Source organism: Gopherus flavomarginatus, chromosome 4 (genome assembly GCF_025201925.1).
Source record: "Gopherus flavomarginatus isolate rGopFla2 chromosome 4, rGopFla2.mat.asm, whole genome shotgun sequence".
NCBI classification, from domain to species: domain Eukaryota; kingdom Metazoa; phylum Chordata; order Testudines; family Testudinidae; genus Gopherus; species Gopherus flavomarginatus.
The window spans coordinates 11,887,167-11,959,255 of NC_066620.1; the positions used below are offsets into that span (position 1 = coordinate 11,887,167).

A 72,089-nucleotide genomic window follows, 5' to 3' on the forward strand; every position below is an offset into this window, starting at 1 on the left:
TCCCTTCCCCCATGCAGCAAGAGGGCTGGATTCAAAAGCCAGTTCTCAGCAGACTGTAAGGAAGCTACGTTCAGCCCAGTTCTGAGGTGGTGGGATGGGGTTGGCCAGCTTGGGGCATGGTCAGACGTCTGACCTCTTTCATGTGCTGCACTCTGCAACGCATGCTGGGGGAGAAGGTTAGCTGTTCCTCTCTGGAGCACACTTGACCTCTTTGAAGCATCAGGAAGCTTTGGGGATACATGTATAGCTCCCTTCTTCCCCCCTCCATCATGCCATGCAGCCCCTGCTCCCTCCACCCCACTCTTCCTACCCAACATGGGTAAGAGCATGACGGATAGGATTTTACCCTGAACATCTCTCCAATAATATCAGATTCAAGATGTTGTACCTGGCAGCTCCTAATGATAAATGCATGTCATTAAAAAGAGAGAGAGAGAAGAAGAAGAAGGCAGCTTATTTTAGAAGTACTGGGTCAAATCTATGGTGATCAGTTGAATGATACTTGAAAATTACTGCAGGGTGATCCCATTGTAAGAGATGATAATTAAGCCTGCTGTTAACACACTGCCCATCCTTACTGCCAGTTCAATTCCCTTAAACATTTTACATCCTGCTCCTTGTTCTGCCCTGGGGTGTTGTCATAAAATGTAATAATCATTTTCCTTTCTAATTTCCCATTAAAACACCACGTTACTTTTCATTAAAGCTCTAGGCTCTGGTTAGCTGATGAGTTGTGCCCCCTTTGCCTTGAGGCTCTTGGAGTCTGTTTCTGCACCTGGCTGAGCTATCGAACAGGAGTGGGTTTATGGAAACATGTTTAGCTAGTTCTGCAGGTGACTCCCATAGGGGCTGCTTCAAACCCATTGAAGTCAACTGGAGCCTTTCATTGACTTCAGTGGGCTTTGAAGCAGGCCCACAGAGAGCTGTGAAGTCATGGTGAGTTTATCATGAGCCTCTTAAAACCTTTCCACCTAACTCAGTAGTAGCAAAAACACCCTTCTAGCCCCTGTCTATACTCTGTATGTGCATGCAAATGTGTCGGTGTGTACAGGTATCTCCCCACGGGAAGAAGGATGATTTTGGAGTTAAGACACTTAACCAGGACTTAAGACCTATGCTCAGTTTCTAGCTCTGCCACAGACTTTCTGTGTGACCTTGGGCAAGTCACTTAAACCCTGATCCTGGAAAGCCTTGTGCTATGTGACTTCACCCACAAGGGTAGTGCCTCTGAAGCCAAGTCAGGTGAGCAAACTTAAGCATGTGTGTAAATTTTGCATGATCAGTGCCTCAGTTCCCTATCTGCGAAATGGGGAATATTTCCTTACCTATCACAGGTGTTGTCAGGATACACCCATTAATGTTTAAGGCAACAGGGGCCATGTAAGCAGCGAGGGTCCCCGGGCTTGCTACTGCTGTCTGTTGATCTAGGTAAGAGCATGGAGTAGCTTCCCTGGGTCAGATTGTCCCCTGCAAACATAAACTCTATGATAAGGATGGGAATGAAGAATAAAGGGCAGGTCATTCTCCACCCAAGTCCTGTATCCTTTGCATCTTGTGCAGTACAAAAGACATGGTTCCTCATCAGGGATGGCTCTGCCGATGCTGGTTGACCCTTCAGTGCCTCCATTTGTTTGACAATGAAGTTGTACGCAGTATCCTGGCTTACTGCTTATGCTGTCTCCATTGGCCCTATCGCCTACCTTTATAGAGACAGGCCTGGAGGAAGCAAAAGGAGTTAATGTTCTTCGAGTTCAGACATTAAATGCCAGGAGGAAAAATGACCATCTCTGGAGACAAAGATTTATAGTCGCTCCTTAAAGGTCCCTTTTTATCTCAAGCCTTTTCCTCAAAGCAAGTTTGGGTTGCTTCATATTACAGTGGTCTAGTCACAAATGCACCAGTCCAGGCTAACCGGCAGTAATTCACTTTGGGGGATAGTTCCATGCTACTGAATGAAACTGCCTTTCACATTTTATAATGTCAGCAGAATCTGTCAAATGAATTATTGCCTGTAACAGACTCAAGTATCAATTAGTCTGTATTTTCCAGAGCAGTTAATACTAATGCAATTGAATCTGAGAGAATTGCTATTCAACCTGCTAGAAGACCAAAAAATAGGGTAAAAAAAGACCAATCTGCACCAAAACACTGTGCGGGAAATCACTATCTTTGGCTGCAACTTCCTGGCTTGTGGGTTTGACCTTAAATCTTTTAGTATATGGGACCAGGGACCTCCAAAACTACAGCCTTAAAGAGATTTACTGTTTGACCTGCAACTAATTACATGGTTCAAGACAGCTTTACATGCTAGGACCTGTAGCTTTGATGGGCTACACCTCTCTGTTTAAGATAATGGGCCCAGTCCTGGGACATGATGAATGTACTCAGCTCCTCTTGGCGCCCCTATAAACTGTGGGTATTGAGCACCTCATCAGGGGCATCCAAAACCCCACAGGATTATGGCTTACAGCTTTGGCTGCTGCAATCTGCTCCACTTGGTGCAAATCACTTGCAGTCGGGAGCTCAGGGAAAGTTGCCAATGCACGTCCCTTCGGTCGGGCCAAGTCTGCATGCCTGCGTTTAAGGCTGATATGTCTAAACACCTGGCTTTTACCCCTAGGGCTTGCATGGTAGCCCATATGTGGAACTCACTTTGCCTGACAAAACAGAGAAGAGAGAGCAGCAGCTGCACAGGTTAATTTTACAACAGCTCAGGCAGTTGCTGCAGGCAGGCAACTTTTCCTATCTTTAGTACTAGACATTATTATATTGTGCTTTCATTTGCTAACTGCTCCAGTTATGGTTTCCATCTGCAGTAAATCTCTCCTTCTGTCTTGCCCTCCCCTATTACACATAGGACGACAACCTTTCCAGGAAGCCTGTGCCGTGAATAAAATTCACTGAAGTTTTAAAAAAATAAATGAAAAACAAAAACAAAAAGGTCAGTGCTAGTACAATGCCTAATGGGAAGATGCCTGCAAGGATGGCCTAATTACACCCCAGAGCACTCGGAGAAACCTGCCCAGCATGCAAGCTTCCTTGTCAAATAAATAAATAAATCAATAGCTCTTCAAGCTCTGAGGAGAGCATCGCTCCCTATTACCTGAGACTTTGTCTTTGTCAAGCAAGAACAGATGCATCTTAATGTGACTGTTCTAAAAATAAGACTCTTCATATTTTCCCTGTGCCTCAAAGCAGCAAAATCTAGCCCCAAAGAGCATGTACTGTGCTGTCTAAAGGAAAATATATTTTTAATCATTCACAAGCCAGATCTTCAGTTTAAGCTCAGCACTGTTGAAGAAGTTTAAGTTCAGCACCTTTCCATTCATACAATCTTCAACCTGCTCGGGGGTCAGAAGTGCTGAGCACCCACCACTCCAACTAAAGTTAATGGGGGCTATGGAGGTTCAGCACTCCTGAAGATCACTCCTCACTGTAACCTCATAACAGCGTCCCTCCCGGCCACAAAAGCTTAGGAGAAGAGATGGGCATGCAGCATTGGCCAAATGTCAGGAGATTCAGGGCTCATGGTGAATGACTTTTATACCACTGAAAATTTGAACACAGCAGTGGTATGCTGAAGTTCTGAAACTGTTATGCTAAATTTGTGCATACACTGTCCTTTCCTTTTCCTGTCTAATATACTTGTTCTGGTACATACTGTACTTGTGATGAGTAAATTACAGTAGCAGGCAGCACCTGCGTCAACTCCTGTCTCTCTCAACAAGGAAATAACCCATTCTGCTCAGAAGCTATAACATTAAAAGAGTTTCTTTCAGACACAAAGAAAAAATGTATCATTATGCAAAAAGGGCACGGAAGCAAACACCCTGCCGAATAGCAATACACAATCCTTCTGGAGGGAAATAGAAAGAAAGTCTGATAACATTTAATTTTTTTGCTCACTGGACATGTGATTCACCTCTTGTCATTGTCAGAGTGCCAGGGTGGAAAGCAGTTACTCGTTACCACAACATACTCAGTGTAGAACTGATAAATGAAATTGTTTTCAATTGTTCACTTTATTAATGTAACTTCTGTTCACTACACTTGCTTATACTGTAACTTCTGTTCCATATTGTAATTCAAACCCCATTTTAAAACACTCACTCCATTTTGTAAAAGCTTCCTCCAACCTTCATTTTTGCAAACCCTGCTGTAATCTAATTAGTTTAGTTTAGATGTGTGAATGAGGTATGTATGAATGATGGAATCAACCTCCAGCCCCAGCCTGTCCTGATGAGATAAAGTTCAAATACCAACGGCTGAAGACCTAGACAACAGCCCTAAACAAAGTAAGAAGCATCCACCCTAAAAAGAAAAGGACAACAGAACAACAGAAGGAAGATCAAAGCCAGGTCCAAAAGGCTGAAAGTCACGCCTGCAATTGATGGGTGATCAATCTAAACCCAGAGGCAGCGTGACACAGCAAGACCTAAAGACTTTGAATCCAAACTAAAAGCCTATAAAAAAGAAGGGTGAGTTGAGAGACTCTGGGTAACATTCTGCTGCCAACATGGAAGGACATCAGTGCCTGTCCAACAGAGATGCAGCTCAGCCTTGTGCCCAGCTTTCCTGGCCAGTTAGCTGCCACAAGCTACGAACCCAAGCTGCAAAATCAAGCCATGAACTTAAGCTATCTTCAGGACTGGTAACTATGCAGCAGCTGCAGAACATCTGATGGATGTGTGTGTGTGTGTGTGTGTGTGTGTGTGTGTGTGTGAGAATGTGTGTGTGTGTGTATATATAGGTATTAGGTATAATGTGTGTGTATAAGAATTAAGATATTAGTTGTTAGTCATGAATCAAATTGTTATTATAATAAATGTGGCATCTTTGTCTTGTCCCCTTTAATAAGATCCCGCTGGTTTTTACTGGTCTAATATAATTGGTATAACATCAGTACAACTCAAGCTGCATATTACATGGCGTTCAGCATTTGATTTATCAAATTAGGCATGCATGTATATGTGCAAAGGTTGCCCAGGCAATTCTCCACCTAATAAGTGTGAGTGGTTACATTTTTGTGTTGCAGATACAAATAGCCAGTTGGATGCATAACTGGCCATTTGCACACCCAAATTAGATGGACAATTACACTATCATATGGGACGGTGTAATGCATGCACCCAACCTTGAACCATCAGGCCCTCCAGCTAAAACTGTAGGTTACATTGTAGACAAAGGACTGAATCATACTCTCTTCCACAAAAACACACTAAAGTGAGGGAGAAAAAAAAGTATGTTAGTGAATAAACTTCCAAGCTCTGGAAAACTCCTTACGACTACCTAAGTGAGCAAGGAGATCTGTACAGGATACTGGCCCCAGCCACACAAAATGACAGTCCTCCCGCATGCCCCCTTCTCCCTCACAGAAGCATGGCTGCCTGGATTGCTCTGCTGTCATTTATTCATGAGTAATGCCAATGTGCATCTATCCCCTCCAAAGTGGTAAAAAACACATTGCACAAATTAATGCTGCTTTGCCTAGGGTTAAGCTCCCTTGCCTTTTCCAGTAGTAACTGGATGAGTTTCATACTGGAGAATGCAAAGTAATGAATCTTCCTCCCACCACTCTCACCCCTTTCCCCCGCCCATAGCTCCCCCTAAGGCAAAATTTTGCACAGCCCCAGCAGTACAGTATTTGCATGGTATGGCTGTCTAGATTCTAATTTCCTTCCATTATTTTCAGCTGTATGTGGACAGCTTTCCAAGTTCTCATGTTCTCCAACTTGGGGCACGGCGCCCATTAGTAGGTGTTGTTTCCTTAGAATACTTCCATTCATTTTAATGCTTTGGCATTAAAACAAACTGGGTGTTTTGAGGCTCTTTAAAATAAAAGGTATGCTAAACAGTTATCATCTAATAAATTACCTAGCATGTCTTAGAAAAACAAATTAGACCTGAAGCGCTGCAGGGTTCTGAGACTCACGCCAAGAACAAAATAAGTATTGGAGCAGGTAATTCAGACTGTTTTTAATATATAGTTTTAAATGTTGCTTGGTGTTTGTGAAAGGATTTGTTCTGTCCTCAAATCCTCTCTTTATCTATGGAACCTATACTGTACAGGCATAAATAGTCTACAAAAACAATTTAAGAACAGTGGTTAAATTCTAGGTTATAACCGCTGGTCCCATCTACAGTCCAGTTACAACCAAATCAGGAGACACAGTTACAGTATGTTTCCATTTTGTAGAACAGATGAGGTCTTAACAGTGTTTTCTGACCAAACTAAAACCGATTACAGGTTTACCCCTGATATGGAACATGAGTATGGTCCCAATGAACACTGTCAAATGGATCTGGGTTGCAAATGGGTTACCATCAACTGAATTTAACTACCACTGTTAAACTTAGTTGTTTACCCAGTGTAAACAGGGACTTATGCTGCCAACCATATTGTACATGTTGTGTAGATAAACAGGAATTCAGTGTCCACTCCTTTCAGAAGCACTAAATTTGCATATAGATAGACAGATAGCTATCTATCTATATGTAAATTTAGTGCTTCTGAAAGGAGCAGGATTAACATCACAGATACTGAAGTCCTGTTTATATATATATATCAAGAACTGCTCGACCCAAGGCTTTAAATGGATGATGGAACACAGTTTATGGTCCAATCTACACTACAAAATGGAACTATGTAGCAACTGAGTCCTCTGATTTGGTTTTATTTGGAATCCAGACAGACTCTTTGTGGACAGAGATCAGTTGTGTTATAGAGAGGTTAAAAAACTGTCCTTTGCCCAAGTCTCTACCAAAGCTAAGGCATAGATTTTTCACCTGGTTGTAACACAGTTTTGCCCTATCCACATTGCTAGGCCAATCTGTAGCATAACTTGGATAAGCCACAAGAAAGTCCAAACCACTGGAAAAGTTCTCATTGTGTGAAGAGACTTAAGTTTTCCTGAACTACATCACTCAGTTACCCTGACCTGGAAGAACCACTGCTAGATGTGTGAGAGAGTTCACTCTCCAGGCTGTCTATGATACAACTAACAAGGACTCCAAATAATGCCAATTGTGGTGGTCTTTTTGTACTATGGATTTCTGTCTAGTAGATACTGGACTGAGCCCAAATTCATTCACATAGACCATCAAATGGCCACCAGATGGTGATATCTTTCAGTCAGTATTGACCTGGGCAGTATTAAAACCAGAAACGTAGAAATGAAAGGCTCTGTATCTCATTACCTGTCTCCCTGACCCATTCAGGCCCTTAGACTGTCTTTTTAATTTATACTTCCTGCCTTTAATTCACAGTATAGGTATCATACAAGCAGCAGCAGTACAAACTTCCCAACAGGCCTCAACCCTGCCCAAAGTCTGCCTCTACAGGTCAGAGGACAGCTTAGCCTCAGTGTCCTCTCTGTTGAAACGGCCAACAGGAATGCAAATGGTGGTTTTGTATTGCAGATACACTGTCTACTGGGAGCTGGTCTATGACTTTTCTCTTTGGCCACCAAACACTCTTCAAATGTTAACAACTATTTGGCTCATGGATCTCAGGACTGCCTCTGAGCTGGTACCCTAAACACAGTATGCTCTAGAGTCTATTCACCAGTCTCTTGAGCTGTCCAGGTTTCTGGCTAAGCTTGGCTTTCATGAATGTGTATATCATAGTTATTCCAGACCAGCACTTTGAAATAATTTTGGTCAAGCACTTTAATCCAGTTTAAAACATGTACAAATACATGAATAAATATTACACTTTTCACTTACATCATGTAAATCATCTTTATCCAAGGATATCAGAGCATCTCCACACATAGTTAACTAAGCTTCACAACCTCCCTCTGAGCTAGGTAAACTATAATTCGTGCAATGATTTACACTTGTTTTTAAACAAATAGTATAATATGCCTTCTAAGAATCTATTAGACCTCAGTTCTGCAGCTATTCCACACACATTACTCCCACTGATAGCAGTGAGAAATTTTGCATGTGAAAAGAGTGCAAGATGAGATCCATATGAAAAAAAATCTAATCCTGTTATTTAGTGGGGATTTTTTTTTCCATCCATTCTTCTGCACACAAAACTCTCAATTATTTTAATGGGACATAGACACATAAAGACTGCAGGACAGGGTCCTTTAAAAAAAGGGGGGAGGGCACTCAACCAAACATTTGTACATGCTGACTTAATTTAAAGTGTTAGCAGGACATGTATCCCCTGTGTAATCATAACGTCAGGTGGTGAAATCATTTTCAGGAAATTACAGAAGAGGGTCTCATATCACCATTTCCCCATTTAAATTACATAAAAGCCACCAAAGGGTCTTTTGCCTTCAATCAGAAAATAAGACAGAAAATTACCATGGTTATCTAGTTAAATAAGCTGTTTAAATTTGTTTCAAGCAATGAAAATGTTGTTAGCTTCCCAAGTCCCAGTTAAATCATCATTTACAATGAATCATTTAAAATGTGTACTCTTCTGGTAAAGATCCAAAATAGCTACAGAACACATGTGGGTATATACTTATGATTGTTACTGCTTAATGTTACTTTATTTTTGAATAGATAAAATATTAAATCAGGAAAAACAAGGCACTGATTATCCGCAGAGATGCATCATTCCACATTTCTAAGATACCCATACTTCCTGTAGGTAAATGAATATTCACAATAATCTAATTTCAAATACTTTGTAGAAACAAATGCTTCTTAAAGACTCCTCAAGTAAAGGATTTTGCCATGTATTTCAACAAAGTGCTAACAGCATGTTTTAATTTCTCTTGTGTTTATGTACATGAGCATTATCAGCAATCTTTTAAGTGTCTATAAAGACATTGAATAAACGTGGGGCCTTATCCTGGAAACTCTTACTCATGCAAGTTCTTACTTGCACTAATGTTCCCAATAGTGGTTTAAAAATCGGTCTGTTTGCTTGCTTGTTTTTGAACTCAGCGGGAGTACAAGAAAGGGTAAGGAGCACCCACGTAAGCAAAGATTTACACGATTTACAGGAATCCCTTGTTTTATAACTTTATTAAATTCAGGCTAAGGAGGAAAGGATATTTATTCTTACACATAAAGTGGTGTTAATCTCAGGATAAAAGCAAAAGAGTGACAACTTCTTCTTAAAGGGATTTTCTCCTTGTGTTTTCTATAGCTCAGAGACTCACCATTTTTAGTTGTGTAGTGAACAGAGTAGGACAATGAACAAGGTACGTAATATTGACACGATGTGACTAACTAACCAAAAATCTGTTTTTTCTCTACTTTAAAAGCTGTGATCAGAGCAGGAACAAACAGCATGTCATCCTTGAACACTCACTTATTCTCACAAGACAGCATATACATGCAAATATTATCATGCAAAGCAAAAAATGGACATTTTCTCCCTCATCTAGAGGACAGTCCCTTAAAATGGCTTGCACAGAAAAATAAGTGGTAGGTTCTGTTGGGTTTTTTTTTCCCTTCTTTATGTTATAGATAGAAAGCTTGCTTGGTTGGTTTTTATAAAGGAAAAAGCTCCATGTTTTCTTGTTTTACAAATGTCAGGCCTTCCTTATTTTTCCGCAGGAGTCCCTGGCACAGATATGTAGGCTGAAACCTCTCTCAGCCTTTAAAGAGTGGAGATGCTGAGTTTCTGTGGTAAGGTGCAGGAGTAGGACTCCAAAGACCTGGGAACTGTTCCTATCTCTGCCACTGGTTTCCTGTGTGATTTTGCACAGGTCATTTGGGGCCAGTGTTTTAAAGGCATTTAAATGTGGAGGCTCTAGCATGGCAGTGGGGCCAGGCCCCTGGCTGCACAGAGGTAGGAGATCATCCTTCAGCCCCCCTGACTGCACCTGACCCTGACCCAGCACAACAGCTGGGCCTGTCTCAGAAACACCCCAAGGCTCTGCCCTTCTGTACCAGATGCATGAGGCAGGATCCAAGTGTGGACATGCTTAATGTGGGGGGATCCAGGTGTGGGTTAGAGGGTTCTGTGGGGGGCAATCTGGGTGCAAGAGGCTCAGTGGTGGATCTAGATGCACAGGGGCTCATTGGCGAAGCCAGGCTACCAGTGGGGAACTGGAAGCCTGCGTGCAGCAGGCAGACTCCACGTAGGGAGTGGAAAGCTTCCAAGCAGCCATGCTCCCTACGGGGAATTGGGAGCCCAGGCATCAGCCTGGCTGGGAGTGGGGAGCTGGGGCAGCAGCTGGGCTGGGAGCAGGGATCTGGGGGCAGTCAGGCTCTGAGAGAGCTGGGGGCAGCTTGCTTGGGGGCAGCTGGGCTATCACTGGAGCCCCCTGTGACACTGCACCCTATATTTTTCACAGTGATATTATGGTACGACTATGACATAGATATGATGTATTTTATGCAAGATAAGTCATGTGAAGTGTCATTGGAAAGGTTATGATTTGCTAATATGGCTGTCCTATTTCTATGCATGTATCATTTTTGTATCTGAAGTTACGAATATTGACTATGTATCTATTTCACACAAAGCTCTTCCTGGGCAATGCCCACTAGGCAAAAGGCTCTCAGTCTAGATTGGCTGGCTGGGAAGGGCCCATTGAACTTAATAAGGCAGTCTACAGAATAGGTCTTAGGAGAAGCTTATCTCCCACCTGGAGAGCCTTCCTGAGGATGCTACAGACAGCCTCTGAGTAGTGGCTGCTGTTGCACTACAGGGACATTGCATAGGCAAGGGAGTGACATCAATGTGATTCTTCACTGACTTCCTCACACAAGAAGACTCCTGGAAACACCTGAGGAACAAAGACTAAACTGGGGTGAAGTGCTGGACCCAGGCTAAAGGGATTTTTAGCCTGTGAATGAAACACCTGGGGATTCCAAGCTGTAAGCAAGTGCTGCTGGCCCCTTAAGAATCTGCAGCTTGCTGTATCATCATGTAGGTTGAGGATTGACTATTCATATCTGATCTATGTAGTATATTAAGCTTAGTTTGTGTTTTTTGTTTGATAGTTAATCTGCTTAGATTTGCTTGCTATCCCTTATAATCACTTAAAACCTATCTTTTGTAGTTAATAAATTTGTTTTTGCTTTATTTAAAACTGATGTATGGGAGTCATAGCTCAGAGCAGGAAGCTGTTGTATATTCCTCTCCACATTGAGGGAGGGGGCGAATTTCATGAGCTTACGCTGTACTGTTCCCTGTGCAGTGCAAGATGGTATAATTTTGAGTTTACAATCCAGAAGGGGTATGTGCCTTATGAACTGGGAGCTGCCCTAGCTGCATGTTACTACAGCTGCATATATCACTACCTGTATGTGCGCTGGTGAAAGTGCAGGCTGGAGCCTGGAGAGGGCTTGGCAGCTTGTCACAAGAGTAGTGTAAAAGGGAGCCCAGGCTGATAGGTCAGGGGAGCTCAGTGGTACCCCAATTCCAGGTGGTACCCATCACACCCCCACCTGCTCCAGTGGAAAGCTGGGCTTTCTTGTCAATTTCACAGCGCCAGCATGGAGTCTCCAGATTGACAAGACTGACAGTCAGCAGCCCATGTAAGTAATACAGTTCCTACATAGATGCTGCATCGTCTTAACTACATCAGCATAAGCCTCACACCTCTCATGGAGATGGAGTTATTATGCCACTGTAGCAGGGCACCTATACTGGCGGAAGGTAGCATGTACACCGACATAATTAGCTCAACATAAGCTGCCTTACGACGACCTAACTCTATAGTGTAGAGCAAGCCAGTGATTAATTGTTCCGCATGTCCACTGAAGGCAAGACAAGAAGTGAAGAGCTTAATCTGCAGCAAAGGAGATTTAGGGCTTGTCTACATCAGAAAGTTGCAGCGCTGGTGAGGGAGTTACAGCGCTGCAACTTAGGAGGTGTACACATCTGCAGGGCACCACCAGCGCTGCAACTCCCTGTTTGCAGCGCTGGCCGTACTCCCGTTTTGTCTCGGGTGTAGAGGATCCAGCGCTGGTGATCCAGCGCTGGTAATCAAGTATAGTCACTTACCAGCGCTTTTCTTGACCTCCGTGGAATAAGCAGGTATCCCAGCATACCTGAGGAAGCCTCTGGTAATCAAGCTGGTCTCCTTCCCCGGTTTGCTCTCGCATTCCCCGAACCCCGAGCAAGCAGGTCTCCTTCCCTGAGGTTTGCTGGGTGGTTCCGGGAAGGCGAGAGCAAACCGGGGAAGGAGACCAGCTTCGCCGCGGTTTGCTCTCGCGTTCCGCGAACCACCCTGCAAACCGCAGGGAAGGAGACCTGCTTGCTCGGGGAACGCGAGAGCAAACCGCGGCGAAGCTGGTCTCCTTCCCCGGTTTGCTCTCGCGTTCGCCGAACCCCCGAGCAAGCAGGTCTCCTTCCCTGCGGTTTGCAGGGTGGTTCGCGGAACGCGAGAGCAAACCGCGGCGAAGCTGGTCTCCTTCCCCGGTTTGCTCTCGCGTTCGCCGAACCCCCGAGCAAGCAGGTCTCCTTCCCTGCAGTTTGCAGGGTGGTTCGCGGAACGCGAGAGCAAACCGCGGCGAAGCTGGTCTCCTTCCCCGGTTTGCTCTCGCGTTCGCCGAACCCCCGAGCAAGCAGGTCTCCTTCCCTGCGGTTTGCAGGGTGGTTCGCGGAACGCGAGAGCAAACCGCGGCGAAGCTGGTCTCCTTCCCCGGTTTGCTCTCGCCTTCCCCAAAACCCCTTGAAGCCGCCCAACAGCGCTGCAGTGTGGCCACATCTAACACCACTTGCAGCGCTGGTTGCTGTAAGTGTGGCCACTCTGCAGCGCTGGCCCTATACAGCTGTACTAATACAGCTGTAACAACCAGCGCTGCAAAATTTTAGATGTAGACATGGCCTTAGATTAGATATCAGGACAAACTTTCCAACTCTCCAGCAAGTGAAGGTCTGGAATAGGCTCCCAAGGGAGGTTGTAGAATCCCCGTCATTGGAGGTTTTAAAGAACAGGTTGGACAAACATCTCTTGGGGAAGGTGCAGATATACATGGTCCTGCCTTAGATCCCTTCCAGCCTTTTACTCTTGGATTCTATATTTAAATTCAGGCCCAGTTTTCAGACTTTAGCACCTAATGTCTCTCTAATCTTCCTGATCAAATAGGTTCCTTAATTTTCTCACTTGTGTGTTCATGCTGACACTTAATTCCCTAGCTATCCATTTTAGACACTAAAGTACCAATTTGAATGACCAGTGTGGGAGATCAACAATTCATATAGGTACCCAAGTTTTAAAATTGCTCTATGTCAGCTCCATCAATATTGTGGAGATAGTCAATGTCTGTTATTCTTGTAGTTTCTTACAGATAAAATTTTACGCACTGATTTCAAGCTGAGCAGTTGGGCACAGGGAAGATTGACAGGCAGGATTTCAAGATCTCAGCGTTGGCCTAACTCTACTGCCACTGAAGTCAATGGGTACTTTTGTGTTTTTTTCCCCCAGTGAATCTCTCATGTTTCCTGTCACAATCTTTTTCTCTGTCGAGATGCTGCTTTTTCCTATTAGTGCTGCTTCCTATTGACCAATGCAAAAATGCTGACTTTGGTCCCTTACCCACACAGAGCAGACGATGCTTCCATTTATTATCCCAGGTATAATTAAATGATAACCCCTCAAAACCATCTGCTTTCCCCATTAACCCGTCAGGAGCTGCAGATCTAGAGGGGCACAGATGATGGGTTGGGGAGAGACATCCCACAATATTCATATTTGAGAGCATCGTTGCTGACCAGGGACCCTCTCGTCACTCATTCACTTTCCCCTGCCCCCTCAGCCACAGGCCCCCTTCCCCTATTCCTTCCCCAAGCTACAACCTTACATTCCCCCAGCACAGCCTCCTCCAGCCACAGATCTTCTTCCTCCACCTCCATATGGACCCCCCAAGTCACATCCCCCTCCTTCTTCCCCTTCCCTCCTCCGCTCCCAGCCACAGACCCATCACCTCTCCTCCCAGCACAGTCTCCCTCCTTCCCCAGGCCAACTTCCACTCCCCGTCTCCTCCTCCTCCTCCCCCACGGCCACAGACCCTCCCTCCTCCTCCCCCTCAGCCTCAGACCCACCTTCTCTCCTCCACCCCCAAGCCAGACTCCCTCCCCCAGCACAGCCCCCACCTCCCCCAAACATCACCCCTCCTTCCCCCACTAGATCCCTTCCCTCCTCCTCCCCCTCATCCTCAGACCCACCTCTTCTCCTCCTCCCCCCAGCACAGCCCCCACCTCCCCCCAACATCACCCCTCCTTCCCCCACCAGATCCCCTCCCTCCTCCTCCCCCTCAGCCTCAGCCCCACCTCTTCTCCTCCTCCCCCCAGCCAGACTCCCTCCCCCAGCACAGCCCCCACCTCCCCCAAACATCACCCCTCCTTCCCCCACCAGATCCACTCCCTCCTCCTCCTCCCCCCAGCCACAGACCCACCTCTTCTCCTCCTCCCCCCAAGCCAGACTCCCTCCCCCAGCACAGCCCCCACCTTCCCCCAACATAACCCCCTTCCTCCTCCAGCCACAGATCCTCCCCCCGCCACTGACCCCTCACACTGATCCCCTCCCCGACCCAGCGCCAGCACCAGAGCGAGCCGGCGCCGCGCTGGCGGCTGTCTGCGGGCTCGCGCCCGAGTGGCCGTGCCCCGCGTGCGTGTGCACGCCGCAAGAACGAGCGCCGGGCCAGGCGCGTTCCCGGTGCCGAGGTGCCCTGGCCCCTGCCTGGGACTTGCCGCCCCGCAGAGAGAGCCAGGTCAGTGCAGGGAGCGGGGGCGCGCGGCGACCCTCCCTCCCGCGGGCATCGCCGCGGGGGATAAGGACAGCGCCTGGGTGCGGATGCGCCGTGCGTGAGAAGGGGCCGGGGAGGGGGCTGAAGAGGCTGGGCCCTGGGGAGGGGGAAGGGGATTTGTTTGTGGGGAGGGGTCTGACTGAGGCCCTGGTAGTTGCTGGGGTAGGAAGGACATTTGGAGGAGGGGGGTTATTTGGGGGGCGCTTTCTTGCTGGGGAAGGGTCTGGGGAGGCTGGTTCTGCAGTCATCTCTTCCCGTGCTTGCACCCAGCAGTGTCTGCGCTGGGTGAAGTTTTGCCCTGTGTTATGGCCCATGGTTGTGTAGCTTCATTCCTGGGTGCTTGGAAAGGAACTTAGAGCCTCGGGGCGGTTGGGGGAAGCTGCTGCCAAAGGGCGAAGTAAAACCTCCCCTTGCAAAGCTCAAAAAGCTGGATTGATATGTCCATGTTGGCGGGGGGGTTGTCACAACTTCTTGTGCTGGTTTATGAAAACACATCTGAGTTGTGGAAGTTCTCAGATGTCACACAGCGGGACCTGGGCAAATGAATTCCTGTTTTAAAAAAAAAAACCTAATAACTTGTTGCCAATGTCTCTCATAAGAAAGAAAATAAATGATTAGCTATAGATTGGGTTACTCCAAAATTGAATGCCTTATTTTTTGTGATGTGTTCCAAGAGGTACTTTGGTCTCTTTAAAAGTGGAAGGAAATGGGAGTGCACAGGAGCTCCCAGAGGAGAATCTGAGGCTTTGTCTCCATGAGAAAGTTGTGCTAAAGTTTAGCTAAACTGGTACAAACAGCTGGGGGGACGGAAAGGGACATTTATTTAAGTTTACTAAATTGAAATAAAAGTGCATTGTCTTGCCCCAGTTTAATTAAATGGGTTTTAAACTTGTGTTTAGCTAAACCTGGGCAACTTTTTAGGCAAGAATTCAGATGGTGTTGTCACACTACTGTATGAATGAACCAAGAAATAAATGGCTTTAACTTGCTCATCACTCTGCAATAAAATACCAAGTGGTAGTAATATAAATTTGTGTCCTGATCCTGCAAACACACAAGTAACTTTGCTCAGCAGGGTAGTCCTTTTGAAGATAAATTCAGGAGAGTAAAGTTACTCCTGCACATAAGTGTTTGCAATGTTAGAGTCTTGATTTGGAAAATAAATATTATATTATTTGTTAATTTTCCAAAATGGTGATGTTAACTATAGTAACTTAAAATACTATTTGACCTGGGACTGTGTTCCTTTTAAAAGAAAAATACGGAGAAGGCAACTGATGCATCTAAGGCAAGCGAAGGTACTGATCTACAAGTCTAGTGGAAAAGTTATTTTTAGACTATTTAGAGTAATTTTTCATGCTGTTTGTAGCAAGTGATTTGGATCTTGTTTATTTTAAAGACCACTTTTCTTCATGTGTTCTGCTACCCCAGAAATTCTGGTCAACCCAGAGTCCTTAGATACGTGTGTCTGGGCATGGTTAGTAATTTGAGGGCCAGTAGCTGGAATTTTCTTCTTTTCATCCCTTTTCTTGAAACAGAGTTCAAAGTTGTTGATCTTCACAACGGGCTGTAAAGCCTGTTTGTTCAATCAGGCTGTTTCCTGAGTGGGGATGAGTTGAATAAATGAAGATCTGTTTTTCTATACTGATGAAGTGTTTGAATTGATATTATGTTGATCTTTAAGTGTGTTTAAATATTAATTGTTAATGTGTCTAAATCAAAATAAGAAAGATTGTCTATGTATATGGAGGTATTCTGTCTGAGTGACACTAGTGAAGCTGTTTTGCTCTGTTAGTAGTCTTGCCATTTCTTATTACCGGTTGTGCAGTCTCAAACATTAACATTTAGGGCTTTGAGGAGAAAGGTGGTTTTGGTGGGCTAACTGTATATAATGCCCCCCACTCCCTTGCTGTCCAGAGACCAGAAAAACTCAGTGTCCCTACTGTGGCCCTGGAGCTGTGGCATGGAGCAAGAGCTTCTCCAGTCCTGGGGCCATGGCAGGGGGAGATTTTAAAGAGGCCCCAAATCCACCATTGCCCCGCCTCTTCCCACAAGGTTTGGGGAAGCGAAACCTCCCCTGGCCTCCATTATGCACCACCTAAGTCAAGGTAGTTGTTTTAAGGAGACAAGAACTAGTCCTACTATTTTCTATAAAGAGTGGTGTGTTCTGTCTTGAGACATGACATCTCTGGTTTAATTATAGAAATGAATTCTCCAAATTAATTCTTTAGTTTTGAAACTATTAACTTTGTTCATTCAATGTTACAGTGTTTGGGAAAGATGAGCAATAGATAACTTTGGAGGTTGAAGTCCTCTGTTTATCCTCTGCAGTACAGAACAGCCAAATGCACTTTACGTTTTCTCATGTTTCTCCTCCAATATGCCTCCACTCTAACTTGCAGGAAACACCTTCAGAGGTGAGTGTAATTCTGACCCTTCAGCTTGTTTGCTGAGGCTGACAGCAGAGAGGACACTTGCCCATTAAAACCTGCATGCAACCAACTTTTCCCGATAGGTCACCAAATAGCTATTGGTGATGTTGACATGGAATTACTGCTCACCTAGGTTGAATTAAAGATGAAGATCTTGTGGTGACAGGCTCATGTTCTGTTCTGTTATGAGAAATCGAGTTGTTTCTGTTTTGTGAACCTGTGTAAAAATATAATACTGGTTCTGTGGCAAGGTGATCTGTTCAGGACAAACTAGTTTTCTGTGGTAGATCAAAATAACAACCCCACACATTCCTCCCTCCCCAACCCCAAAAATCCCCAAACATACATACATATTATTATTTGTATTACAGAAGCATCGAAAGGCTCCAGCTGGCACTGAAGCCCTATTGTGGCAGGCATTGAATAAATACGTAGTAAGACACAATTTGTGCCCCTAAAAGTGTAAAGATGAAAGAACAAATATTAATATCCTCACTTTACAGATGAGGAACAGAAGTACAAAGAAATTAAAGGACTTGCCCATGGTCACCCAAAAAGTCCATGGCAAAGCCCAGAATTGAACCCAGATTTGAATCCCCCAATCCAATACCTTAACCACAAAACCACTCTATTGTAAATGTGAGGAGAAAAGTTTAGGCCAACGTACGCCTGGCTCCAGTCTTTTCAAACTCTGTATTTTGAGCCTGTCTTCCTTTCTTCGCCCTCCACTTGCTGGAAGCCTGTAGCCTCGGGAAATTATTATAAAGAAGAACAAAGGAGTCTGGTGTTCTTGTGAGCCAATAAGCTATTGATATTTTTTTTAAACTGGGGGGGAGTGGGGACAGGGAGTGCTACTGACCCATGAATGGTCTCTATGGGCTACTTCACATTCTGAAGGACTACCTCTACCTCAGTGCATGATAGAATTGCCCTTCAAATCAGAAGAGTTTTTAATTACTTATTGAGCACATCCTCCAATTACAGAGCACTCGTGCAGTCACAAAATGCCATGGCAAATATTTTGCAATTGCTTCTCAGGTGAAAGTACTCCTTCACAAAGTGAAGCAGTCTACACAGCTGCATAACGCAGGAGGCTTGCAGGTCAGACTATTCAATGGACCAATATTCAGTCAATTGATGAAAAAAAATGTATATGAATAATTTTGTTGAAAACATTACATTTCCTAAGATGACAGTTTTATGCCTTCCGCTTTGACTCAACGACTTTTTCTTCAAGGGTGTGAAAACCAAGCAAGTTTTCAGTCCACTGGGCCATCTGCTTTTCTCTGTCTAATAGCCATGAATCCCTTATCCTTGGGTTTGTAATGTTTTCAGGGGCAGGACCCCTTTCTAAATCTTTCCTCTGTGGGCTGAACACAAGTTAACCAGTGACTCACCTAACCCACATGATAGGAAGTTGGAGGATGCACAGAGTCTATTCTGCAGCATCGGAGTGGAGTTGTAGGCAGCCACATATTATTCATAACAAATGTATAAGGTGCCTATCATTGTGGTGTCTGTTTTGTGTACATAATTAAATACACAGTAATAAATAATTCCACATTAGGCATTTCACAATTGTTGCTAAAGTAACTCTTTGCAATTGCAGAACTAACAGTGCAAGCACAAAGACCAGTAGATTTCAGTGTCAAGTTGATTTCAGTGGAACTGAGACCATTTAAGCCAGTGCTGAGTTTTGACTCGTTTTGTGAATCTTTAGTACAGAGTACAACATTTCTGTAAAATCCTCTGTGTATAATGCAATTCAAGGATTTAGAATAGCTATAAAATCACTGCCATTATCAACTAGGTTGCTCTGCTCCTACTAAGAAACATCACTTAAAAAAAGTGTTTTACTATCATTAGGATTATAGTAAAATTGCTCCATTCACTTACGTGTGCTAAAAAAGTATACCCAGGCACAAAATATACATTCCATGTTTAGTACTACTTGCTTTGTCTTACGCTTGCTGGCCTGTCAGACGAAGTTGTACTGGAGGAAAGTATTTCACAATTTAAATAAAGATTTTTCATACTAGATAAAACTTTCTAATATTTCAAGCTAACACAGAAATCCATTCACCTCAAATGATCTCTTAAAATAGCTTAACAGATCATGTTTGATTAGTTGTTTAAACAAGGATTTGTTCCTTCCTAGCTCATCATTATTTCCATTTCTGTCTCGTTATGAAGTCAAAGCCCATGGAATTTCCAGAGCTCTCAGGCAGAGTTACCACGGAGGGGAAATTAAACCTGCATTTAGGTAATTGTTGCTGGGCAACTACTCCTAAAATGGTTTAAAAAAATCTTTAGTTGGAAACGGCGTATTCAGAAAACTAATTAAATTGTTTATTTTGAAAATTCATTAAAATGAAGCACATGCCACTAAATTGTGAGGAAGAGGGAAAAGTATTGAAATAAAAATACTGGAGCATGACTGATCTATTAGGCAAAATATGACTGAAATGTTTAGATCATGGGAAAATAAATGTAACTTTCTAAAGTAATAGTTTCAAAGGAAAATACCGTTTAATTTTCATCTCACCTTTGGAACCCTCATTCTGAACTTGAATTAGCAAAAAAAAATCCACATAACAAAGCTCTTGAGGCAAGCTTTTAAAATTATGAGCAGGTAATAGGATACAAAGCCTTTCGCCTGTGTGCCCAAGATTAATTCAGCTCAGTGTGATATGGCCAAAGGCCATTTAAACTTAGATTTCTAATGACTTAAATGTTTCAGATCCAGCTCAGGTTGGTAGTGACCAGAAATTATCACCTCCGATAAAAAGTGTGTATGTGTGTGTATTATAATATCATCAGTTGACCATTTATATACCCTGAACTTCACTTTGTGAACAGTGAGGGTCAGTAAAACAGAACAAAAAAACCTTCCATCACACTTTGAGTGCAACAGCTGTGAACTGACGGTTATGCCCATGGAGCAGCATGCTCTTTTTTTTTTCTCTGATTGGATTAATGTTTGCTTTCCTTTTCTGTCCTTTTAAAATTCATCGAAAACAACAGACATTGCCAATTTTTTCTGTTTTTAAACTCATTTAAAATGTCTTTCACTGAATGCTGCCAGGTATAGTCTCCCACTGTAAACACAAGTCTGCCAAGTTACTGATTTGATTTAGATTTTTAAACTGCACTTTTTATTTGTAGTAATGTTTAGGGAATTGTAGTTTAAAACAAAGTTAACATTAGCTTGTTTACCCGTGATGGAACAATTACATTTACATTACAGTACCTAACACGGGACTATTTTGAAGGTTCTCTTTATGTTTATCTTTACCAATTGTAAGGGCTGCCAAACTGACAGTCCAGGGAGTTGATGTCTTCCATCCACAGAACAGGTACAGTGCAGGCAATGGTAACGTGAGCTTCGTTAATCTACCCTGCCAGTGTGCCTTAGCCCTGCTAAAAACTACAGATCTGTCTACATGCAAACATGGCAATGCTTTAGCTACATCAGTATAGTTAAAGTGGAACAATCTCCTGGACACCATTATGTTGATATAAAGCTGCTTTATAGGTGTGTAGCTGTTCCCATAGGGAAGGGATAAACTATATCAGTATAAGGCACTTTTGTTTTGAATTATAAATGTAACTATTTTGTTTAAAAAAAAATCACACCCCTAACTGAAATAGCTAAATCAATATAAAACTGCGTTGGCCACGCCTATCTTTAAGATAAAAAGGGAAGTTCAGTCTGCATAGAGATTCAGTACACAGCCTCTCCACTGAGACTCTAGAAAGGGTGCTAATTGTAATGGTGGCATTACAGAAGTACACTAGTGATCACTAGGAGCTCCTTTCTTATAGGGCACTGAACAATCATTAAATGATAATGACTTTTGATTACTGCTGACCTCTGTCAATTTAGAATTGGTGACCTAGAGATGAAAAGCTCTGTATCTCATTACCAATTTCCTGAGCCATCCAGTCTCTCTTTTATACATCCGTTTTTGTAAGAGGCAGGATAGAATTGAAGTTGATCTGTTTGTCACTTACTGCGAAAAGGGTTGAATGCTGTCAGGTCTGATTTTAGAAACAAAAATGACAATCACTGAGGAAGAGAACTTACTTTTTGACTGAACAGATTTGGTGAAGGAAAATTACAATTTCTCAAGGTACTATGCAAAATTTGAGGTTAAATGAAACCAAAATCTTAACACTCCAGTGACTGAGGGGGCTGGAGATGAATAAATGGGAATTAGTAATTTCCATATTGGATAGAAAAAATATTTTAAATTACTGTATCTCTTTTTATGGCTTCTGTAGGCCTTGAAGTAAATTTTCATCATGAGATTGTTTAGTTGCAGGTTTACTCATCCAAGAATTTGTCTAAGAATAATTGTAGTCTTTAGTCATTCTCATTTTTGCTTGGATCCATTAAGAAACAAATTAGTGCTTATAGATTGAATTCTAAATACTGCATTTGGAATATTCCTTACCTATATTCATCAGGCTGACTGGCAGTAGATGATATGCACACCTCTACCCCGATATAACGCTGTCCTCAGGAGCCAAAAAATCTTACTGCATTGTAGGTGAAACGGCGTTATATTGAACTTGCTTTGATTCGCCAGAGCGTGCAGCCCTGCCCCCCCACAGAGCACTGCTTTACCGCGTTATATTCGAATTCCTGTTATATCAGGTCACGTTATATCAGGGTAGAGGTGTATGAGCACACTGGTAAAACTGTACGTGGTGTAGCGATAAAACTTTTAATGCTATTCCATGCCTTTTAGAACATGCAGATGGAACAAAATGTTTGTGGGCTAATTAGTCTTAACAATAATTTCAACTTGGAGAACTGCATCCCTGTAGCATGTGACATCAGAAATTTTGCTCATTATACCTATGGTCCAGAGAGACTACGTTCATGCAGCAAGTTTCTTTCTATTACAATAAGCGTACAAGATTCGCTTTAAACATTCATTTTGTAGATTTAATGTGGCCTGATTCGAAGCATAATACCTAAAATGGATCCATAGCTCTTAATTTAATGGTACAACAATTGCTCCACTCTGTACTGTCAGCTACAAAAAAAAAAAAAAGAAAAAAAAGGCTATGTGACATTCTGGGCTCGATTATGCAGCCACTGAATAGGAATAATTCCCAGTGACGTTAATAGTAGTTGCACAATCCAGCCCTCCATTTGTAATGGACTTCTTTAATATGTACAAAAGGGCTTTGAAAATGTAAGAGACTACTAGCTAGGGATCTTTAAACCTGCCAGCCAGAAGCTAATATAGAAAACATCTAAGAGGGGGTGCATCACAATGACTGCTCCTCCACCTGGGTGTTAGCATCCCTACCAGATTCAGCATGTCCCTTGAACCTACTGGGGGCTCATAGCCTCTGACTAGTAGGTATGTGATTAAACTGATAAACCCACATGCCCCCGCATTTTATCACTTACACTTGCATCACATTCAAAATCTGATTGAAATCAAACCAGAAGAAAGATACTTAAAATTTCCTGTCATTATAGAAATCAATGCTATTCCCTCATTTTAAATATTGTGTTCAGTTTTGGTCACTCCACCTCAAAAAGGATATCCGAGAGAAGATCCAGAGAAGGGTGGTGAAAAATCTTAGAGGCTTGGGAAAAATTTTGTATGAGGACGGATTTAAAATTTTAACCCTGGTTTAGTGAGGAGACCTGTAAGAGATGGCATGCAGAGATATATCACGTACCCTCTCTGTACAAGTACAAGAGGACAAAAAATAGGAAAAATCAAAGACAACTCATTTAAAACTGACAATTTTTTAGCACAACTTTGTGTTACACTGAGCAGTGAGTTCAACAGGATACTACTGAAATAAAGACCTTAGGAGGATTCAGAGAAGATATCTTCTGCAATTAGACTAGCTAGGATAAAATTTATGAGGGGATATCAGTTCTCATACTTAAGGACATAAGACAACTGTTAACTAGAGTTAGGAAGAATTTTTCCCAGTAGACATGTTAGTATTGGCCACCGTAAGATGAGCTACTGCGCTAGATGGACCATTGGGCTGGTCTGAAATTGCCATTCTTTTTCCTATGCCACTTTACCTTTTCCCCCAACTTTTCAACTGTTGTAAGATAGGAATGGTCTCTGCTATTTTACTCCAAATTCCTGGCTGGTGTCAGAGGTCTTGAGTACTATTCCTGTAGCCTCTCTTTCTGGAGGGTCCTTTGTGAATACAGCTTCAATTCTCCAGTGCAACACCAGATTGAAATTGTGTGATTCTGGTCAGTTTCCGCGCTGACATTCAGAACTGTGGAATTGGAAGGTTTTTGACAATTTCGGTGGGTTGCTTCTTGAGGGAAATCAAGCATCTCGTTCTTCAGATTCACACTTGAAAATGAGGTCAACCTAGGTACATGATTCACGACTGTGAAAAATGTTGTGCCCTCAGCGCCACAGTTAGGTCAACGTAAATATGCGGCTAAGTGGATAGAAGAGTTCTTCTGTTGACCCAACTACTGCCTCTGGGAGAGGTGCATTAACTGCATTAATGGAAAAACCCCTTCCATCCATGTAAGAAGTGTCTTCACTACAGTGGTACAGCTGCAGCACCATAACTTTGCTGCTGTAGAGGCTGTAGGATAGACAAAATCAATGGATTTTAGGATCATGCACCACTTAGGTACTTTGGCAAATTTTACACATTGCTTTAAAATCATAGCTTAAATTCAGCAAACATTTGTACGAAAAGTAGCAGTGGACAGGTGGACAGATTTTGTTAAGCACTGATGTTGAGTATTCATTCACAGTATAGATGAAGATTTACCTTTTAATGTGGGTATGCTCTCTATGAAAGGAAATGTAGAATTTGAACAAATAATTTTAATAATACATAGCAATAATTACTTCACCAAATGAGGACATACTTGGCTACTTTACAAAAGAGAAGTATGAATTTTCTCACTATTCACTTAGAATTATCGTCCCATGAACAAGATCTTGTGGTGATGGAGAACTGAGAAATCTGATGAAATATTGTTTTTATTTCTCATTCAGGGTCCTGCTCATTAAAACCGAGATAAAAGTACAGCCTATTAAGAGAGGGTGATTTAGAAATCTTAGTTATCACTGCTACCACGGCATGACAGATTTTCTGGGAAAAATGCCATCAGTCACTGAAAATAATTTTTAATAGCAGGTGTAGACTTTTGAGTGATGTCATTATAATGGCACCAACATAGTTAAAGTTGTGTTAACATTTGTAGTGTAGTATGCCCCTCTGGCATCCTTCACAATAATCACAAGGTACTTTATAACCTTAAAAAGCTAATTTAAAAAAACATATATTACTTAAATTTGAATTTAAAATAGACTTTAGTTTTTTGACTTGTGACCAGAAGCTGATTTCCATAGGCTTATAACTCTCCTTTAACAGTTTGTAAGGGAATTGTGTAATGCACAATATCTCTGTCTTGAAACATTTTCTTCCTTATTTCTAACATCTGGTGTTTTGGACTTTGCGTGCCTGTGCTTGAAGAATATTTTAACTTTAAAATTATTTCTAGTTATAATACTTTGGTCCCGAAACAAAGACAAATCTGTTCTTAGAACAAATAGGTTTTTTTTAATTGTATTTGTATAATACAGAAATGTTCCGCTCTGGTAATATAAAATAGGGAATTAATGAAGAAAGAAAAGCTATAGAACATTGGAAAACCATCGTAGATACCACAGAGAAGAGTGTGGGAGATAATCAGTTTGTTTGCTTGATGATGTCACCAGAAGCAGACTTCTTGATATGTTGTTATGATCTCGACTAGTCTTTCAATAGTGAGCAGTTCAGGGATAACTTGTATTTTTAATTATGGTAAAATAGCAAATTGTGAGGTTACTAATGTGTATGTGGGCTAGAAAAGTACAACTTTGCAGAAGAACGTGGATTAAAACCGCCCCAGAAGCAGGAAAGAACAGTCAGTGTTATACAGAATGCTAATGATGTTTACTTGAGTAATTTGTGCACAGATTGTATTTCTGTATTTGGACAGACTGGAATTGTTCAGTTCCACTGGCATTGGAAGGCAATGATTGCAAATCCCAAAATTAAATCTTTTAGTTTTTCCTGTTCCTAGATCACGTACTCTCATTCATAACCTTGCTATGGTTTCCTATCTCACACAGGAGTGACCATCATGTGACTTTTATATACTTAAGTAAACAAGACCAGTTTTATGGCAGCTGGAAAAACAAAGAAATGTCATAGGTCCATAATCTGTCATAGCTCTTGGTCTCTATTGTACCATCAGTTCTTCCAAGCTACCCCGTGACAGATTTTGCTGCACGGCAGGAAAGTAGTCAAAGTCGTTTTATTTAGGCATATTTTCTATATATTGTGATAGGGCTTTTTACTATTATCCAGATATTATCATCTTATTAAATAGGGTTTTGTCTGATTTTTTTTTTTAAATTTATTTAGACTGAATATACATCAGCTCTTTCTTCTTCCTCTTTTCTCAGGAAAGTGTGGCAGAGGACTGTACCTAGACTTACTATACATGCATTATATTTTCCAGAAGTTTGAAGTATGGTTGACTGCAGCCAGCTTGCATTTAATGTTTCTTTTTCGAGGACTGAGTTAATCAGATCTGCCAGTTCTGTTCTCCTTAAGAAATGCATGAACAGTTGCTAGAGAGGGCCACTCGAAATCTACTGGAAATAAATCTGGACATAACTTCTGGATTACTTTTGGCAAATTAATTGGGGGGGGAAACACATGAAAATCCTAATTTTAGTTTATTTGAATAGTGTTTTAGAAAATGGACTTTTTCCACACCTAAGCTCCTCTGTAGATCTTCTGACTCCCCACGCGTGTTATTTTCTCTTCCCCTTTCTGCCAGACTGATACATTTTGAAGACCAGATCATTGCAATATTTGCTAGAACATTCATTTAGTTGTATCTATAAAAGCTTGAAACCTTATTCCTGTGAAATGTCTCTCCCAGAGAGACTTAGGAAGAAAACATTACACATCCAGAAGGTTATCTTCACAACCATTTCTTTTAAAAAAACAAAAGAAAACAAAAACCTCAAATTTTGCAAAAAAGTCACTACCCCTTATCCCATGTTATAAATTCCCTAAATCTGGGTTATAGTGAGAAATTTCTGTAGAGTGTATTTTTTTTCCATTGACGACGAACATGACCTAGACTATCAACTTCCCCCCACAAATCTTTCTATTGACAGTCTTCCATCTGTGACAGACTATAACCATATTGGTAGGCTAGATCTGTCATTTGAGGTTGCGTAACCTGTTTCTCAATGTTTGTACAGTGTTTTTAACATGGAAGACACTATGTAAGTGTGAAGTAGTAGTAGTATCCTACCGAAGAAAGCAAAGGCTTAGCATCTGTGATATCTTCCATGAGTTTGCTATATTTCTGTCCATTTTGCCGGATGCGATCCTGTTGTTGGACTAAGGCAAACACAGAGCCATTCTGTTAATGCAGCCTTTACTCTTTTGGAGAAGAGAGTGGGACAAGGAGAACGTACGGTCTATAAACCTGCAACTAGTTCTTGCAGTTAATGGGAATTAAAGACACCTCGAGCATGTTTGTTATAGAGCCCCAAGAACTGGTGGTGTAACCAGGTTTCATTAAATACCTGGAATAAAAATCCTGGCCCTATTGAAACCCAGTGGCAAAACTTCCATTGACTACAGTGGGGCCAAGATCTCCTTTCCTATTTTTTAGCTCTTTCTTCCACAGCTGTCTTGGGAAACCAGTTTGGTTTAGCCTAAAAATCACTAGATTTAATTTTCTAAAAAACTTGAAGAAAATTGTGAAATTGTCTATGAATAGTGGATCATTTACAAAATAAATAGCTTTAATGTGATACTTTGGGGTCCTTCTGTTCGGGGGGGAAAAAACAATTTTAGTCATGTCTGTTAACTTTTCTGATGCTCAGCTCAACACTAAGGCCTCCCAACTCCACATTTAAATTGTTGAGCAAGTCAATGGCTGAAAAGTAAAACTGGTTGGCTTAGGTAGGCTTAGTTATCTAATTCTCCTGTTATTTCAGAATGTGTTTATTAATGAAATCTGCATGTATTCATATCTAAAACTATGATTTTGACAGACTCCGATAAAACAAAGTTTTTCATCTAAAGCTTTGAAACATTGATTAAATGTATGGACACTGTTTGAATTTGATTTGCACATCTAGAAGTTTTCTTCTGATGCTGATGCAGTGCAACCATGTCTGGTGTAACTTGGCTTAATTAGTACTGCTCAGTGATTTGGGACTGGTATCAAAGACTCTTATGTTAGCAAAAACATAGTGAGTTAAAGCTAAATCTGTGACCTACTCTCTATTCATGTTGGACTAAAGTATAAGCTGCACCAAAAAGCGCTGTTTAACTTCATCTTTCTCTTTTATGCTGCAAATCAATTTGCTTTAATTTAGTTCTGATTAACCATTATATTTTTATAATAATGGGTTGGGAGAATTCAACAGAAATACATAGTAGAGCTACATGGAATATTCACTACTTCAGAAAGTGTGTCTCTAATAGAAATATTTAAATACAAAGCTAGTAATCTTTTTACTTCATGTGGGGCTCTTCTTATAATTGTGAACATCTGAATAACATCGGGGACTACTAAAATATAAAAGATACATAGAATTTATACATTCCTGTCTAGTCATGCCCTGATGTAACTATGCAATTTCCTTTATTACATAGACTACACATGAAATGCTTTCCCTTTAATATTAGAGCTATGCACATTGCAATAGGTGTCCCTGTGCTGCTGGGTCCAATCGTTATCGGTGACTTCAGCTATTGGCTCAGAACACTGGCTGTCTGACTCCATCTGCAGGGCTGTAATACCTACTCTGTTCAGATCCATTCAACACACAAGTTCAGCCAGCTGAACAGCCTAGCAGTGCTACGGCACATCTTGCTAGCCTAATTCAAAAAGCCAGTGCGATAGCTAGATGCAAACTCTCTTTGCACAGCGTAGCACTTCTAGGTGATTCAGTTTCAGGAAATTTGGAAAAGAGCTTGCAAGTAAATAAAACTGGGAGTCACGATGGAGATGTATTTAACAAGTCAAATACTGGATCAAACTTAAAACCAGTTTCTTATTCAGTACACTGAAAAGGTCACCTTCTCTTCCTGGAAAAGAAGCAAAATCTCAGCTTTGCTGCTTTTTATTTAACAGCTTGGCTCCCACTTAAATTTTCTTCATGTTCTTACCTAGTTAGGCTATCTAGCTGTACAAACAAGGATACTCATGGTAGATGACAAGGGAAAGAACATGAAATGTCTCACCTTCTTTTTGATGCTTCCAGAGACAGTCAAGAACAGGTCCAAGAAAAGCTCTAAGAAAGGAAATAGCAGCAGCAGCAGCAGCAGCAGCAAGTTGCCTCCAGTTTGCTATGAAATCATTACCTTGAAGACCAAAAAGAAGAAGAAGATGGCTGCTGATATTTTTCCCAGAAAGAAACCAGCCAATACTAATACAACTGCTGTCCAGCAATACCACCAACAAAACCTCAACAACAACAACACTATCCCTGCCCCCAATTGGCAAGGGCTTTATCCCACCATTCGAGAGAGGTAAGTTCAAGAGAATTTATTTTTGATGTTTAAATGAAGTGCTGAATTGTAGCAAAACAGGTTTGCAATGTTAAATTTAGTTTCCCATTTATACACATTGAATAAAACGTGCTACTCCTTTTTCCCCAAGCAAGTATTTGGTAATGGAAACATTTTAGTATCTCTTTCCGGACAGTGCAGCTGTTTTCCTGAAGTAGTACAAATGTTGTTGTAAGCTGCAGTATTTTAAGCTGATAGGTATTTGCATGCAGACTTACATGTTTGTTGTTTTAGCAATACATGTTCTTGATTTTAATTTTCACTTTTTGAAAAGTTTTCACAAGTTTTTCTTGGATCTATTTTCCCCTTGTATATTTGTGTGTGATTGTGTGCAAAGTGGTCAGAAATTGTGTGACCTGTTTTTTTTTGTTTGTTCTTTTGTTCTTTAGCTGGTTTGTTACTGAAATGCTACTTTAAGATGTTAAAAAGTTTCATCTCATGGGTCTGAGGTGGGAGTCGGATGCCAGATTACATAAATTAACACATTGCCTCTGTCTGTAGAAATGCAGTGATGTTCAACAATGACTTGATGGCAGATGTTCATTTTGTGGTTGGGCCACCAGGTGGGACCCAGCGGTTGCCAGGACACAAAGTAAGCAACAGCTGCATTATCAGTTCTGATGTGGGAATAGCAAGAGTAACTTCAACTGTAACAGTGTAACTTACTATGGGAGACTCCGATTCTTTGTGACAGACATAAATTTTGAAATGACTTTGTCCCGTGAAATACTTTACTTTTCTTTGTATTTCCAGTTAAACATTGTGTTGTGATGAAAGAGGCTTTATGTAAAGTTGGGAATACTGTTTTTGTCCCTTTTTATGGTTGGTGGTGTGAAGGTTTTCTAGGAGTCATAAAGTTCAGAAATTCACTTGGTTCTTTGAAGATAAAACATATAATTGTACAAGGTAAATGGTAGGAAAATGTGTACTTTTGTTAGTAAGTTTGTCTTTCTCACATAACAGTATCTGATTTCTATGCCCATGAAGCTAGTATACTCATAGTGGTAGCTGCTGTCTCTCATTGTTTTTATTGGCAATGCTTTCAGTTTATCACATGAAATAAGATTTCCCTTTCTCAACAGTATGTCTTAGCTGTTGGGAGCTCTGTATTCCATGCAATGTTTTACGGAGAGCTTGCTGAGGACAAAGATGAAATTCGTATACCAGATGTTGAGCCTGCTGCTTTTCTCGCTATGCTGAAGTAAGCATCATCCTTCTGCTGGAAATGTATTTGTTTATGCTGTATATACTGTCACAGTTCAAATATTGGATATCCGTCTAAACAGAGTCATAAAACTAGAAATGAAGTAATTGTTCAAAAATATGCCTCCCACTATATTTTAATTGTTTAAAACTTCTATTTTCACTGAACTCTTCCCTCACCCTCTATTTCTAGACACGGAAACATTAGGCTAATGTCGGCAGTTGTTATAAATAATGACTGACAAGAGATCTTTGAGCACATTGTAATGCCTGTTGATTTGATTTGTCACTACACTTGCTACACAAAAGAAGGGAGTTACTAAAAAGAATTGTCAGCTCTAACAAAAAACCTATTTTACTTCGAAAGTATAGTGAAAAGTAAAAAAAAAAAAAAAATTGGAATTTCTGGGTCCATACACTGACATTGTGCTCTAGCTCTTTGATATGCTTACTGTACAGAGTTCTTGTCTGTTCAGAACACCCCCAAGTTACTGAATGCAGCCACTGAAAAATAAAATCTTTATTTTATTTAATATTGGGCATTTGGAACATATTAAAAATAAAAGGGCTGTTTAAATGAACATATTTCCCTCCCTGTATATCTGGTTTCTTTCTGCCAACCTGATTCGGAACTAGGTTGCTTTTTCGCTGGATGAACGGGATGTAATGAAATACTAATTGTTCCCCTGCTGAATTATCCTTGGACTGTGACTATAAACTTTTATTTTTAAGTGGAAATTATATCACCCAGCCTCAATAATTTGGAGTTTTTTTCCTCTGATATTTAACACTGTCATTGGTTACTTCTGGACCCTGTTGTTTCTCATTTTAATTGAGATCAATATCCAGACCCTTTTAATATGCTACTGGTTTTGTTGCATGCAATAGTGAAATTGCTAGTTAACAACTTTATAAATATACTTCATGGATTGCCTTGATTAGCTTATGATTGCAAACAATTACTTTGTTACATTTCAGTGGCATGGTAGATATAGTGTTCAAAGTTGTATGCAGCTGCAGACTTTTCGGTTTCTCAGCAGGAACCTCAGAAATATTTGGGATGCATGTCGACAGATGCCTTTCCATGAAAATCAAAGGTCACTCAGCAATTTTAATATGGAATTGAGACAATGTTATGATATGCTACCACATGTGAATAGATACATTGCAGATTTTCATTTTGCACATTGCTATTTAAAACATGTTTTTCATACAGCTAATACTTTAACTTTACACAGTGAGATGTAGTTAGACTTACTCTTTGCAAGGGGTGAATATAAGGTACTTTAATTAATGTAGCAGTAATAAAATGATGTAGAAGGAGTTGCTGTTACAATAGAAAAGAAAAATTAAACTTGCCATTTAAAGAACAAATGGATTTTGAAATCTGCTTGAAGAGATTTATACAGTAGGGCAAACCTGAAAAACGAGAACTTTAATACCAAAATCCAGTGCCTGACGAATTCTCTTGACAATAGCAAATTAGGAAACTTTATCTGAAAAGTGGGGGGACTCAGCCGTCAACTTCTTAAGAATCCAAGCGTTCATTAAAAAAAAAAAAATCTAGTTATTTTGGTTGTGCAGATTACCTTCCAAATGAAAACTTGATGCAGTGCTCTAGTATCTCTACCGATGTTCAAAACATTCCCAAGCAGCAGCATGAGACTGAAGGTCCAAAACACTCAGGCTACAGGAAGAAGAGAGTAGAAGAGAATTTGCACCCATCCCTACAAAGCAGGAATGAGAGGAGCATTTAGTTGAACCCTCTTTTCGCCAGGTCCCCTTTTCAACAATCAAGAGGAATACAGTGTAATCTTTTGTAAGAAAAGGAAGCATTGGAAATGCTCATCTTCTTCTAAGCCATGAGCTCTTATAATGTGATATACACTAATCTGTATTTGGGTATTAGTTGTTAATAGTGTTTAGTTGGTTAATTTTGTAGTGGACACATGGAAGACAAACACCAGTAAATCTATTATTAGATGCAGAATCTTCACTAGTATCTGTTATTGGCATGTAGTAATTATGCTCCCTGCAAAATTGATAAGCTATTCACTATAGCTTTACAAATACAAAACAGTTACATGTTGCTAAATGCATATTCTAGTTGGCACACTCAGTTAGTGTCTGTAACCTTGAAGACCAGGATTCAGATAATAAATTAAAATTAGACTCATGGTCTCATTCTAATCCCAGCTGTACGCATCACACAGTTTGTACAGCTGAGGAATAGACTAGGACTGGAATATCAGCAGTTGCAGATCAGGATAGAGATGCATTGACAGAATGAGAAATGTGGAATGCTACAGAGAGCCTATCTGTGCTATGGCTCCTTCAAACCAGTGATATTACTTCTCCACTTCCATGAATATTAAACTCGTGGGTTTTGTACTGTTTAAGTTTAAAACAGATGCCGCCCTACTTTTTTTGTATTAACAAGCAGAGAGGGAGAAAAAGTTGGAGGTTTAGGAGGAGAATTATAAAATGGAACAAATTTGGAGAGATGACGGTAGAGAAAACAAGAAAATATGTAGACCCTTAGGGACTCAAACCTGCAATTTATGCTTGCATGAGTAATTCTTACTCCTGCAGGTAGTCTCATTGAAGTCAAGAACTAAAGGTCCCAATATTCAGTTCTATATTAATGTTTTTCTTCGTTACTTGCTACATTTCATTGCATCACAGTTGATATACTCTAAACGGAATTTTTCAAGTGTGACTTAGAGTAGCATTTTTAGAGACACATTACTATGACCTCAATTTCTCAAGAACTCATAATTAGTGTTATTCTCTGCCCCATTACATGTGGTACATTACTAGTGTTCCATCATTAACTGGAAATCTGCCCAAGCAGGTTGGAGTCTGCCATATCCTGATTCATGAAAACCAAACAACAAAACAAGACTTGTACGTATTTACAGTAAAAACAAAAACGGCCATAATGAGAGATGGGTTGATATTAATCCAGTAAATGTCATTTTATCATTTATTCTCCTAGGCCTTGGATATCCTGTGAAAATGCATCATTTTAGAAAACCAGTTAACTTAACACATTTTCATTAGCATGACATGCAATTTTGCCTTTAGTGGCTCAGCCACAACCAGCAAGCATATTTTTAAACATAACTCCCTTGTTCACTCTAAAGGCAAATTTACATTTAACATTGTTTCTAACAGAATGCATTTACCCAGAATAGATAGGACCGAATGTGTGAGATATTAAAAACAAGGTGCTTAATTCATTATTTCCCCAACAGTAGTGGACCTCAGGAATTTAATCACGTAAACAGAATTTAGCTGAATCTCTTCTGTGGGTCTTAACAAGTTTTCTTCCATAGGAAAGTGAGAGAATACATTTTTTCTGGGGAAGCTAGCATGTTGTAGCATCAGTAAACACATGAAATCCTTCCCTTTACAATCTGAGGTTAGTTAATCTAAGAGGTTTCATCAATTGATTGCAAATCTTAGAGCCTATGGCATGATGATGCATGGTATTTGATGTATTTTGACAGTGTTACACATCTGAGAGCTTAGATATTAAACCAGTTTGTCTTGGCACCCGTGTCTGATGTGAAGTGTTTGTTATCACTGAAAAACTCACTTTTCTTTTCCTTTGAACATGTCTGAATAAAGTCACCATATAGTTCACCAGAAAAGGAAGTTCAATATATGTCCACTTGAAGTTCATGTCCTAGACAGTATTAACTGTTGTTTTAGCCATATAAACTGACTCTTCTTCAAGAACGTTGATTGACAGGAACCCTTTTTGAGAGTGAAAAAAATCTCATTAATCAAGTCATTTATTTGGAATTTTTTCACCCAAGTTTGTTAGGATATGGATACATTAGAGTCACTACCGTATTGGAATTGCTGATTGACTGTTTAGAATGCGTTCTCTACCTCATTACTGAAAGCAACTGTTATTGAACTTGGAAGAAAATGAGAATGAAGGGGTCGCACTTCATAGTTTTATCAGTTTCTTTGTGTAGCACGTGACCCAAATGCAAGGCCCAATTCATCATTGGCATAAGCCCATTGACTTCGACGAGCTTAATCCATGGATGAATTTGACCTGTAGTTTCTTTATCGTGTGATTTGAAGCAGGATTTGATTTTTCCAGAAAGTATTTCGTAGTTTTAATACTGCACAGCACCATTCGAGTGCCCTGTGCTTCTAGTTTTCAGGTGTTATTGACAGTCAGTGTCTTTTTACTGAAGAGCAGTGTTACATGTGCGTATTTTATTTCAGATACATCTATTGTGATGAAATTGACTTAGCTGCTGATACGGTGCTGGCCACTCTTTATGCTGCCAAGAAGTACATCGTTCCTCATCTTGCCCGAGCATGTGTCAACTTTCTAGAGACGAGCCTAAGTGCAAAGAATGCCTGTGTGCTGCTCTCCCAGAGCTGCTTATTTGAGGAACCTGACCTGACCCAGCGCTGCTGGGAAGTGATTGATGCCCAAGCAGAACTGGCTTTGAAATCGGAGGGGTTCTGCGATATTGATTTTCAGACACTTGAAAGCATCCTCCGAAGGGAGACGCTGAATGCCAAAGAAATTGTTGTTTTCGAAGCTGCGCTTAACTGGGCTGAAGTTGAATGTCAACGGCAAGATTTACCTGTTAGCATAGAAAATAAACGCAAGGTCCTAGGGAAAGCTCTGTACCTGATTCGCATCCCTACCATGGCACTCGACGACTTTGCAAATGGTGCTGCTCAGTCCGGGGTGCTGACTCTCAATGAAACCAATGACATCTTCCTTTGGTATACAGCTGCCAAAAAGCCAGAATTAGAGTTTGTGAGCAATGCCAGAAAAGGCCTTGTCCCCCAGCGTTGCCACCGTTTCCAGTCTTGCGCCTACCGCAGCAACCAGTGGCGCTACAGGGGTCGGTGTGACAGCATCCAGTTTGCTGTTGATAAGAGAGTTTTCATTGCTGGCTTTGGGCTGTATGGTTCTAGCTGTGGATCAGCAGAATATAGTGCAAAGATCGAACTTAAACGCCAAGGTGGTATCCTAGGCCAGAACTTGAGCAAGTACTTCTCAGATGGATCTAGCAACACTTTCCCAGTGTGGTTTGAGTATCCAGTGCAGATTGAGCCTGATACCTTTTATACAGCTAGTGTGGTACTGGATGGCAATGAACTAAGCTATTTTGGACAAGAAGGAATGACCGAAGTTCAGTGTGGGAAGGTAACTGTTCAGTTCCAGTGCTCTTCAGACAGTACAAATGGCACTGGAGTGCAGGGAGGGCAGATCCCAGAACTCATATTCTACGCCTGAGCAAAAATGTTTCCAGAGTTGGACCTGAAGTACACATTTGGTTCAGACCTACTGATGCTTAGCTTGTTATCTGCAGCTGTGATCAGTACAGAGAATATATAATTAAAAGCTGTTGATAGTTACTGCTTGCTGGCCTTGTAGCCTCTTTGGTGATGATATTTAAATGTAACATTCAACTTTAACTGGAAGCTCTTACGAGCAAGGAAGTTCCTAAAGCTTTGTTTGAGTTAGATATACCTACGCCCATGATTCCCAGCCTGTCTTGTTGGCATGCCCCTACTTGCAGTGCATCAGCAAATAGATGCCCTCCTTCATATCTACAATAGACTGTGCCCCGAATACGCTGGATGCTGCCTCTTTTGGTCCATTTTCTCTTTCTGTCTCAGTTCTTTTTTCCTCCTTGTCTTTTTCTCTCTCTGCTTCTTATTTTTTGCTCTTGTTTTTTGTTCCCCAACTCTCCAGAAGGCTACATGCTGCTCAGAGTCAGGGAAGGGGCTCCGCAAGTCTGGGCTGCTTTAGTTCTTATAGCTGAGCCAAGTGTTATGGGTCAGATAAGAGAAGCTTGTGTGTGAACACGCAGTCCTATAGAGGCAAGCCAGTCCCGTATGTGGCCAGCTGTATTGGGGATGGCTGCAAGATAAGAGAGGGAGGCAGCAGTCAAGGAGCCACACACTGCTTTATACACAGATGCAGGATCATACTTGCAGCCGGGATGAGCTGGGCTTTTCCCACTAGCACCCTCTTGAGCTCCTCTGACTCATTTCCTTAAGACTGGGAAATACTACATGTACCTATGTAGGTGGCTTCGAAGCATTTAACCAAATGTTGCAATAGTTACACTGAGATGCTTTCAAAATTGCTCTCATTTGGCCCACTACTAAATAGCTGGGTGATGATATCTAGCATGAGACAAAGGATAGGTTAGTTTACATAAAATATTTGGAGAGGGGTTTTTTCCCGCTGTACAAATGAAAATAAATATCACTGCACAGTAACATGTACCAGTCCTGAGTTACATTTTCCTTCTCTGAAATGTGAGCTTTTTTATAGTATTGGCACACAATCTGATTCAGTAGATAATTAAATAGATGATAGCAAGAAAATTCCCCAGAGTGGACTATGTCTGGTGGTGAGCACCAAATGTAATACAGTGAGGGGAAACGTATGTCTAATCTCTTGCAATTAGTTTTAATTTAAATGTGAAATGGAGGATTGTGTGGTCCAAAAGCTTTTTTTCTTCCTCCTGAATTACTTTTCAAGCTTTCTGTAGTCCTGCCTGTATTTTTGACAGGAAGGGACTACAGATGCATTGCTGTTTAAGAGGGAAGGAAATCAGTATAACTAAAAGATCCAAGTACCATTTAAACTTAAATGAAGTCTACACTTTGGAAAAGAAAATCCTTAGTCACTAGATTGTGAAAATTGCTTACAAAGAGGACGCTACTGAGGTAATTTGTCTTACCTCTGTAATACCTCTGAAGTGGTTATATTTTCTTTCCATATTTTAAGCTAAAATAGAGGACCAAATGATTCTTTGGCCAGGCTAAAGACTAACGTCTGTGCTACAATAAATATAATCATCCGTTTTACAATGGAACTGCTTTTCCCATATGGTTACTTATCAGTTAATATTATTAGTCCACCTACTCCTTGACTGCTTGAATCTTGGCCTCTGGCCATCTCAAAGTGCTGGTATGTTTCTGCAGTGTCCAAAACATGATCTGGAGTAATGACAACTGGATTGGAGTAGGCATCAAAAACTCAAAAACCTAAGCCAGTCTTCCCCGTCCTGTGGATGATGAAAAGAAGAGTGAGGGAGAAGACTGTTCTGCAAGTACCATGTTCTTTATTCACTGTAATGGTTACAATTTTACATGAGCAAATACATTCTTTCGGAAGTATAAAATACCCTCAGAATATATAGAAAATGCTTTTTATAACAGATGTACCTAAACTAGACTGTTAGTGAGATCTGCACAGAACGTTCCCTGGAAAACTGAAGGTTGTTTTTTTTAAAGCTCCAGTTAATTATATTTAGATCTCTCAGCAACCAAAAATATACACGCAGTGTAATTTAATGGATTGGGGAAATATTTATTGAACAGACAACGACGGAATGTAAGATCGTCATGGGATAATAGTCATCTACATGTAGACATTATCTGAGCAGTAATTGAATTTATTTAAAATAAACTTTAAAGCAAAGACTGGCCAAGTTACTGTATATGAAATGGTTGACCTAGATATAATGGCTCTGTCTGAATGATGCTTACGGGGTAGATTGACAGAATGCAGCTATTTAACAATGTTACAGCAAGTAACTGATTCATTTAGAACAGACTTAGGTGCCTCACAATGGGACAAAAAGTGTACTGTACTAGTATGGATAAACCAGTCTCTGACTGGCTCTAGTTTTTTGGTGTTTTTCTTTTTCTTTTTCATTTATCTACAAATAAAGGCTTAGCATCTATTAAACTGACTGGCTGGAACAGATAGTTATGGGATCAAATAATGTATAGCTGTGATATGTAGAAAATTAGCCTTTTTTTTTTTTTTTACTTGTTATCCCTTGAATATTTTTGACAAAGTAGAATGAAAGCTCTGCTTCTTGCTTAATTCCTCAGAATCTGTTCCAGGTATAAATTAGACTTGTTGCCTATGGTCAAAATATTTAAGGTTGGATCAATAGACTTAGACACCTAAATAAGTGGCTTGATTTTTGAGAGATGCTTGACACGAGCAAGCCCATTGCAGTAAATAGAATCTGCTGTTGCCAAATACTTTGATACATCAGGCCACTTAATTAGGTGCCTAAATATGGATCTAGAGCTGGTCAACTAACTTTAGGCATCCAAGTTTGAAAATGCTAATCTATATTTTGAAAGCACCCGATGTATGATGCTGGAACGTAAACACAACTTTAGCAAAAAGAACATTATGTAGATGGTATTTTATGGCGGTCTTTAGTACTTGTGTATTGATTTTGCTGGTAAAGGGAACTAAGATGGGGCATTGTAATGTAATATGCTTTAAGCATATTTGAAATAGTATTTAAATGTTCTAATTTCTACATACTTATTGCACTGAACTGTTTTTTAATTGTTGTGATAAAGTCAGCTAATTTCAGGTCACAGCACCCAGTTATGCTTGACCTTCAGCTTACAGCATTATTTATGAAGGACAGATATATAAATATGAAGTACCTCATGTTGAATGTTATTGTACTGTATCTTTAATGTAACAGTGCAGATCTTGTAAGACACATGAATGTGTATAATCACATTAAACATATAAATAAAACTGGTTCTTATACAGTTGTTTCCTGTGGTACTTTTGAAACATCCATGAAACAAATAGTGAAATCCTTACTTTGGCTATTCTTTTTAGTGTTTTCCATTGTTCTAGATAATTGTGCGGGAGTATTTGTTAAGCGTAGGTATTCTGGGATCTTTTGAACCCAAAAGAAGTAAAAGTCTGAGGCAAAACCAAGGAAGAACAATGAATATGTTAATCAGTTACATTGTTAAGGCTGACGATTAAGCTGATGAGATGGAGTGAATGAATTCATTTATATGCTTTATGAAATTTGTCTACTAGCATTTTAATATTTTCTATTAATATTACCAAGCTGGGGGGGAGGATCGTGTGTCATTCTGTTTATTCTAAAAGACAGCGGGTACAGAAAGCGACCATAGCGGTCAGTCGTTAAGATTCTGGAACAGAGTACACTGATAGAATTCAAAAAAATTTATGGTGCAGGCTGAAAGAGGCCTGAGAGAGGTTGTTCCCTATTGGAAATTTGAGTCTTCTCATTCAATCATTTCTTTCCGAACAGAGTTGAATATCAGTTCATCATATTTCTTCACATTTCCATTCTGAGGATTTTAGTTCCAATAACAAACCAGCTAAAGAGAGGGTTAAGAAAGAGACATTCGAAGAGAACTGGAGAAGTCCACCCTCATGGAAAAGGGAGAATTTTTAACTTGACCCTAAAATGCAAACTCAAGTACATTCTGAACATTCCAACCAGTGTCACTTGTGATGGGTTTTCTAAAATTGATTACCAGTGTTAATCCACATACCAAATGATGTGCACAATGAGATGCAAAACCATAGATTCTAAGTCCAAAAGGGACCACTGTGATTATCTAGTCTGACTCCCTGAATAACGCAGGCCATAGGATAGAAACCCCATAATAAATCTTAAAATAACCCTCCAGGGCATATGGCAAACAATTCAAACATTAACATGGAATAATTTATCGTAAACCACAGTGATATTTATATATGTCTTTATGTACATTTTTACAAGTGGTACCTCAAATTCAAGCACACAAGATATAGCAGGGGTATAGTAATTTTCACATTTTGAAGAAGTTTGAATTGCAAAGCTTCATATGCTCAAAAGAGCTGTTCAAAGTGAAGGAAAAACATAGGAAGGCTTCAGCTACTTCGCTCCAAGGTTCAGTCCTTTTAAAAGACTCTCCTAAAGTCTGTTTAGTTTGTCAACAGTGTCAGGAATGCATTTATATTAATCCTTTAACAGCAATATTGTAACATTCACTTTTTAATTTTTGCTAGAGACAACAATAGTGTAGTTGGCCATCGGGGGATCCTATGTTTTGCTGCGGTGGTGTTTTCGAGATCTAACTTTAAAGCTTCATAGCTACTTCAGCTGCCACTCTGGGAGAGTCAGCAGTTCAAGAATAGCAGGGGCTGGCTTTTAGACTAAACAAGCTAGAACTTGGAAGACGGGGATGAGGTCAGCAGCAATGCCACAGGGAAATGCTATGGACAAGGTATTTTGTCCTCTTAGTGGGTAGACACACCTTACTCTGTTGTCTTATCCACCACCTGGGAGGGGTGGGGGGAAGGGGCTTCCTGGAGCCTCCTCCCCAGCCCAAGTCCCATTGTCCATTGTTTACCCTCTGCCCCCTCCCTCAGTTGGCAGCACTTGGGGAACTCTGAGGCAAATGCACAGCAAAGGATTGACTTCTCCTCCCTGGCAAGAGAGGAGAAGCTCAGGCAGTTCCTGGGGATTTAGCCCTATGGGCTTAGTCTGTCAGAGTCTCTGGCCCTTTGTGGGGTCTGCCGTCTGTCCCTCCTCCTAGGGCTACTGTTTTGCCACCAGTCAGGGCAGTTTTGGGAGCCTGTGGCTGTCTCCTCCTTGGCTGGATTGCCTCTATTACAAGCAGGTTTTGAGTGGGGCAGCCTTCTTCCTGCTCCCTGCCCCTGTCTATGGTAAGTTACTTCTTTTAAGCTCCTCCCACTCCAGGCTGAACAAGCCTTGCAGGTGCACCTCTTTAGGGCTGAACAGGCTGGAAAAGCTCCTTAGTCTCCTCCATACCAGTGTGAGGGCGTGTCCCTTCACCCCATGCCACGGTTAATTTCAGCAGGAGACTGAAAGTCACATATATGGTACAGCAGTAGTACAGGGGGAGCGTAAAGAGACTTAAGCAGCAGAAAGAGGTTCTAAATGAAGGTAGTGATGAAAACAGTGAGATAGGTCTCATGTTCCCAGGTCGTCACCTCAGACAGAGAAGACAGGCATGGCAGATTCCTCTGAACAGTCCAGTGGTAGAGAAAGGACCCTTATAGCTCTGTTAACATTTCACTACTGTAAAAACAAAGAAAATAAGCTTTGCATCAGTAAATGGCTTTTCTGGAGCTTCCATCCGGATTTTTTTCTGGCTAGAGTGCTTATCTCCTACAGAGCTCTTTCGCATTTATTTTACTATGCAAATGAGGCTAATTTTCCTCAGGCTCCAGCCAACCACGTAAGATGTCTGCTGTGGGATTACTCATTCCACAGAGCCAGGCCTATACTTGGATTCAGAGTTCTTGCCGTTTGAAAGATGCAACAGTCCTCAATAAAATCATTTAACTTTGTACACTTAGGCACAAGGCCAAATCCTAAACTGGTGTTAAAAAAAAAAAAAATCAGCGTAGCACTATTAGGACCAGTTTCCATCAGCTGAGGAACTGATCCACAATTGATCTTCTCTTACAATACTGTCCATAACAAAAGATTTGTAGGGTGTGAGGACCCTGATCCTACAAAGACTTACTCATGCTTTACCATTAAGCCCATGAATAAACTCAGTAGATTCAACTGGGTGACACGTGTTTAAAGTTGTCTTTTCAGGATTAGGGCCTTCCTTTCTAGCGCCTTGATTTTAGGACTTTACAATGCAGTAAACTAAATTCCTGCTGGGATGACATTTGGCTTTAGGCTGGGAGTGGATATTTTCCCCCAGGTTTGAAAAAACCTTGTAAATTCAAACTCTAGTAAATGAAAAGAATGTTTTTTTGTTTTGTTTTGTTTGTTTTCAAAAAGGGGAACTATAGTTAAGGGGTTCAGGTTAGTTTGTGTTCATCTCTGTGTTGAACGCTATTCTTCAGGAGTTCAATTCTCACATTGCAAAGATACAAGGTTGCAGGATGGGGCCCCTTGGCAAGCAAGGTTGAGCCAATGTGTGCTTTATTTATTTTATTTTTCCTCCTCTCCTCTTCCTGAAACAACCTGGTACACTCTGTGACCAGGGGACAGTGCCAGCAGCACTGCTTGTGTCCAACATCGTTAGTGCTTAGGATAAAGTACTGGAGAGAAAGGAAGGTCAGAGAGCTGGAAGGAGGAGGAAACTAAGAAAAAATGTATCCTACATGTAAGGGCAGCACTTGTCAGTTACAGACAATAAACAATAGACAAAACACTGGCTTCAGAGGAGCTGTCCAGGCGTTTCTGGAGCCAATCACCTGACTTACGGTAAGATTACAAAGGCATGACCGTTATTTGAATATTTTTGGCCCTGTTTCTCATGCTTGATGGGACACAGAGACCTTCCTGGACTCTGTAGCTGTGGAGATTGGTTTTGCCTCTCAAAATAAACAGCATAGTCTCTCTCTCTCCTAGCTACTCCTTCCCAAAATGTGGCAAATGAGCTTTTGGAAATCATGGGTGGATTTACTGAGCAGGTCTCTTTGCCAAGATTGTTGCCCAGTAGACTCAGCCTGCTGGGAAATAATTTTAAAGATGCTGTAACCTGAATTTGTCAGGCTGCTGCTGGCAGAACAACTGCAACTCCAAGCACCCACCCTCCCTGTCCAGAAACAGCCACTGTGGCCCTCAGTGAACAAGGTCCCCAGAAGATGATGGCAGGGAGGAGTCATGTAGTAGCAGTTGAGGAGGAACCTTTCGATTCCTCCCTCTCAGGTGTTCAATGGTAGGACACTGCCCTCCTTTCACCCAGTTCAAAGGGATGGATTTGGTTTTAATGTAAAAAGAAAATCCCCTGCAGAGCCAAGCGCAACCTGGCCACCCTATAGGATGGTACTTCAGTCTCTGAGTCTCTCTCCTGGAGAGTGGTATCTGATGAGGACACTGAGAAGGCCCAAGAATTGCAAGGGAAATAACAGTCCTTCCCCCCACCTGAGAGGGCACTACACCTCGCTCTTCAGAAACAGCTTTGGTCCCTCTTTTGAGGGTTCTGGGTGGCTGGTTTGTCATCTTCCATGCCAGTCTTTCCTCTCCTAGTCAATAGGAACAGCATCCTGGCCTTGAAGGCCTCAGTGACATGACGCAGGCACAGACCTTGAGCAGGTAATTTCAGCAGCCACAGTCTCATGCACTCTGCTGGCTCCTGATTTCCTTCTCTGTCAGCTAAGAAATAATACAATTCGCTCTTCCTGGCACAGATGTTAAATTAACACAAATGGCAACTGCAGTTCTCAGCCTGGCCTAGCAGTGGGCATCACAGTCCAATATCTACAGAGATGGTGACCATTGCATTTGCTCTGTGGTCACACTAAGCACTGATGCCACCAGCTCCAGTGTGTTATGACTAGGCACATCCTGAAAAACATGGCTTTAGAAAGCTGATCGGGGTGTGCTTAATAATCAGATGAGAGGTTATTAGAATGGATTATTTAACCCTTTCTAGTTCTTAGCACTGATGCATCCTGTAGCTTTAGACGTGCAACCGAAGGGTGAATATTGATTTCCGTCAATGTGGTGTGTGAAGAAATCCTTAATGCCAGTATCACTGGGGTTAATAGCAAATACCTACCACCTTCCACCAAGAGAAAAGCTAGCTCAGACATTCATCATCCAAAGTTTTTGCTTTGTTGGTAAAAGAAAGGAGGGGTGGATATTAAGGGATCCCTGTTTTAACAACAGTGTGTCTGCAACATCTTTGCTCAGCGGTAACTCCATTCGCTTTTCACGATTTTTTTTTTAAATCAGATTAATTGAAATGAATTTTGGAATGAAATGGTGATGTACGTGTAAGTTGATCTGGGAAACAGTCTTGTAGTAATAATACCTAGAGAACTAAAATAATAATTAAAAAAAAAAGATACAGCAGGGAACAACCATGCATGGGAGATGGGGGAATAGCCTAGTAGAAATGAGGAATTCAGAAGTCTATTCCATCTCTACTTTCTGTGACGCAGTATGGATAGTTAAGTGTATCACTTATGGGAGATACATACCCAAAAAGCAGCATCCAATGTCTAGGACCAGATAAGGGCACTTAAAAATAGATACATAAAAACGATTTGGACAGGTGGGGGCAGAGGAATCTAATAGACCAGGTCCGTTCTGTTTGTCTTGCTGCATCAAGTGAGTGAACACATGAAACATGCTTTCCCCACCTTCTGCGCCAGCACCCTAGTTAGAAAAACAAATTAGCCTAGAAGACCAGATTGAGAGGTCTTTCAAAGGTCATTATCAGAAATGGTTTCTTGTCAATACAGCACTTGATTGGAGGAAAGTCACAAAATTGCAAAGCTTTGATTGCTGAGGAGACGCTTTCAACTACTTCCTGCTGTTCTGTCATTTTGCACTAACCCCAACTCGGCCCAGTTAAATTGATGTAATGTTTCCAATTCCTTGCCTACAAATCACTCGTCTCTAGTTAATATTGGAAACATTCGCACATGGTAGGCATCAAAGTGGCTAAACAGGAAATCTTAAAGACAATAAGGAACTCAAGGCTTTAACTTAGTGATCAAGGCACTATTTTTTTTTCTAACACTTCACAATAAGCAATTACCAAGCCACCTTCTTTGAGTACAATGCAAAGATCCTGATATACATTAACAGCCTCTTGGTATATATGCTAGGATCAGACCGTTCAGCATGAGTCAAGTTGATTTCTGTCTGATAACTGGTGTCTCATGATTGTCTTAAAGAAAATGAAGGGCTGGCACTTCAACAATGCAACCACCAATGAGTGCTGGTCTATCCATGGCTCATGTAGATAATGATAAATATTACCATTGAGGATACCGTCACCGTTTAAATCAGCACACAAGCACCGAGTGCTCAGGATGTAACAAGGTGAAGGGGTTTTTGATCCAAACCAGAGAGACACTGTTGCCTCTGGCCCAAATGACCTTGCAAGATTGTATTCCTCAGGATGAGTCATATTATTGGTATAATCTTATTAAGCTGCAAAGAACAAACACAAAGTCCTGTTTCCTTGCATGGAAATCTCCCAGTGTGTCTCCCCAGCAAGCTCTGTGCTCAAGCAGCCCCGTCTCTCTGCTTCCTCTCAGGATAATGCTCATAACTTCTTCTCAAGGCTTTCTCCCTCAACACACACAATCAAATATCCTAGCCCCTGGGTTGGTTACCAGGGAAACCCATCAGTCCACACAGTTAACTCTGACCTGTCTAGTCTTTGTGTGGTAGCCTCCTTTGTTTACAGCTGACTTGACTACATAAAGGAGCTTGATTGCGCTTTCTGTTGAGCCTGAAAGAAACAGGTGAAAAAAATCCTGACATTTGAGAGTTCTATCCTGAGATCATGAGTGAGACTTAATTTTACTTAGGAATTGCTGTCATCTCCAGGTGGCCAGGGTTCCCCTGCCATCCTGGAAGGTGGGAGAGGGGACCTCACTGCAGCCCCCGCCTCCCAGCCTTGGGGAGGCTGAAGAGTCCTAGAAGGAGCAGAGGTGATGGTGGTTTATGGCCTGGGGACTGCAGGTGGACTGAAGTGTGGAGGGTGGGTGCTGTTGGGGTGGGAGGGCTGGATTGATGGTGAGGTCTGAGCAGATGGGGTGACTGCTATGAGGGTAAACCCAGGGTGATGGGGTCAATGGGCTAGGGAGGCTGAACTGAGGGGGACCTGAATTGAGGGAGCTTGGGTGGGGACAGAACTGATAGGGGACAGGATTAATTTCTGGGCAGGAGATGGGCAAGTGTGGGGATGAACTCCTGCAGCAGGAGCCAAAATCACCTTATCCAGGACATGTGGGAGAGTGGGCAACACTAATTGTCACATGCCCACACCCTGTGGAAGGGCAAGGAGAGGTCAAAAATTAGGAGTCCGACCTAGAAACACATCATCTTTAAAAAAAAACCTCATAATTTTTTATCTCTTGAAGTTGGCAGTACTGTGGATGTCACAAAACCTTCAAAATTAGCCCTACTGAAAATCAGGATGAAGGTGGATTTAGGTGGAAATCCTTTCTAAAATCTTTGTAATCCTTAACTGCCTACATTCAGTTGTTGTTTTTTTAAATAAGAATGAACGGCCTGCTGAAAAGTAAATACAAAATGAAAAATATCCCCCTAGAAAATATATTACTGGTTTTTAAAATAATGCAAAAATATGTAAAAAAACTAAAGAAATCTCCTAAGATTTATGTTTAAAGAGGAATTAATGCAAATATCACAGTTTTATCCTTCAGTTACTCCCTTCAGAGGAGTCGCTGGGGAAGCAATTTGTTTCTTTTTAACTAAGACAGAAAGCTTTGAAGTTGGTGAGTTGTCTATCTCTGCAAGTATCTTATTTAATCTTGGGGAAAAGGTGTCAAATCTAAGTTCCCACGAGTTGTTAACTATTTGTGAACCTCTGCATTATTTACAGCTCTGGTAATGAAAGATCTCCAGAGAGCCACCAACCCATGGTGGAAAGAACATTCACGTATGGAATGTATTTATCAGCTGTTCATGGTGCACATATGGTACTATAGGGAGAACAATTGTACAGTACGATCCGATGAGGACGTTTCTTCCCAATTTACCTACTGATCAGTTTATACGCTGAAGTAAGGAGAGTTCCATGTACACTGAAATGTGGGAGCCACAGACTTTGTTGCGAAATCCACCTTTGCAACAGAACTAATCGCCAGCATCCATTAAAAAAAATTACAGACCAGATCTTCGGCTGATATAAGTCTGTGTAGTTTCATTGAGCAGGGTCTTGCCAGCTGCCATCTCAGTTTCTGACCCTACATTTCTAAGCTGTAGGGTTGCAAATTTGACTTACTGACTTATGCCTGTAGAACATAAGGCCTTCCCCATTGCCTTCCATCTCTGGCTGTCTTTTGCTCCAGTCTGACCTTTTTCCCATGTCATTTTGATGCTTTCAGTTCTGCTTCTATTACGTGTTTCTAAGTTGTCCTTGGCCTCTTGTCCTGTGGATTCCCACTCCAATGAGTATCTTGTTATGTTGTTCGGTTCTTTCCTTCATGTGTGTGTTAGGCTGTTTGGAGTGGCTCAAGACTGTGAGTGCTGAGTGCAGGGCAGACAGTGAAAAACAAGGCAGACTCCCCCCCCAAACTAGTGGTATTTTCAATTATTAGAATTCATTAAGCCACTGACAAATGTGAACTCCTGGATCGCTGTAACAGTCTTACCATGGAGTCACAGACAGTCCCCTTAGATTCTCTAGTCTATCTTGTCACCCAGGCAAGCTGGACTTAGTGAAAAATGGTCATTTACACCAAAAATCACAGAATATTCAGGTTGCTTCCAGTCCCAAGACTAGTCAGTTACCCCAGATCAACTGGTACCCTAGATCTTACACCAAAGACAAAGCCTGTAATAAGTCCTGTAATAAACTGTATAAAGGTTTATTAACTAGGAAAAAGAAATGAGAGTTATTTACAAGTCAAAGCATGCAAACATATACACACAAATGAGTTGCAATCTACATCCTAAGAGTGACAGAGTTGTAGTGATCTGTCAGTTCAAAATATCTTTCAGGGAGGACCCCTGGGTAGCCCCTGGAGATCTCTGGCTTCACTTTAGTATCTCTGTCCCTGTGACAGTTCAAACAGCAAAGAGATGACAAATTTTCTTGTGATCCTGTTTGGCCTTCCAGTCTATGAGACAAGCTCCCTTGCATGTAGCATTTCCAAGGTGTGATAGGGCCATTCACCAGTCCTTTGTATTGTGATGTTTCTTCATGGCCTGTTTAATCTGTCTAGGTGTCCTGAATGGCTTGAGCTGGAAGGATGATTCCCGTGCCTGGGTTCACAAGTTCAGAGCAGACGTTTCGAAAGTTATAAAGGAAAACTCACATATTTCCTTATAGCATGGACTACAGGCATTGCAACTGATGTTAATGCATGCAGCAGCTTACAAGTATTCCATAGAATCTAAACACTAAATACGTTCTTATAAGACTAACAGTATTTTGAACAAGACTAACATACAGGGGAACTGGTTTGATTTGCAGCTATGAGTTTGTTCGTTCTTAGCTAACACCTACGGCTTTGGCCACAGCTGACATTTGGTTTACCAGTGTCACAGTATGTCTTGTCCATTTCCATTTCCATTCCAAAGGAAACCTTCCAAATGTGACCAGAGTACAAAGCCCTACAGTGCGGTTAGTCTGGATCTGGAGCTACCTTGGAACGATAGTCCTAAAGGAAGTGTAAATTACCTTCAGTTATTTCAACTGAGTGTTCACTTTGAAATCTAATGAAGTAACTTTCACTGTCAACATTTCACTGCTGATCATATTAACATCCAGCTAGTGAGCTTCATTCACCAACCCTAGCTGTCTCCCCATACTTCTTCTGCAGGTTTCACAAACCCTGTCTCCTATCCAGCTACTGAAATGCCAACTTCCCCTTGACAACTTCTCTATAAGACAGCTGTGTATTTTCAATGCAAAATTCTGCAGCAGGTGGAAAATTAAAATTTTGCAGGAGTTTAAAATAAAATGAATGTAATAGTCAAATTGCAGAGGGGTTGCTCTAGTAAATGATTCATTTTTTTATTTAATTTGATATAATGTTCTTCTGTGATCTCCGTTCCCATAGTATCTTTAACTTCACAACACCCATGTAAAGTAGGAATATATTATCCCCATTTTACAGATGAGAAAATGAGGCCCACTGAAAGTCTGTGGTGGAGCAGGCAATGAACCTCAGTTTCTGAGTCCCAAGCTAGTATCCTAAGCACTGAAGTATCTGAAGGCAAACACCTTTTGTATTTTATCTGCAGCTACAGGAGGATCAACAGTCTGCTGCACTGGGATGACACACAATGCAGAGATCATTCCTCAGAATTTAGGTCAAGCTTTCTGCAGAGCACAGGTGGCTTTGCTTATAATACATCTCCCAAAAGGACTGGTCCTGCTACAGGAGGGAAGAGTGTGGCTTTCCTTTTTCAGAAGATCTCACTCTAGTTCTGATGCATAGTAACAAACGCTTGGACTGTTAGTTGAGTTAATGGCCTCAGCAAATGTGCCATAAAGTCAGTTTCTATAATGGCTTGGAATTTATATCGTGGTTCATGAAACATAGGCGTTGGTGATTATTTTAATGACTAGCATGTGGCATAGATAGTATGCTGGGCCAAATTCCTTCCTTTGATAGTCTAGGGAACTCTGAAAGTTGGGTGGATATCTGAGGGCAGAATTTAGTTGTCTGTGGATAGGTGATATACTGAGAATAAGTGTCATCCCTTTTAGGAATAAGACCAGGAAACTAGATCAGAAATTGAGCTTGTATAAGTAGCTGGAAGAGAGAGCCATACTAAGCAGGAGCTGGCTGCAAAATGGCCACTTTACTGTAGCAGTTGTTTGCCTCTGCCAAATTTAAAGGGCCAAAAATCTGTAAAACAATTTGCAAGGGAAAACAGCACTTTGCTGATGCCAGTATTATTTTGTCTCTTTCTAAAGCCATTGCTGCTGTCTAAGATTCATGGTCTATCTAAGTAGCAATCATAACACAGCACAGTCAGTTTAAAATTTAAATTTTGCTCCTTCTATGATATGCTACGATATGCAGCTTTCAGTATTGCCGAAAACTGAATTGCTGAATTCCTGACCATTTAGCAGGCAAAAGTGGATTTCTTCACCAGTTGCTAAAATTGATTTGCTAGGGGCAGGGGAATTTAAAGATTACATTTTTTGTGTGCACAACATGAAAGAAAATAAGGTCAAACTTCCTATTTGATTTACGGTAATTTCAATGAAGCAAATCACATGCAAACAGCATCAAAGTTTAAGTCAATTATATTGCAGGTTGTCACACACACAAATACAGAGAATAATAGAGGCCTTAATAGAAACTATAGGGCACCAGAAGGGCTTGAGGGCTGAAAAAGGATTTATACAGGCTTAGATCAAGAATTCAAATCCAACCCAGGTCATTAGTGATCAAGAGCCGACACTGTCTCATATTTGGCAATTTATGTGGTGGTATGATGTGAATTTGGTTGTTTCAGAGCAGTTCCCACTAATTTAAGGCACAGTAAAAGTCTGCCATCCTAATTCTATTACTTGACTGGTAGTCCTAAAACAAACACAAGGAAGTAGTGGACACAACACACAGTCAACCAGTGGAACTCATTGCAGGGGATGTTGTGAAGGCCAAAAGTAGAACTAGGGTCAAAAGAGAATTAGATAGTTAATGGAGGACAGGTTCATCATGACTATTAGCCAAGATGGTCAGGGATACAACCCCATGCTCTGTGTCCACTAAACCTCTGACTGCCAGAAACTGGAACTGGATGACAGGGGTAGATCACTCAATAACTGCCCTATTCTTTTCATTCCCTTTGAAGCATTGGGCTCTGGCCACTGTCAGAAGATACTGGGCATGGTGGACCATTGGTCCTATCCAACATGGCCATTCTTAGTTCTTAAGGATGAAATGAGCATGGAGACTGGACTCCCCTCTCAGGCCTAGAAGAGGCCCCTCCAAAACAAAGCTGAGGTCCAAATGTGGGAGTCGGGTGGAGAAACTGAGCAGAATAGTGCTGTATATCTATAGATAGATACATATAGATAAGATATAGAGAGAGGACCTTGTGTTATCCAGGGCAGTTCAAGCCAGTATCTTTTACAAGCAAGGAATTCACACAAGGATTAAAACTAAATAAATTATAACATCTTAATGAATTCTAAAGATGACACAGCAAAAGAAAAAGAAAAGAAGAAACATAATCAGTAGAGCAAGAAAGACGTGATGGACCATGTGGAACGACCAGGGTGTGAGCAGTCATGCCTAAGGATTAGACTGTGATATCAAGCTAGGGGTCAGAACCGGGGACTGTGTCAGAGGTAAGGCTTAGGAGCAGGGACCAGGAGTGAGGCAGGAAAGCAGGACCTGGGAACAGGTGGGGGTCTGGCATAAGGAGGACAGGAGCTGGTGGGGAGACAGGGCTCAGGAGGGAGGGAAGCAGGAGGGGTCCACAGTAGCAGCCAGCTAAGGATTCCACTAGAAGTTCAGACAACTTCCTATGCTTCTTCCTGGTTTAAATAGAGCCCAAGGGGGGTGCTGGATGTTGCCTCCAATCAGGAGCTTTGGGATCAGGGCCCTTTGTGAGCTAAAGCTTCATTGGTTCTCTTCTCCAGTTGCTTAGATGAGCTGCTAGATGGCATGTGTGGCCTGCACACTGGCTGTGGACCAACGGGGTCAGGTTTGAGGCCCATGGGCCCTCACACCCCAATGGCTGTTAGCCATTCACAGCAAGAGTGCAGGCTCCAAATCCTGTTAGATGGTAAGAAACAAAGGGACATGGCAGAAATGTGAGCTGGATGTCATGAAATGGTCAAACGTTGTTTCACATTTCTCAGGATCAGGATGATTTTTTTATTTAAAGTTAATAAAACGCTAAGTTTCCAAAAGACACAGCTCCTCCCCTCCACCTGATTGTCTAACTTACAATCTAGCCCTTTCCAGCACGTCATAACAATGATGTAGATGAGCAATCTAGCTATCTCCACAGTTTCAGAAGCCCAACAGTGTTTTCACACTGCGCCTTGCTCCAATGCACCAAACTTTTTCAGATCATCGGCAGACTGCAGCTTCCCCAGTAAAAGCCACTTTGGTAGGGAATAGCTGCTGTTTATGCATTTTTGCAGCCATGAATCTGTTGGATGGCATTCCTGTTGACTGGAATGCCTTGCAGCAGTTACCTCATTGCAAGTAAAATTTTCACTGGTTTGCTAAATTACTGAGCCAGAAAGGTTTATTTGCTAAAAAACCAGAGGCTAGAAATAGGAAGGAGGAAAAAAACAAGGCAGGAGGCTGTATAAACTGTTGGACTGTAATCAGCATTTGGAGCATTTTATAGGTGTTTTTTTTTTAAATAAAAAGGTTACACTGAGAGCTGGGTGAATAATGATCAGATACTGTTTCTGGTGAGTTTCACTGCTTCGACTGATTGGGAATGATCCACGAACAGATCATGATTTTATGAAATGTTATTCACCAGACAGTTTCTTTAAATAATCCAAGAGCTGTAGCTTTGCCATGAGCTGTTCATTGTGAGTATTTGATAGTCGATTAAAAACTGTGATTAAAATGAGACTGACACAGTAACAAAATGTACAAGTCCCACTGTCTTGTCAGGACATGAGAGAGGTTTACTTTTTTGATTTGCTTCTTCCATCTTTCAGTTGCACCCAGCACTTAGGTACCAATGATAAGCATTGTATTAAAACTTGACAGAGAGAAGAGATTTAAAATACGAGAGGCTTTGATTGGACACTCTGATCATAATTATATGTTTTTGCCCCCACGTTGGCTAAACAAAACTCTTTAGAATCAGGTGTGTGCTATGCATACTCGTGAGCACACATCTGAAATTCCCTGTGCAGACAGCTAATCTCTGAAAAGGCACGTTCTTAATACTGTTGTTACACTTTATCCTCCTTTCTCTCTCTTCTACCTATTACTAGTTACACTCATATGTTGTATCTTGTCTTAGACTGTAAACTCTTCACAGCAGGGACAGTGACAGCTTATGTATTTGTATAGGACAATGGAGCCCCAAACCTCATTCCACAGTACAAATAATATTAAACAATACAAATAATCTTCAGTATGATCTTCCAGAGGCATTGAAGAAGTTATTGGTTTTGTAGCTGAAAATGATTCAACTATAATACATCTGTGCTATCATATCCCGAAAGCACCTGTTCATACAAACAGCGGACAGAATGGTAATGTTGCTAAGGCGCTGAACTGGGACTCAGGAGATGTAGGTTTAATTCCTGCCTCTGCCACAGACTTCCTGTGTGACCTTGGGCAAGTCACTTAATGTAAGTTTCCCATCTGTAAAATGGTGAAGCTAAAACTTCCCTCAGCTTGAGGGTTGTTTTGAGGATAAATTCATTAATGTTCATGAGGCACAATGATATTACGGTGATAGGAAACCACAGAAATCTAGCTAGATAAATCTGGTATCATAGCAAGATGTAGGATGCATTGAGATGAAGATACAAAGGAAAAGACAAGCACAAAAAGAATCTGTATAAAGTAAAGGGGTGTTGTAGGGTTAGGGACTGAGGGTCTGTCTTCACTGCAGAATTATGCTGTGTGTGAACATCCCCACTGCAAAGCCTCTCTCATTTTGTTGTGTCCTCACCATTTCTACACTCTCCCGGTGTATCTGGGGACAAAGCCCATTGTTCTTTGTGCTCAGGTGCTCTCAGCTTCTTTCTATCAAGTGTGCTAGAGCGTATCTGTCCTTTGGGGGAATTGTGGGAAGGGCTTTGGAGGACTGTCAGCACTCAAGTGATTTCACCCAAGTTCCAGTCCACATTAAAGCAGAGCCTAGGCTGTAACCTGCAGCCCCTGCCATGCAAGGTGGCCCACGTTTACAACACCATCAAACCTGGGTCAGAGGTTTTACTGAGGATGATAGATGGGCTGGGGTAAGAGCTGGGTTAACTGTGCAGTGATTGGCTAGTAAGAGGAACCAATTAGCAACCTGTACAGAGCCAGTTTCTGCCCTAACTCATACCCTGGGAAATCAGGGTAGAAGTTGGTGCTAAGTTTGTTTTCCAAATACACAATGTAGTTGACTTATTCATATTAATATTTGATGCCCATCAGGGGGCTGGGATGCCTTTGAACTCCAAGGTTCATTTAGGTAACTGAAATGAAGGAAACCACATTGCATCTTAAGTTTCTCTTTTCTAAGGTTGATGTCGCCTTGCTGTCTAAATGAATTCCCCTTTGAATTATCCCAAGGAAGCTTTCATAGGAGCACCTGCACTTCTCCACCTTCCTCGACCTTTGTGCACGTCTTTAGAGGTCAGAGATGCACCAATGATTTCTGCAGCACTTTCTGTTATTAGCTAATACCCGTGCTCGTGAGCTGTAGGCATGTTAGTGTATCCAGTCAGAAAGCAGACATGCTGTGTCATCAGGAACAAGTTTATAGAACTTTGCAAGAAGGAAGTTAGGCCATTGATGAAGGAAATAAGGTAATTAAGCTGGGCAGCATTTTTCTTGTTATTGAAAAGTACAGTTGCTTTTAATAACTCTTAAAACCTCAGCTCTTTTGTACCTTTTTAATAACCCTCATAATAATCACCTAAGATTTCTCAGGGAATGATTTGTGAATGTGTTTTATACAATAGGGGGAAAAGCAAAACTGCTTGACAGAGCACCAAAGACTCAAATGATTGCCAAAGCTTTCGTACTTGAAACAATCATGAAACGATTGTCAGCTATGCAACCAAATTACAATGAATTTTTGAATTTTCTGTTTAGAAAGAACAGCCCGACATGCCACACACCACTAAGCCAGTCTCCAGTGCACACATCAGGAACAGGTGAAGGATTAAAAAAAAAAACAAGAACCAAATCAGCATCATAATAGAAGAGGCTAGTGGTATTTGATGATTATTCACAAGTGCCTGTTGAAGGATATATTGAATAAATAAAATTAGGTGGGTCAGTGACCAGTAACCACATTCTGATCATCTTTAAGTGACAGATGTATCAGATCATGCATCTGTTCTTTAGGATATCCAGAGGGAGCACTCTGCTTGGAGCGGATGAAATGAACGCTCAATGTTTCTGAAGGCTTTAGCACCAGAGAAATACAGCTGCAGGTAATTTTTCTAGCTATAAATAAAGGGATCCTTAAAGATGGATGCTGAGAAACAGCAGTTTAGGGGTGACTTGGCTCATCCTCTCTCTCTTTACTGCAATCTATTCTTGGTGAGCATCTTGTTAACTACTTCTGCACCTGGTCACTTGCCAGCACACGAGCCTCCTTGATATAGTGAAAGGAATAGCCACAGGATCCTAGAAGTGGAAAAGAAATAAGTGGATGGATTAAATGATCAAAACAATGCCTGCGTTATATAGGTAAGACATGCCACTGCATGTGCAAAAAAAGGTCATTGCACCTGCAGATGCAAACAAAGAAACAACAATTTGCAAATTGCAGTCAGTTGCCCATTTTGTTCCTGACTGCATGTTGTGTGTGCACAATGTTGGCACACAACTGTGCTTATTCCCATTCTGATCCATGCCCCTGATCCCTGACCTCCATTGACTCCATTGAAGGGAATTAAAGCCTCAGGTTCCTCTACATTGCTGCTTGTCACTTCTCTGAATTGAGGGTGATGTTTTAATCCATTTACTTATCTGGGTTGTGTTGTAATATGGTGATTATAATTTGAACATGATTAACATACACAAAAACATTGACTCATGCTTAACCATGTGGAAACCTTTCTCAGATTATATTAATTCTGAGAAGACACTGATCAGTGATTAGTCACATAAACTATAATATAAAGATCCCCCTTCTCCCTCCTTTCCCCACCCCCACATTCTATCTCCCCCCGCCTGCCCTCCGTTATGTTTATCTGGCAGGGGAGATGGAGGGCAAACAAATAAAGAAAAGGAAGACTATCCAGAAAGAAAAGGTTATAAATATAAATGGAATCATTCAAACATGATGCATTTCTGATTGTGCTGCATAGTAATAGGTTTTGCATGTTGATGAGACATTGTTACCTATTTTGCTCATGATGCTTCTGTATTTTACAGTGTTTCACTGAAGGACTGAATAATAATAATAATAACAAGTATAACCATGCCCTGAAGTGTCCCTAGCCTCTGTTTGCCAGAAGCTGGGAATGGGCAACAGGACGGATCACTCAATGATTGCCTGTTTTGTTCATCTTCTCTGAAGCACCTGACATGGGCCACTGTCAGAAGACAGGATACTGGGCTAGATGAACCATTGGTCTGACCAGTATGGTCATTCTTATGTTCTTATTTATCCTGAAAATCTAAAACTGCTGTGTTAATTAAGCCTCATGTTGCCGCTTGGCCCAACCAGTTGACTAATATTCAGGGCCTTTCAGGGGTGTTTCCATTAGAATGAGCAAGCAAAGGTTCAAAGCAGGTCTTTTCTTGGGGTAACTGTGTCTGTTTACAAAAAGTGTGCACAAAGTCCTGTTTCCCTGAACACAGTAGAAACAAACAGCAGCAGGCAGATTTTGGCTTGCTCCAAAATGTCCCAATGAATTCTGTGCCCAAGTAGCCTTGCCTCTCCACTTCCACTCACTCTTCCTCCTTGTGGCTTTCTGCCACCAATACTCTGCCCTTGTGTTTGCAGCCTAGGAGACCCCAATTAGTCTACCTGGGTTAGCTCTTCTGAGGCCTAGCCATGCAGTTTAGTGCTTTGGACAGGTAGCCTCCACTATCTGCAATTGTTTCACTATATAAAGGGCTTAATTGCTGTACATGGCACACCAATGGGTTTTACTGAGATTTGTGATTATCTTTGGACCCAAGACGCCCTTGATATTAGCCATTAGCACCTTTCAGCATAACACTGGGAAAATCCCTGTGATGTAGTTAAGTTTTATTATCTTCCCTTTACCTCTGGAGAAACAGGGTTGAGGTAACTGTGGCAGGTCACACTGTGAGTGAGTCCCAGTTCCCAACTGACCGCCTCTGCTTTGTACATAAGCATTCAATGAGATTGTTAAAAATTATATCGACTATAATGCACGAACAGTGCAGGCAGATTTGCAAAGAATTAAGTACCTCCAAGTGTTGGAGTGCCCACTCATTGCTGAATCAGATAGGTATGGCTCACCCTCAGAACCCTGAGTGACAGGGAGGGCCAGGCTATGGTCAGCATTGAGCTAGTATGGGGTGAAAGAGCAATTTTTCTACTAGTGAGGTCCAGCAGCAGATAATTGTCTTCATGGCAAAGGGCAGTGGGAGAGGAGTGAGCAGAGAAGGAATTGTGCTGCTCTGGGGCAAAGGTCTTTCCATGATCTACCCTGGGTGTGATGCAGGCAGGCACCACCCCTTACGCAGCGCAAACACGAAAACCACAATGGAGACCTTAGAGTGTGCGTTCTTCAGGGCTGGGGCCTTTTTCATACATGTTGGCAAAGCATGGAGTGGACGCTTTTGGTGCTCTGCAGGTAATACATAATGATAAAGGTGTAAGGAACGATCTTGCATCTCTAATATCTGTGGCTGTATGAAGGTCCTTATTGTTCTGTGCCTCCACATGGCCATTGGGAAGTCTGTAGATGCACAAATGACTGCAGAGATAGAAACTCCAATGTTTTCCAGATGACCCTTCCCACAGTCAACACATTTGACCGGACAACATGGCCATTGGGAAGTCTGTAGATGCTCAAATGACATTGCAGAGATAGAAACACCAATGTGCTCCAGATGACCCTTCCCACAGGGGAGCAGCGCTTTTGGGAGGAGCTAGATTACATCCTGGAAAGTGTGCTGGCAGAGGGGTAAAGCAGCACACCAAAAATAGAAGTCAGCAGCTGTTGTTGCTTTACTCACACATCTGTATTATAAGACTTTTATGGGATTAAATGGTTCCACAAAGTAGCTGCATCTGAATTATAAAAGGCCCCATAAACATTCCAGCTAGGGCTAGAGGATTACAAAGCAAAGGCTGATGGTCAAATATGTTGTCTGGTCAAATGTGTTGTCTAATAAATTTTCATTGTTAATGTTTTAATGTATTTAGATTTACAAGAGGTGATCCATAAACCAAAAGCCTGGTGATCCATAAACCAAATGCCCTCATATTTTGTAAACATCCACAAGTTTTATAATGGACTGACTCAAACCCCTGGATCTGAACAGCGCAGAAACTTTGGGATGTTTGACAGTCAGACCGAGAACACATCTGGATCTTATAATTTGAGCCTATCATTAAGGATACAACTAAGCCAGTAAAGCTATCTATCCGTATGCCTGTGCTCTCTTTTATCTCTCTAATGTATCATAAGAAAAACTCTGGAACTGCAGCTGAAAACAGATCTTTTGTTTTCTCCTGTTTTCAGTCAAAGGGAATTTTCTCTGGTAAGTTTGTTTTTTGAGATGTATCTGATTTCACTTCTGGCAAAAACTGAGTTTTAATGGTGCACTTTATTTTTAAACATGTGCCTCTGCATCGCTGAGGATTCACGCCTTGGATAGTCACAGGTCGGACTGCGTGGTCTGCTAATCCCTGCTTCATTCAGTTAGAAATTGGGCCTTTAAGTACACTCCGAGTAAAGGAGTTTGAAGCTACTCTGCTTGAGGGGGAATTGAGGAAGGAATTGTGTCTCAGTGCACAAGAGGAAACATGGCATAGGAACTGCCAGACAGGATCAGATCCATGGTCCATCTAGTCCAGTATCCTGTCTTCTGTCATGGCTAGCTGCTTCAGAGGAAGGTTCAAGACACATTGCAGCAGTTATGGAACAATGTACCTACAGGGAAAGTTTCTTTCTAATGCCTACTAGTTAGAATAGTGCCTTTCAGTCTCTTCCATTTTATAAATCCTTACCACTCCTGGAGTTTTGTTATCAATATAAATGTCCATTCTTTTTTGGAAGGTCTTATGTTGATTACGCTGGTTCCTGAAAGGCATGAGTGCTGATGACTGGCCATGCTTAGTCATTTGACATAACTACAAAGCATAGTTATCTTGAGGATGTGAAACAAGTTGCATTTTAATAGGTGTAATTTAAAGGTACCTGTAAACAATAGTTTGTAAATTAACGGTGGGTGTGGGTGGGTCTGGGGGTGCCGTTTTGAATCAATACAGATTGGATTTTGGCTTACACTGTACTTGCATAGTAGCAGAACAATATCAATTTATCTGATGCAGAAAACTCGCTGAATAGGAATCGTTTGCATTTCTATTTAAGCAGCCTGGAGACAAATCTAATGAAATGAATAGCCTTTTAATTTAATTGGCTTCCTATGTGAGTCTGAGAATAGACAGCACAATACATTTCACAGTTACTGTAGAAACGGTTGAGGTCAGAAACTCAGCATGGAGACCCTGCAGCAGTCACTGCTGCTCTTGTGCAATAATTTTTTTTTAATTCTCGTTGCATCTCCATCAGGCCCCAGGAAGCCAGAAAATTCCACGTTAGTATTTCAAGTGCAATTGCTGCACCATTTGTCATTGGTCAGATCATGTTATGGAATCCAGTTTAAAAAAAAAACAAAAGAAAAACCCTGCCAAAATGAAAAACTGCTTTATATCAGTGCTATTTTATATCATCAACAAGAAAAAGATCAGGCCTAAATAAGACAAAGAGGGACAGAGGAAGGCAAGAAAAAGTAGTAGAAAACAGATAAGTCTGCCAAGAAACCCTTTTTCAAACAAATCTTTCTATTATAGATTACAGATTAGTTAAGGCTTATGTGCAGTTTGGTGAAGTCACTCTTACTGAATGCAGTGCAAGCTAAACAGGTAGATAATATCTTACTAATATTCAAAGCTGTTACATGTTTTTATTGCAGAAATAAAAATATAACGTATGTGTAAATGCTCAACTAGCCCAAGAGCCTATCAAGGAAAGTGCAAAACTCTCACATACACACACCCTGTCAAGTAAAAATAAAGGCAGCATTTCAGAATTTGGGAAAGGGATTTCTTTACTATTTTTTTTGGAAAGACTTGTCCATGATCTCTGGAACATCGCAAGCCTGAATTTGTTCATATTTTCCAGAACAATTCAGAACTCACTATTAGAGCGGGGAGAAATTTTTTTGGGCCAAAAATGTTTTCTATTAAAAGTGCAGATTCGGTGACACCACAGTTTAGTGAATTTATATTAATTTAGATGAGTTGTTCATTAAGGGGAAAAATCTGAAAAAAATTAGATGTCTTTTGTCAACATTTTTGAAATATTTCAAATTTTTGGTTAGAAATGACATTTTGTTTCAAAATTTCTTTTAATTTTATTTGGAACTGAAATGAAAAGTTTCATTCAACCCAAAACTAAAACTTTTTTTAAAAAATGTTTGATTCACTGGAAATTTTGAAAATGTTGGGTTTTGATTTACTCCAACTTCTTTTTCCCATGACATTTTGAAGTTCTCAACAAATGGAAAAATCCATTATTCACACAGCTTTACATGTGATTTCTTGTGCCAAACCCACCTGGTTGCCCTAGTGTCCTAAATGGCATGAAGGACTCTTATCTACAATGAAATTGACTGTATATCATGATTATGTTACAGCTTCAACTCATCGCATTTTGTCTAACTTTCGAAATTTTGACTGAAAAAGGAAAGGAATTTTTGACAAGATCTTACAAGAAAAATTGTTCCCATTTTTGACTAACGCAAATTATTCCATGATAGTCCTGTGACTGTGTTATAACCCTGGATCCTCTTATTTTCAAGATCATGAGGATCTTGGAGCTTTTCTGTTGTGGTACCATACTTCTTGATTAGCTTTGCAGCTTACTGTTAGCGATGTTCGGGAACGTCTGATGCACCATGGAAACTACAGTGCCATTGAAATCTTGCACTTCCTAGCACACTAATAATAAGGATGTCTCAGAGAAGCATTGATTTCAATAGCATAATAAAAGGACCCAGAAGAAAGCTTTCTTCATCTTGCAAATAGGATGTCTGTGGCCTCTACTTCCTCCTCCTGTTGAGGTTAGGGAGAAACGTGGGCCATGACCTCCATAAATGATTTAATCTCCTCTAGCTGCTTTTGGTGGAAGGAACGGAGGGTTAAATGTTTGCTAACCTCCTTAGTCACTTCCTTTAAAACTCATATATTGGGAGGGGCTTCATTTTTATAAGTCATGTAGCGAGAGCTGTAGATTTACACAGTGGCTTATACACATAAAAAGAGACATTTCCATGCTAGAAAGCTCATATTCCAAGGACCCAGTTCTGCTATCTTTACTCATGCTGGAGCACAAATTAACTCCCTGAGTAGTAAATATTTAATTCAGTGGGATTACTCCCAAGTCAACAGTAAAGGAGGAGGAGGGTATTGCTAAGTCTGTGAAGGAATAGCGTGAAGATGTAGCTTTTAAGAGGAGATGTGAAAGAGGGGAGAGAGAGTGTTTGAATGAAAACAGGAAGGTCATTCTGATCTCAGGGGCAGCATGGTACAAAGCACAAAGCTGCGAGTGGGAGAAAGAAATAAAGGAAGTTGTAGGCCTGGAAGCTTAAGGAGAAGGAGTGGGGAAGTAAAGGAAATGAAATCAATGTAGGCGGAGCAGTGGTTCTCAACCTTTTCCATACTACAAGCCATAGAACAACAGAAAAACTCAGCAGGACAGCGCTCCCATCTGGCCATGAAAAAGGAGAGTGGCCATAACCTCCAACCCAAGAACCTGTCATGTAGTGGGAAGCTTGTGTAGGTGATGACGAGGAGCCTGAATATGATGCAGTGAGTCATGGAGTCAACGAAGGGATTTTAAAGGGAGATGATCTGTTCCGAGTAGGTTATAGGTTAATGTTCAGTGCATCCCACCAATGATGTCATCTGTATGCTATCTAGTGCCTTGGTCATCTATGGAAACTTGATCTCTTGCCAGCTCTCCCTTGGTAAATATGGAAACAGAGGGCCAAAATTGGCTCTCACACCAGTGTAAATTAAGAGTAAACACCACTGACCTCAATGGAATGTAGACCACTGGAGCAGAGAATTGGGCACAAATTAAGATTTAACCTAATAATAGAAACTCTACAGGTGAGCGAGTTTTGCACATCAATTCATTATGATTCCTCGCTCCAGCCTGTCTCATAGACTTTATTCTTCATTTCCTTCTCCCACACACTATTGGCTGCCTTTCCCCACAACTGATTGCAAGAGCATTTTCTTCCACAGTTCCTGCCATGTAGAATAGCCATCCAGTACCACTTCACCTCCTTTTCAACCCATTTCAGGTCTTAGCTGAGAATATCTCTTACCATTTCCCTAATCCATTTATCTCTCTGCAATTATTTCAATGTAAGTGTCATTACCTTATTTAGCTCTGTTCAGTTTTTTGGGGTACCATTTGTGTAATGGAAAAGATCACAATTTTGTATCTAGTTGTTGATATCACAAGACAGCCATGTATCTCTCCATTTGAACAACCCCTTCCAATAGCTTGTAGGGAAGCTCGACTAATGGTAAATGACTGAATGTTCATTAACTCACAATTGATGGAAGAGGTGATGTTAGCACCTAATATATAGACATGTGAAAGTTTGCAACAGGACTTGTGCATTAGTCAGCTCCATCCTTTAATTTATAACCTGTGGGATCCTTCTTCACTTTTTCCATTCACTGCTAATCACCGTGCATGAGTTTGTGTAACTATTAATTTATAAGTGACAAGGAGTCCTGTGGTACCTTATAGACTAACAGAAGTACTGGAGCATAAGCTTTCGTGGGTGAATACCCACTTCGTCAGACACTTCTGGACCTCCAGTACTTCTGTTAGTCTATAAGGTGCCGCAGGACTCTTTGTCGCTTTTTACAGATCCAGATTAACACGGCTACCCCTCTGATACTATTAATTAATATACTTTGATTTCATAGCTTTTCTAGATGCACTCTGGATAAACTCCTTTAATTTCAAAACTCCCAGGTCAGCCAGAGTTCAAGTTCAAGTAGTAAAACCATCAGGAGAATAAAATGTCAGACTGGCTAAAGAATACAATGCTATTTCTTCCCCTTTTTCGTTCATCTTCTGGCTAAGCAGGCATTGAGCATAATATCAAATCAAAGTTGTGGCTAAAAGTGGCATAACCTAGGATTAATGTTTTGACATAAATCCTCCCTGGGCAATACAGAGTGTAAAAGTTAATGATACCATGTAACATACACTCTCTTTCAAAGGGCCAGAAGCTTGGTTGTGTAACCCTTACATTAACACAGGTCAGCAGAAATCTTTTTAGTGTATTTGTTTCTGTGATGTTAACACATATAATAGTGTGTGATAATTTAACTCATTACTTCTCCCCGGTTGAAAACCGATACATATTCGTCAAATAATATTAGAACTGGGCACTAAGCAGGAGCGGCTCTAGACATTTTGCCACCCCAAACACGGCAGGCAGGATGCCTTCGGTGGCTTGCCTGCGGAGGATCCGCTGGTCCCGCAGCTTCAGTGGACCTCTCGCAGGCGTGCCGCCGGGCAGCCTTCCTGCCGCCCTCGTGGCGACCAGCAGAGCGCCCCCCGCAGCTTGCCACTCCAAGCACATGCTTGGCGTGCTGGGGCCTGGAGCCACCCTTGGCACTAAGAAGGCAGCAAAAAGGAAAAATATTCTCTCTCTTTCAATAGAATAGAATAGTTAGAATGACAGAACATGGAATTCTGATCTCTTGCTAGAGATAGAATCTGGCTTTACCACAGGCACTTTTCTTCCAGCACCAGCTGGTCCCCTGTTTCTAAGTATTATAAGCAGCATACCTTTAGAACGGATCAGCAGTGTAATGACCTTTGTGTTTGTATCACATGACATAATCTAATCCATCATGCATCCCAGGTTTAAAGAAATGCTTCCTTTAAAAGCGGGTCTGATAATTGCACATGGCTGACATTTGTTTTCCCGCAATACAACGCATTTCACACTTGGCATAGCCTCGCTCTCCAGTATGCTAAATAATACATGCATTTTTCCAAAGGATATTAAAACACAGCTTTAAAAATGAAACAGAGGAAGCAGCTCATAACATAGTACAGTGGGGAAAACAATCAGTAAAGAATAAATGGAGAAAATGTTAATGTCAACCCTCATGGAAATAACAGTTTCATAACCATCTGATTTATGGAGCAAATAGTTCCAAAGGCAAGCTGTGCTGATATTAGCTGCAAACAGACAGCTGAAAGAACAAAAAACACACCCACCACAGACCTGCACAACAACACTCTAATATTAGGAAACCATTTCATAGCCGAGAACTCTATTAATTGCTTTGTTTAAAAGAACATTTACAATGAGATGTAAACGATTCCAGGTATAGTAAGAAACAGAGCTGCAGCTGCGGTGTGTAGCCTGCCCCATGCACATGGCGCCTGCTGCAGCTGAAGCAGTTAAACCAATCACCAGGCAATTACTGCGTGCTGAGACTTCCCTGAGGAAATGAGGCATGTTTCCGATGATGATAGTACCGTGGCTAAGCATATGATGGGGTGCTTCTGTTTATTTGTTGGGGCTGAATCTCTTAGGGGGTTCAGTCTGGAATGCAGTTTGTCAGTCCAGGTGTGATTTTTACTTTAGAACGTTCTCTGTCATTTTAGACTTTTAAAAAGTTAAAATCCTGCCCAAAGAACCATTGTTTTTCTGTTGTTTTGTTATTTCAGCAGCTTCACTTCAGTCAGACTAATTGTGTTAGAAAAATATTAAATTTGGAACAGTGACTGCTCTTGCGTTGCACTTATAAATCAGGATATAATTGTTTCATTATCACACCGCTGTTATTTAAACATCTCCCAGCTGTTATGGGTCCTGAGCTGACAAAGCTGGTACCGTACCACCTAAAAAAGGATATATATATTTTTTTAAACAATGATTCATATGCTTTAAAAACTTTACTTTGAAATCTCTGCCTTTCTGATGTCTACTCTTCCTTTAAAATTAGCAAGCCAGATTCTCTGGTCCCACTGAGTTGTGGCTTTAGGTAGTCTTTGCAGCCCTCCTGGGCCTCATCTGGCATGGAGCTGGTCTGGCCTCCAAACACAGATTAGAGAAGACTGAAGACTGCTCTAAGCTGCTGCCTCCCAGGGGCCCTTGGGGGCTATTCTGGCTACCAGTGATATGGGGGCACAGAGGGTCCCTCAGTCACATTTTCTGTATTAGGGTTGTAAATGACTCTGGGTGCAAGGCAGGTGGCTGTCATGCAGGCCCTTGGCTACATGTGGCTCTGGTTGTCCACATAGGGGCTGGTTGTCTTGCTCAGCAGTGGCCGTGTTGAGGGCGACAGCTGATGTTACTGTGTAACCAGCCTGGATGTGGTCCCAGGTGTGAGGGGCTTGCCCTGCCTGCTACCCATATTGCTGGCTCCACCACAAGTGGCTTCTCTAGGGCCAGGCCGCAGCAACTCCAGACACAGCCCAGGCCCTGCAGACAGGGACATTTCAGGGCCCACTCAGAATGGGCCAAGCAGTTGCTTCCATCTCCCCTCTTTGCCAAGGGGACAGCAGGGATGGTGTGGGGGACAAGGCGCTGAAGGCTGTAATTCTCTGGTTAGATTCCCATGAGACCACTCTAGGATGCTAAATTCATGGAGACTCCTAAGGAATAATCCAAGACTCTAACCATGGAGGCAGAGCCTATAATATAGTCTCTAGCCATAGAGAGATAACAGTGGGATGGAGAATGATGACATGTGGGCAGTCAATCTAACCATATCTCCTATGCCTGGGACAGCTTAGGGGCCATGTCCTAGGCAAGGTCTCTACGGTCAGGGAGCACAGTGTAATGATGAGGAAGAGCAAGGAGAAACTTGAGGCAGGATTAGGCATGGGGGCAGGGGAGACCACGTAGTGGGGGCGGGGAGGAATGGGGCTCAAGGGAAACGGAACAGTTTCAAGGAAGCCAGAGAGAAGGTGGGGGGAACAGGGGGAAAACATTGGAGAGAGAACGTAGGTGTAACCCACATGCTTGCCTTGAAGCATTTAGTGTTGGAAATAAGGGAAGAAAGCGTGGGAAGGATACAGCTTCTTGTTTGGGAGATTCTGAGACTGCAGACTTGCTGGACCTGGGCAGGGTGACTCTGCTAGTTGGACTAGAATCATCCAGGAATTGAGTGTGGGAGGCATGAGACATGCTCCTTAGCTGTTTTAAGCTACTTCAGACTTCCATTATGGGCAAGCAGCCTGACAGGACACCCTCAGGGTCATTCTGAGAGTAGAACCAATGGGAACACAAAGTGGGTGGGAGTTATAAATAGTAAGAGTGGACACCAAGAAGTCAGTGTTGGAACCAGGTAAGGACCAGAAGGGTGTGCGGTAAGGATTGTGTTCCAGGGACTTTGCCAGTTTATTTGATTAGATACAGACTCCCTCACCCACTGGAGAAGATGACGACTAGAATTTGCTTCAGGCAGTGCACCTTGCAGACTGTTGTTGCAAAGACTCCAGGGGAGTTTGAAAGCGATTGTGGAAGTATCCTTTGTCTCCCATCTTTAAGGAGTTTGCATGCCCCTCAGAGGGATCAGACCCCATTCCACAGAGAGCGAGAAGATAAATCCTCCCAGAGAAAGAGCCCTAGGCGAGCGCATGGATAATATAATTATATTTTGCATTTCAGCTTGTGCTAGTAACAAGTATTAAAACTTCAGGAAACCCTGCCTCAGAAAGTGTCTGTAAACAGGACTTGCTGTTGACGCTGTACCCAATGTTTTCAAGGGCAAACTGTTTTAGAGAGAGAGAGATTGATTCAGTAAATATTTTTTAGCGATTTTGTGTCACTCCCCTTTCATCAGACAATTAACTCTGAATTGCAGGCTGAAAAGACTAAACTCTGGTTTGTGCCACAGCAGAGGTAAGCTGAAGTATAGGAAGGGAAAAGAAGCATCATATCTAACATCAGCATCACGCTTTCCCCAAGCCTGTTACATATGCAGATGAGTTAATGCCTCAGTATTATCTATGAAAATATTTATAATTAGTAACAAGCTTTAATCAATTATGCAAATTATATCATTGCACTTTTTTGTATAAAATATCTGGATTTCTGGCCCTCCAGCGATGCTATTTACGTGTTGATTGTGTCAATCATTCATTGTGAATTGCATGAGGAGGTGGGAGCATGGTGGACAAGAGTCACAGTCTTGAAATGAAGACGATGGGAGGGTGGGCAGAAGGGGATAATTTTTGAAAAAGAGGAATGGCTGGCAAATGCTCTGCTTTCCTGCCATAAAATGCTAGCGCCAGCTCTGCATGCCCTGCTCTGAAATGGCTCCACTGAGTCCAGACGCACGGCTGTGTCCAACTCTGTGTCTATTCTGAGCTGTTTCAGTGTGGGTCTTGTGTCTCACTGGTACAGTCAAGGTCCCGGGGGAGGGGGAGAAAGAAGGCTGGGGGAGGAGGGAACAATCAGAGGGAGACATTGTTGAGAGGGCAGGGTCAGGCAGAAACCGAAGAGAGAATGAGAGAGAGGAGTGAAGACGAGAGAGGCAGTGAGGATGCAAGCTGTCATAAACAGATAAGAAAAGTTAATAGCACAGAAGTATTTTATATCTCTTTGATTATAAAGGGTTAACAAGTTCAGTAAGCCTGGCTGTCACCTGACCCAAGGACCAATCAGGGGACAGGATACTTTCAAATCTTGACGGAGGGAAGTTTGTGTGTGTGCTGTTAGTTTTGGTTGTTGTTCACTCTGGGGGCTCAGAGGGATCAGAATGTGCAACCAGGTTTCTCTCCAATCTCTCCAATACAGGCTCTTATAAGTTCAGACTAGTGAGTACTAGATAGATAAAGCGAGTTAGGCTTATGTTTGTTTTCTTTATTTGCAAATGTGTATTTGGCTGAAAGGAGTTCAAATTGGTATTTTGCTGAAAAGATTTTAATTTGTACTTGAATACTTAGACTGGGAGGGTATTGCCAGTGTCTATAGCTGAAAGACCCTGTACCTATTCCATTTTAAATTTACAAAGATAATTTTTACTGTTTTTTTCCCTTTCTTTAATTAAAAGCTTTTCTTGTTTAAGAACCTGATTGTTTTTTTATTCTGGTGAGACCCCAGGGGACTGGGTCTGGATCCACCAGGGAATTGGTGGGGAGAAAGGAGGGAAGGGGGAGAGAAAGGTTAATTTCTCTCTGTGTTAGGATTACTTTCTCTCTCAGGGAGAGTCTGGGAGGAGGAGAGAAAAGGAGGGGGGAAAGTGGATTTTCCTCTCTGTTTAAAGATTCAAGGAGTTTGAATCACAGTGATCTTCCAGGGTAACCCAGGGAGGGGAAGCCTGGGAGACGCAACGGTGAGGGAAAGGGTTTACTTTCCTTGTGTTAAGATCCAGAGGATCTGGGTCTTGGGGGTCCCCGGGCAAGGTTTTGTGGGGACCAGAGTGTACCAGGCACTGGAATTCCTGGTTGGTGGCAGCGCTACAGGTTCTAAGCTGGTAATTGAGCTTAGAGGAATTGATGCTGATACCCCATCTTTCGGACACTAAGGTTCAGAGTGGGGATTATACCATGACAGAAGCAGACAAGAAAATAAGCATTGAAGGAAAAGAGTCCCTGAAGAGGAGAAAACAGAAGATCGGTTTTCGTATGTGTACTCAACTTTTTTCCTGAGTGTTCCCCTCCCACCCACTGCCCTGTAAATTCACTGGATATTCTATATTTAATAATTTCACAAAACTCTCACATATCATGATGGGCATATTCCTTTGGGTGGTGCGTTGCTTTGTCTAGAACTGGAGCTGTAAAAAGCAAGCATATGAACAGCTCATCTGGTAACAGATTCCCATTATGTTTTCTCTCACAGTACATAGCCTTTCTGCAGAGAAGGAGAGAAATTAAAGGAGGCGCCCCAGGCACAACCCTTCAAATATAGAATTGCACAATGCTTGGACCGTTGCCCATCTCTCCACCCCGCAAAATCCCAAACCAACCTCCCGCAATAGAAAACATACCCCACCCCTTCCATACCCAGCAGCGTGCCACTCAGAAGCACAGATGCAACCCTCCATGATTAATATCCTGCCCAAACCTGCCAAGTATCACATGTCTCCTGTGACATTCAGGTCTCTTGCAGATTTCACAGGGAGAGACAAGTGAAAAGAACATTACAAATCTCATACATGAACATATGAAGAGATATAGAAACAGTAATTCTTTAAAAATGCACCCATCAGGTAAAGAGGAAGCTCTGCAGAGCCGAAATCCCAAATGTATCATTAATTGACCACTGGGACAAAGCTCACATCATGCATTATCAATGCACCATTTTAACGGAACTATTATTAGTTAGCTGATAGAAGGCATCATTGTTATTCAGTCTGGTCTCAATTAACACCGAGGATGTTACATCCCTCACAGTCCACGCATTTTTTCTTATGCAATTTTAAAATAGCCAGTTTGGCCTGACCAATTAAAAACTTGGCTAATCAAGAAATGTATTGTGCTTACGCACTATCAGTACTTAGCAGCTGAAGTCCCACAGGTTGTTTTTATTCCCCAAATTCTTAAGTGCCTAAGTCACTTTTGAATATGGGATGTAAGCTTTTGATTAACCTCTTCCAATCTTAACAGAGCAGAGGTGTGTCCAGCACTTTAGGTGGTAAAAGGCCCTTTTCCATCACGGCAACTATTGCTGCATGACTCTTACAGCTGAGGGGCAGCTCCTACTCCCAAATGAATTCCAAGCTGTCATGTTTTGTTAAAGATGATGCGTGTGCCAAAATACAAAGTCCGCAAGGCAAAGAGTCAGTATCTGGGGCTTTACTAGTCGACACAAGTATCTCAGAGATTCATACAAAAGCTTCTCTCTCAGAGTCCTGTAACAATTTAATATTGAAGTACTGCAGGAAAACGTGTTCAGGAAGAAGGAGAGGCATAACGGTGGTTAGACAAAATAAGTTGGAGTCTTGATGATTCTAAGGAACTTATACACTCATTTTGAAAGGCTTGTAAAAATGATCTAATCTAGCCCCTGAAATCTGGTTGGAATTAGCCTCCAGTCAGTTGTACAGCTTAACTAATGAATGAGACCCTCTCCGTACATCAGCCAGCTGAAAGGTGTACAGAAGGGCAAACAATTCCCTGGCTGCTTGCAGGCAAGACTCCTTATAGTTCCTATCCAAAGTATGATCAACAGTACAGTTAGTCTCCCCTGATGACAATAATGCCTCCAGGGTCACAGGTAATCAAGGCCTGAGCAAGCAGCTGCAGAAAAAGAACACAGTCCCATCACCGAGTAGAAGCTAAAAACTGTCAAACACCAAATGTGTTTCCAGCTAAAAGAGAGTCTCTTGTAGGAAAAGGAGCTGTCCCCTCATACCATGGGAGAGAACAGTCAGCCCAGAACTCGCACTAGAATTAAAGCTCAGAAAACCTCCCTCTTCCTGTTCCCTTAACTGATCATCCTGATTAAAGATCTGAACAGGTCTCTTGTAAAGACCACATGGGCCCACTATCCTTTTAGACATTCATTTTAGACATTGATGGTCATGCATAATAGCATGTGCATCTCTCTCCGGCATCTCCACTGTACAGTGAAAGTCTCTGGATCATCCTTCGGGACCATTTTTGTCAGCCAAGGGCCTAACCAGCTTGACCTGTCCTCAGCAAGCCCAGCAACTGTCTCTGGACCTCAATCTGTTTAAAGCAGTTTCTGGACTTGGTATGTCTGGGAGACGTAGCACGGGATCAGAGTAGCACCATATTGATGAGAAGGAAGGAGGGGGACGATGGAACCAACAGGTGCTATTTTCACAATTTTCATTATATTTTAGAATCAAACATGGACACGTGAATGGCTGGATTTGTGCACAGATTGATATCACCCCATTCTATAAGGTTTTGTTGTTATACCAAGTGTTTATCAACTTTGTTGTTTCCCCTTTGCATTCTGAACACTAACTAAATAAGCGTTCACTTTCACTCCATCACTATGCTGTTGCACTTCCATCTAGCAACAGTTTGTAAATCTAGTGTGCTTCGGTACCAGTTCTCGTTAGCTAAAACTTCCAGCATTTTAATTGTTTTCCCATGTTTTTCTTTTCTGGGGCATCCAACTCTTTTATTTTGTAGCTGACTGCTGCAGAGATATATTTCCCCCTGCTAACTACTTCAAACGTTTCCCAGAGCAGAGAAGACGATACCGCTGGGGAGTTAGCTGAGTTTAATTCGTTTGGTAATATCAGTTCTCATTTCTGCAACTTGAAGGTGCCTGACATTTTGTTTGGAGGAGCATTTACATCACTTTTTGTTTTTTTCTGAATCCAGTGCTATTTTCCGTTCATTTGTTTATATGACTTTATATATGATGAGTTATAGTTGAGTATAACAAAACGGCTATTAAAAATCTATAATGACAAAACTTAACAAATAATTGGAGATCCAGCATGTTCGTTGTTGGAAACCCTGGTGCATGGTCCAATCCAGTTATTGAGCTGATTTAAATGTGAGGGATGGGATTGTTTATAAATCTGGTCATTTTCATCTTGCCAAAAACAAATGGATAGTTTATGGGGTAAGAAGGAAGAGGAAATGCTGTTGGGCAAACATTTGACATCTAACCAATTCAAGATCTATCTCTAATCCTCTCTAAAGGCCTGAAGCATACTGACTGTTTTGGAAAAGCTTGTGGATGGGGACAGACATAGTCTGTATTGCGATTCCTCTGAAAACTGGTTAAAGTTTCCTCCATTGATTTTGCCTTTGTTTTAAATAAAAGGTTAGGTCAAACATTATCAGTGCAGAATAAAACTTTGTTTATTTGGTGCATACTGTCTGCAGTATGTTTTCTATATTTGTCATTGTGCATTGATTTCAACTAGTTTTCCTGTTTTTTCTTTTATTTATTCACTGATATGTACTTTGAAGCCTTTTCTGTGTTAAAATTGTTAGTGTTATGCCGCACAGCAGGGGCAATGATACACCACCCAACTCATCCTCTTTCAAGTTTTTGGCATCCTGTTTAGTTCATTTGTGTTTCCTGTAACAGGACTAAATCTGATGACTTCTTTTCATTTAGCCAGAGACGCTAGTCTTTTTCAGAATTATTGTAGTAAATTTAAGCCAATTTAAGGTGAAGAGAGTCTTTTCAACACTGCTCCTTCTGTTTCAGGGCCCCAGATGTGCTAGCTTGAGAGAGATGTGCTATTAAAAGAATTGAGAGAAATCGGAGGTGAAATCCTGACTCCATTGACGTCAATGGCAAAGCTCTTGTTGACTTTAACAGAGTCATGCTTTCACTTTAAAACTCAAAACCATGCAAAAGTTGCTTGATTTAAAGTTTTGTTTCATGCTTAAAACTAGCAGAGTTGGTCGAATAATGAAGAAAGAGATTTGCAGGTATTGTCATGGATATTTGACTCAAATTGAAATTGCAACTGGCCATTCGGTCATAGCTGAAAAAAATCTTTAAATAATGAATCCTAATGGCTAGTATTTATTAAAATATTCACAGGAGTCCCAAATTGGATCGGAAGTGAATTATTCACTGTTAACCAATCATTATTCAGTATTTCCCTATTACAAGTAATTCAGTCATCCAGCTGGGAAGAAAAAACAATTTTCTGATCAATCATAGGCACCACGAATTGTGCATAACAAACATCAATTATTTCAGCAACGAAAACGCTGACACGAAACCCTGTGAAGCTGAATTATTGGGATTTTTGCACAGCGCTACCATATAGCCCTGTTAATCCTTTATAAATGACTTAGATCCATTTTTTTAAAAAAAAAAATGCCAGTAGGCAAACACATACTTATATGGAGTTGAACATACAGCATTCAGCCTTTTTAGACTATAGACAGAGGGCATCTATCTTTGTGTTTATATACTGCCTCGCACGACAGTGTCTAGCTGCCTGGTGACACTGACTGATACCATGACATAAATCATTATAATAAAGTTACATTAGACAAATTACTTCCTGTATTATAACAAAAAAAAAAAAAACCAGGAGT

At 41.4% G+C, this 72,089-nt stretch overlaps 1 protein-coding gene and 1 long non-coding RNA gene across 3 annotated transcripts; one reads left to right on the plus strand and one right to left on the minus strand.

Moving 5' to 3' along the window:
- The first annotated feature begins 14,561 nt into the window (after nucleotides 1–14,561).
- On the plus strand, nucleotides 14,562–38,523 carry BTBD3 (BTB domain containing 3). 2 transcript variants are annotated; one of them, XM_050952151.1, is made up of 5 exons: nucleotides 14,562–14,640; nucleotides 28,421–28,688; nucleotides 29,229–29,319; nucleotides 29,810–29,928; nucleotides 34,179–38,523. In XM_050952151.1, exons 2-5 carry the CDS (start codon nucleotides 28,546–28,548, stop codon nucleotides 35,209–35,211), a joined length of 1,386 nt encoding a protein of 461 aa, XP_050808108.1. In that variant the 5' UTR covers nucleotides 14,562–14,640; nucleotides 28,421–28,545; the 3' UTR covers nucleotides 35,212–38,523. The 2 variants fall into 2 exon arrangements, with proteins under 2 accessions (XP_050808108.1, XP_050808107.1); XM_050952150.1 differs by lacking the exon at nucleotides 14,562–14,640 and having other exon boundaries at nucleotides 27,934–28,688.
- Nucleotides 16,949–28,470, minus strand: LOC127050373 (uncharacterized). Its single transcript, XR_007774192.1, has 4 exons — nucleotides 28,401–28,470; nucleotides 23,176–23,705; nucleotides 17,459–17,562; nucleotides 16,949–17,325 (listed from the first exon to the last, which is right to left on the minus strand). It is a non-coding gene; the product is annotated as an uncharacterized LOC127050373 (long non-coding RNA).
- Nucleotides 38,524–72,089: the final 33,566 nt, after the last annotated feature.

Coding starts and splice junctions, on each gene's coding strand:
- BTBD3 (XM_050952150.1), top strand. CDS start 28,363: ATGGTAGATGACAAGGGAAAGAACATGAAATGTCTCACCTTCTTTTTG. Junction 28,689..29,228: donor TATCCCACCATTCGAGAGAG/GTAAGTTCAAGA, acceptor CTCTGTCTGTAG/AAATGCAGTGATGTTCAACA. Junction 29,929..34,178: donor GCTTTTCTCGCTATGCTGAA/GTAAGCATCATC, acceptor ATTTTATTTCAG/ATACATCTATTGTGATGAAA.